Raw genomic sequence first — 67,587 nt, 5'->3', positions numbered from 1 at the left:
ACGGCTCCTCCCACCCACCAACTCTTGCCTTCCCCTTGCCCACTTGCCTGACCTTGTCCAGTCCACTGGTCCCGTCCACTCTCCAGGCCCACCATTGCCCCTGCTTACTCACCTGGCCCCGCCCAGGCCCACCCTTTCATGCTCCCTCGCTGCTGGGCTGCCTCCTACTGGTTGGTGACACTGGTGACATCCCACAGCCTTTCCTGACCTTTCTCCTCCCGTAACCCCTTGCTGCTGCTCAGATTTGCTGACATATGGCTGGCTAGGACCAGGTCTAGTCTGCTCAGGGACCCCATGCTGCTGGTTGGGGGTGGTGGCAAGCGCCTATGCCCTGCAGCCCGGCAGCACCTGCATGTGTGGGCCCACCGACCTGGGGTGGAGGGGCCTGGAGTGTGCAGGGGTAGCTGCTCACCCTGACCCCACCCGCCCCCTGCCAGCCCGTCTCCGCGTCGGCCGCCCACATCCTGGGCGAGGTGTGCAGAGAGAAGCAGGAGGCGGCTGTGCCCCTAGTGCGGCTCCTGCTGCACTACGGCCGGGTGGTGCCCTTCATCAGCGCCATCGCCAGCGCCGAAGTGAAGAGGACCCAGTGAGTGCCAGTCTGTCCCCAGCCCCACTGAGCCCCACCTCTGTCCACCTCTCTCCAGCCTTCAGTGGGGCTGGGCCCAGGAGACTGGTGGCCCAGACCCTAGAGGTCGGAATCCAAAGGCACCTCCCAGCAGGGTGTGTGGGAGAAATGGATGACCTTCAGGTCCCACCAGAAAGACTAGCTGGTGCTTTTCTAATCACTGAATTTCCAGTGGCCCCAGGGATATGCGCTGGGGAGCCCGGGTGCCTAGCAGAGTAAAGGGCCCAAGATGGGGCACTACCAACCCGGGACACAAGGCTGCCCAAGTGTGGGCAGTGTGACCCAGAGGCAAGTAGCAAGGCGGCTGGCTAGTGCCACTTTCCTGTCTGGCCTTGCAACTGCCTGGGCTTTGGTGCAGAGCAGCCTTGACTGCAAAGCCCCCTTCACAGAGATGGTGGCCATGCTGGGCTGACCCAGGCTCACTGTGTGGCCTGCAAGGACCTGTGTGGGCACTAGGTGCCATGACCAGACACTCAGGGATACACTCTTCCCTCGTGGGCCTGGAGGAGACAGCAACCTGCTGGCCTGTTTTCCAGGGACCCCAACACCATCTTCCGAGGAAACTCACTGGCCTCCAAGTGCATTGATGAGACGATGAAGCTGGCAGGCATGCACTACCTGCAGGTTACCTTGAAGCCCGCCATCGAGGAGGTGAGCGCCATCATGTGTCCTGGCCACTAGTGTCTGTCTCTGTGAGAGACAGGGAGTGTGGCACATGACTGCCCTGCTGCCCAGAGCCCTTGTGTGATTGGCTGTCATGGAGAGAAGGTGCCATGCGTGTTCCTGAATCTGCCCTACTTCCTCAAATTAAAAAATAAGACAACTTGTCATGCTGCTGAAGAGGAAGGTCCAGATCATTCCAGAGAACTCTCCCGTAACCGTGGGTCTCTGTATGTCTGCGTGCTGTGGCTGTCCTGTCCAAGGCACTGGCTGTGTGCTGCATCCCGGCCGCACAATTCCTTCCCAAAAAACGTGGCAACCCTCACCAGACCCTCTTTGGCACCTTGTCAAGCCATGTCCCCAGAATAGTTTTGTGACAAACAGGCTCTTTGCACATTTAAAATGGCATCCTGATTTGATCTGTGGGAAACTCTGTAGTAAAAATATCATAAAAGCTTTCTGGGCATGGAGGAGAATTCCAAGTTTGAGACCAGGCTGGGCAAATAGCAAAACTCTGACTCAAAATAGAAAATAAATTAGACAAAAAGGGCCAGGGATATAGCTGAGTGGTAGAGCATTTGCCTGTTCTTAAGGCTTTGTGAAGCTTGGCCACACCTTACCCAGGCGGGTGGGTCTCTGCGAAAAGTCCTGCCCGCTGTGAGAAAGGCTGTGCCTTCTGAAGCTCCGCCTTCCCAGCAGCCTGTGATGTGGGGACCAGTGTTTGACCAGTGGCCAACGTGCAAAACGTGCAAACCTTACGTGCCCTCCTAGGTATGCCAGAGCCACCGGCCCTGTGAGATTGATCCTGTGAAGTTAAAGGACGGTGAGAGCCTGGAGAACAACATGGTGAGGCTCCCACTGTGCTCCAGCCTGGAGTCCCAGGGGTGGGGACAGCTTCGAGGGAGCCCTGTCCAGCCTGGCCCCGAGCCTGGCTATGTACTCCCTCCCACCAGCGCTCCCCATGAGGGCCAGGTTGAGTTGTGAGCTCTGTTCCTTCCCCAAAGCAAGTGAGATGCAGGGGGTGTGCCGTTTTCCAGGACGGCAAACTCTGAGGCCAGCATGCCCGTGGTTGCTCGTGTCCCCCAACTACATCCTGCAGGTCAGGTATACTGTTCACACCTTTTGGCAGAAGCACAGAGCTCTGCCTCAAGGCACGTTCTGGTAGCTCTTGGTCCATTCTCAGTGATGTCTGCCAGGAGGAAAGGACCGCAGGGTTTCCCAGCCCTGGTAGTACTTCTTCAAGGGAGGGTTCCTTCACTGTCGTGAGGTCCATCTTTGGGAGTGTCTGCTCTCAGCCTGGCCCTCTTGGCAAGCCCTGGCACTCCTCACCCCAGGGAAGTCAGGTCCCAATGCCTGTCCCATCCCAGGAGAACCTGCGGCAGTATGTGGACCGTATCTTCACCGTCATCACCAAGTCTGGGGTCAGCTGCCCCACTGTCATGTGTGACATCTTCTTCTCGTTGCGGGAGGCAGCTGCCAAGCGCTTCCAGGGTAAGCACCCCCGTGCCTAGCCACTCTGGCCCCACCCGGCCCTCCCCAGCAGGTTCCCACAGCACCCCCATTCTAGGAACGGGTGCTTCTGATAGCACCCCTCCGCACATCCCCAGCAGCCATCTCAGGGCCACCTCATCAAGAAGAGGAGGCCCTTGGGAACCATCCCTCACCCTGCCCGGAGCTCTGAGCACTGGGAAAGGAGAGCACCCAGAACCCCCTTCCTGGGAGGCAGATGATCCCCGCATGTGTGGAACAAAAAACAAAAAGAGGAAAACAAGTACTAAAATTGCCCTCTTAGCTCAGATGAGAGCCAACCATCCAATAGGAGGGCCTGAAGGTGAGGCTATGTCTGTGATTCCCCTGCACAGGGCACCCCATGGTGACAACAGTGACAATAGAGGCAAATATATAGAGAGAGATACAGAGACAGACACAGAGAGATAGCTAGACAATTCTAGAGAGAGAAAAGGCGGAGACACAGAGGCAGATACAGGGCTAAGTACATAAGACAGCTAGATAGATGATACCGAAACAGATAGAGAGACAGATGGAGAGAAATGGAGACAGAAACAGCTGGTATCTGGTTTCTGCATGGGGCCCCAGCAACTGGGTGAAGTTGCAGAGCCCCCAGTAGCTGTGCTGCATCCCTAGTGCAAGCTCTGTCCTCTGCTTGCAGATGACCTGGATGTCAGGTATACGGCAGTGAGCAGCTTCATCTTCCTGCGGTTCTTCGCGCCCGCCATCCTATCCCCCAACCTCTTCCAGCTGACACTGCACCACACAGTAAGTGGAGAGCCCCATACCCGATGGTCCTGCACCAGCCAGTCCTATGAACCAGCCGATCCTACACCACACCATTCTTCGAACCAACTGGTCTTATAATTGAGGCAGTCTTCAACTAGCCAGTCCTTGTAAACTAGTCAGTCTTACTAAACCAATTAGCCCTGATAAACTTGTCAGTCCGTAACAGCCAAGCCTGTAAACCAGTGAGTCCTTACTAGTCAGCCCACTTTAACCTGCCAGCAAGCTGGCCCTAGCCAGGTCTCTACAGAGCCAGTGGCAGGTGAAGAAAGGTGGATGTGAACCTCTGGCCATCTCAAGCCTCCTGTGGGTGGTTTAGCAGCCTCTCAGCTCTAACAACCACTTGCTACTGGATGGATCAGTGCTGTTCTTAAATAATAGTTCTACAGTGTGACCAGGACCATGGTGTCTGGTCACTATTACTGTACCCTCCTTCCTACCATGAAGACACAGTACTCCTGTGACCCACACACATTCATCTGTCAGTCCCTGAGCCCCTTCCATGTGTCAGACTCCATCCAGGTCTGGGCATCTTCACAGGGCTGCCATTCTGCTGGTGACAGGCCACGTCACAGATGAGGTGATGTGACATGAAGGGGAGACAGGTGGGAGGGGAAAGCCGAGGGCAAAGAGCCATGAAAATGGGTGATCTGTGGGGACAGCAGAGAAATGTCCCCAGCAGGGAAGACTGAAAACCCCATGGGTGCTTCCAGCTTTAAGATTCCCCTTTGTATCTTAGGTGAGAGGTCAAGCTCTTGGTGCAGGGAACCCTGAGACTCCCTGAAATGCTGGCTCACAGCCGGGTGAGACCCAGCCCAAGACTGGGACCTTCCAGGTCAAGGTTGCTTGTGGAGCACATGCATGTGCTGTGGCAGCTTCTAGATGCCTCACTTATTTTGGCCTCTGTACCTCTGGGACTGACTGTGCATTTCTATAGCTGGAACAAAGCCTGCATTTCCCTTTCCATCCCTGGCAGGACCCACAGACATCCAGAACCCTGACGCTCATCTCTAAGACTATCCAGACTCTGGGAAGCTTGTCCAAGTCCAAGTCTGTAAGTCTGTGGTCATCACGTTCTCTTTTTGGGTATGGGAGCCCAATATCCTCTGACTGCCTAGAAAGGAGGACGGCCAAGGCTAAAGAAAAAAAGACAATAGAGACTTGTGTACTTTCAAAGTATATGGCGGGGGGCCCATGACATCGGTGCCCCAGAGTGGGCAAAGACTAAGACTCTCTATACTAGCCAGTATTTACTGGGTGCACAATAATCAGAGGTAGTATCAGGTGACTTAGGTGACTAAGGGGGCAGCAGTGATCTGTCTGATCTGTCATGCAAATCTCATGCTGCTGAGGGCAGAAATGGAAGTCTCGCACAATAGGTGGGATGAGTTGAGCTGATAAGTAATGCTCCCTCCCCAGGTGAACCTACTGGGTTCTCAAGGAGCCAAGATGTCTTTAGCTGATGTTATCTTACCTTTGAACACCACAGCATCACAGACCATTGAGGCCTCCGCTGTGATCAGAGGCAAAATGGAGTTATGTTTCCACGTGCCATAGCCAGCTCTCGGGCAAGGCAACATTGGGCCTTAGATGGCTATAGTCATACCTTTAATTTGGAAATGATTTTCCCAAAATTTATGTAGAAATGCTCCATACATTTAGGAACGCTGATTTTTGTTTACCTCTTCAGAAACTAAATATAGTGCCTTTGACGAAGGAAAGGTTGTATTTCAGTGTAGTTGTATGAATAAAGAGAGTAATGAAAACCAGGACGCCACCCTGCTTGGAGCTTGAGAAGCAGAGCATCCAAGCACCTACTCGCCCTCTGGAGGGCACAGGGACAGAGACAGTGCTCATCCATGGAAGGCAGACACTGGCTCTGGAGGACACAGGCGTGGTGCTCCCCATGGTGGGCATGCTGGTCGCTCCTACTTCTCTCGGTGGCCTTGAGGGGCGGATAAGCCTCCTTGGTGTTTAAGTGACTTTGCTACACACTAGCTGCAGCAGCCCAGGAGGGCCATACTTTGAGTGTGGACCTGGGGCTGGCTGGCAGCTGGCAGGTTCTTCCCCATCCAGCTTCTACTTCCTGGGCAGGTGAGGCTGAACCCTCCCACACCTTGGGTGACAACTCTGCATCTCCCCTCTATTGTCACCTACCCAGACCAAGTGCAGGTGGTGGTGCTGGAGGGCCAGGGATCCTTTGAGGGTCAGTTGGGGCCTTCCACTCCCAGGGGCCAAGAACAGGCCTGGTGACCTGACCATTGGCCAGTGTGGGTAGTGGGTCTCCTGGGTGGAGCCCAAGGCTGGCCCTGTACCCTGACTGTCCAGGGCAGGCCAAGGCTTCCTGTCACCCTTCAGGAAGATGCTAGGACATGTGGGCAGGTACCCACAAGGCAGTGCCCACCTCCTCTGCTCTCTGGCACCTGGGATAGGGGAGCCAGGAACTGGCCACAGATAAGCAGGTTCCTCTGGTCATTGTGAGAACAGCCAGGTGAGGGCTTAGGCAGGCCAAGTCCCACAGTCCACCTGGTCCTGGAGACTCGTGGCTTTACCAGACAAGGTCTGCACAGGGCCCTCCTTGGTACCTGTCTGAGCCCACACAGGGCTCCCTGTAGCACTCACAGGAATGGTTGGCTCCAAGGTCTTCAATGAGCCCCTGAGTGCACCATGGCATATGGGAGGTGGAGCCCCCTTCACCCCTTCCCCCTCTCCCAGCTGCCCTTGGGCCTCAGGAAGTACATGGGCAGAGGCTTCAGAGCCTGGATGTCACTATGGGTCCAGACGTGTGCTGGGTCCTCGGTACCAGGGGCTGTGACACAGATACCCTGTCCTGTGTCTTCAAGACTGCTTTATGTGTTGGGCTCAGGCTGAAACCTCTGGGGTCTCCATCTGATGATGTGGGCTTATTGAAGCCCAGACCAAGGGAGTGTTCAGGTCTGGGCTATGAGCCAAAATCTCCCAGTCACCGGGTGACTATCTCATTATAGGCCAGTTTCAAGGAGTCATACATGGCAACATTCTATGAGTTCTTCAATGAGCAGAAGTATGCTGATGCCGTGAAGAATGTGAGTATGTTGTGTCAGCAGACATCACCCTGCATGCCCGGACCTGGCTCGAGTCCAGGCAAGATCATGGGTCATGAGGACCTTTTCAGCTTTCAGTGGGTGTCTTAGGCATCAGCCCTGCACCAACTGTCTGGTCTTTCTCCTCCTGCTGTGTTGGGGGTGCTGTGTCTGGGGAGAGAGGCTTCCAGGCTTGCAGTTCTGCTCTTCTTCTGCTCTCAGGATCCAGGGTAGTCCTCTGCGGTGACTGGAAGAAGGGTTGGCTCTCACAGTGCAAGTCACTGGTGGTAGAGAGTGGGGCCAGGAGTGGTGGCTCCTGGTGGTCCCGCCTCCTTCTCCAGCCAGTCCTGCCCCGCTGCTGGGGCTTTCCCGGGCCACCTGGAGCAGGCAGGTAGCTCCCTGGGACTGGCTCATTGCTGGCAGCCTCTCTGCAGGGTCCAGCAGGTACAAGAGACCCAGCAGGGTCCGGCTGAGGTGAGCTGATCCCGGGAGACAGATGCAGGCCCCTCGGGGGACACACGTCCTGCTCTACTGTCAGAGCAAGTGGCCTTCAGAGCTTGACTCGTGGTCTGGTTTCCTCCCAACTTTAGTTCTTGGATTTGATTTCATCCTCGGGGAGAAGGGACCCCAGGAGCATAGAGCAGCCCATCCTGCTGAAAGAAGGGTAAGGTGGGGCTGCTGAGCTGGAAGGTGGGCATGGGGCTGCTGTCCAGGCAGCAAAGCTGCACATCTCAAAGCTGGCATGAGGGACTCTACCTCGAGCCCCAGGATGCCCTGGCAGCTCTGTGCCCTTCCCACAGGTTCATGATTAAGAGGGCACAAGGAAGGAAACGATTTGGGATGAAGAATTTCAAGAAGAGGTGGTTTCGCCTGACCAACCATGAATTCACCTATCAGAAGAGCAAAGGTGACTGTGAGGGTCTCCCTGAGTCCTGTGTGTCTTCGTAGCGGGCCTGGTCAGGTGGACTCTGCTCCTGGGGAGGCAGGGTATGGGGCAGTGTGGCCCCAGGTGCACAGCACTCTGCAGAGTCTGAAGGACATAGGCTTCCCCATGGATCTGAGTGCAGACCAGCTATGGGAAGGCCTCCTCAGCCACCCATCCCGTGGTCCTAGAGGGAGTGCCCCTCTATCCTGTTGCTTCTCCATGAGGTTAGGATGTAATACCAGCACTGGGAGGCAGAGCTGCTCGGAGCAAGGCACTATCTTGCTCTCCCTGGGACTCCACACAGTCTGAGGGCTGCTTGCCTGAGTTAGCATGGCCATCTCTCCATGGTAGCTGGCCACAGAGAGCCTGAGGCCAGTCGTGGGGCAGTGGATGGAGCCAATGGCATGTTGGACTGCTTTCCCTACTGAGTAGTGACTTCCCCACATGCAGTGCAGGCCACCTTCCTGAGCTCACCATGGGTTGAGGACAGGTCTGCTTCCTGCCTCAGACACCAGGGCTGAGTGTGTGGCCCTGTGCTCCGGCACCCGGGCCTCCTCTCTCAAGCCTGAGGCCTTTTGAGCCACTTGGCCTCCCTTCATGGCTAGGAGAGGGGCTCCAACAAACATCCAGCTGCTCAGGGAGCTGAGCAGAACACTGAGGGCCCTCTCTGTATACAGGAGACCAGCCCCTCTGCTGCATTCCCATCGAGAACATCCTGGCTGTGGAGAGGCTGGAGGAGGAATCCTTCAGGATGAAAAATGTGAGTGCCAGTCTGCCTGGCCCCTCCTCCTCCAGCACCCACTGTTGTCATCGGGAAGGGTCCCCTTCCCCATGGCTGGGCACCTTACCTGCCAGAAGACTGGGCTGGGGTTCAAGAGGGCTCTCTTGCAGATTCCTGGGGGTCAAAGACCTCCTGTGCCAGCCAGTGTTTCATCACTGTAATGAAGTACCTGAGGCTATCAGTGTATGAGGAAGAAAGGGTTATTTTGCTCCTGGTTTCAGAGGCTCTCATCCATGGTTCTTGGCCCCATCTGGTTGGGCTGAATGAGGCAGCACCTCATGGGGGCAGATGGAGCAAACTCACTCATCTCATGACAGCAGGGAGCGAAAAAAAAAGACAGAAAGAGGCCGAGGTCCCAGCGTCCCCTCAAGGGCACATCCCTAGTGACCTGACTCCCCGCCTCAACCCCTGCCTAAAGGGTTCACACCTGACACTGTCAGCCATGACGCATGGGCCCAGGGGAACCATTAGGATCCAGATCATAGCTTGCCCAGGCCCCCAAACAGTTGTGTCTATGTTACAACTCAGGTTCCATTTCAAATGGTACCCAAAGTCTCAGCATTTCTGCACTGCCCAGAAGTCCAAGTCTAAAGTCTCCTCTAGGACTCAAGGCAAACCCCAAACTCTAAACATGAAAGAAGAAAGTCATATACTTCCCAGATAAACATTCCCATTTCAAAAGGGAGGAAAGGAAATAGCAAGAAGGGATCACAACAAAGCAAGACTAGAACCCAGTAGGACAAACATTTGGTCCTGTAGCTACATGTCCAGTGGCCAGACCCTCTGGTGAGATGTGAGCTTGGTGCCCTGTTGCTGTGTCCTTGCTGGCCACAGCCCTCATGGCCGCTGTCTGGGGCTGACTCCCTTTACTCACCACCTGTAGCTTTCTTCAGCCTGCATTCTGAATTCCTGATATCTGCAGCTCCCTGCTGACTCCATTGCAGCCCCATCCCCCCCACCACACACAGAGCTTTGTGCATCGAACTCTCAGGGTTTCTCTGCAGGGCTTCTGACCCTGCCGCATGTTGCCAGGCTTCCCAAGCTCTCCCCTAAAATCTCAGGACATCCTACCACCTCACAGTGTTTGTGTTCTGCATGCCTTGGAAACAAGCATTCTGTGGACAGAATTGAGGCCTGTCACCAGTCCAAGCAGTGGCGGGGTCGTCTTGGACCACAGCTGCAGCAGCCTCCAAATACTTGAGTGACTAAACGTGGGGAAAAGAGTAGCAGTGAAACAATTCCTGGTTAAACAATTCCCCAGGAACGCAGTGCTGTCTTCTCAAACGTCTTTGAACTTGCAGTAGGTGGGGTCTTGCTGATTTCTGAGATGCCATTAAGGCATCTTTTCTGTTGTCCTAGTGCCAAGGACTTGCCTTCTTTTCAGTGTGTTCATGGTGCTAATCTCTTTCACATCTGTACCCTCCTTAGCTGGAACTTTACATGAGCTTCTTTTCTGGCCAAACTGCAAGTTTCTCAAATCATTCTTCTCTGCTTTTTGCTCCCAATCCTCACTGTAAATCTGATCAAAGCAAGCAGCAATACCATGCCACTGCCTGAGTGTTAGTTATGCTGCTTTGATTTAACCAGTGATGGTGACCCCTTTAGAGCTTCCAGTGACAGCAAACAGCCCGCTGTGGCACAAGTGCCATAAGTTCACCACCCTGAACTGGACCATCAGCTTTAAATCCAGACCCACAGGTAGGCTCACTGCCTGGACAAAATGTAGGCAAGTTCTTTGCTGGAAGGTAGCAGGAATGGCTTCTAGTCCAGTTTCCCACAGAATATCCCTGTCTGAAACCTCATGAGCCCAGTCCACTGTTGAACTCCTGTCAGCCTCTGTTCTTCACTTCAGAAATACCATCAGGCTCCCCTTGTAGGGTTCCCTAGTGCTCTTCTTCAAACCTCCCCAAACTTCTCAGCAAACCACTTCCAGCAGCTTCTAAACTACACGATTAGATACAGTCACAGCAACAACCCCTCTCTAGGTACCAGTGTTCTGTGTTAGCTTTTACAGAAGACACTATTGATACCCCTGTAGTGAGACCTGATCTTCTGTGAGACAATATAATGCAAGCTGAGAAAGAGAAAACAAAGACACAGACACAGAGTTGAGAGCAGAAGCTGGGTCTTGGGTGGATCCAAGCTACTTTGGACAGCAAAGAAAAAAGGCACCAAGGATATTCACTGTTTATTCATAACAAGCAGGGAGTAGGGGAGGACAGCTGGTGATAGCAGATATGCAAGTAGTACTGTAAAAGAGAGGTACTTCTTATCTTTCTTAGAACAAGTGGGTACTGGGACTGGGTTGCAATTAACCAGCACCTATAACTCAGGTCATTGAGGAGCCATAGTTCAGGGGAAAGGATTTGGGCCAAGCTGAACTCAGCTGGACATTAACTCAGCAGAGCTCTGCCACTTCACAGACCAGGTCTTAAATTTCAGTTGCAGCCATTGGAGGAGGAGCCATCTGACACACCCATTTGAGTCACATAGGGTTTCCATCTGACTCATATAAAACAATATAGCTGAATTAAGGAAAGTTAGAAGCATGTGCCACTTATAGCCCACTAGTTCTGGGCAAGGATGTCTGCTACAAGCTTTCTGTCACTGTGACAAAATACCTGAGAAAATCAACTTTTTAGGAGGAAGGATTCCTTAAAAGACACCAGAAGCAAGCTCTGGGATTTTTTTTTTTTTAAGACTTTTTCCTTTCATAGAATTTTGAACTTAGAGAAGCCTCAAAGCATAGAATAGGGACCTCGCGAACCCTTCCCAACTTCAGTTCTGTGCCATTTGCTGGCCACCTCTCTCCTCCTTTCTCTATGTGCAGTGTCCATGTCCTTTCTGAACTATTGCTGGTGCTGTGTTGGCATGAGCCCATGGTCTTCACATGTGGCAGTTGCCCAGGGTTCATGCTCCTCCCAGGCCAGAGCCAGGCTCCATTTCTGTCATCCCCTTGGTCTAAGGACTTTCTGCTACCGAGGCTCATGGCCTTGGTTTGGGCTGTTTTTTGTCCTGATCAGGGGAGGGTTGTGGCTGTCACTTAGTTTGGCTTCTGAGCAGACAGCCCTGTGAGAGCCCATCCTGGGACAGTGATCCAGATGCTGTCCCTGGAAATGACAGCCATGAGCACACTCTGGAGGCTGAGGTACACGTGAGGTGCATAGTATGTGAGGTGGTGCTCCTGGGCTCTAAGGAGCAAGAACGTGGAGTCAGGACTCCCCACATCCCTCTACACTTGGAGAGGCTACCAAAGAAGCTCTGATTTCCAGTCTCCCCAATACCCTGGGGGCAGCCCTGGGGCTCTGATCTGCTTGCCTTCCTAGCCCATACTCCTGTGAGGTCACCTGACCTGCACATCTAGGAGCTCCGTTCTTGCTGTCCCTGCTGCCCCAGACCTTTGTGCCCATTGTCTCCTCTTCCTGGGGCATCCCTACCCACTCCCCACATTCTGCCTGAGGAGCTCATCCTTAGTGACCTCAGCTGGAAGACTGATCCTGTCAGGTCTTTCTCCCACTCAGCCCCTGAACTCTGTATCCACACTGGTTGTTCTGTGGCAATATGTCCCTAGGATAACAGGAGGTACCTAGGAATGTTTACTAAATGAAAAATAAGCGGCAAAGGCAGTGGAGAAGCCTCAGGAGGAATTAGCATCTGGTGTGAGGAGGAGGAGGAGGAGCCTGGGGGTTGGAGTGAAAGCAGCAGGCACCCTGAAGTTTCGGTGCAGGGTGGACAGGAGTTGGGGCTGGATGAGTTTGGAACTCCAAGAAACAAGCCCACCTGATACAGGCCTGCCTGGGGCCCACCAGATGCTCATCTGCTGATAGAGGCCCCTGAGGCTACAGGATAGGATTGCCCAACCAGGGCGACCTGGACGGGCCTCCTGAGCTCTGGCCTCCTGCAGCTACAGCACCCCATGTCCAAGGGTACAGATAGCCCAGCCCGTTCAGGACACAGCCCACTAATACACCTGGTCCAAGGGGGCAGGCCTTTCTCACCTCCCAACCCCCTTGAAGGCCAGTATGGTGGCCTCACGACCTGTCCAGCCTCAGCGTCCCCGTGGAGGTGGCGATGTAGCCCAGCCCGAGGCTCTCTTGCCCCTGAGCTCCTTGCCATCTACAGATGTTCCAGGTCATCCAGCCAGAGCGTGCACTGTACATCCAGGCCAACAACTGTGTGGAGGCGAGGGACTGGATTGATGTCCTCACCAAGGTCAGCCAGCGCAACCAGCAGCGCCTGTCTGTGTACCACCCATCTGCCTATCTGAATGGCCACTGGCTGTGCTGCAGAGCATCCTCGGACACGGCCACTGGCTGCTCCCCCTGCACCGGGTAGGCCTGCGCCTCCTGAACCCACTCAGCCAGGCATTCGTCCAGCATGGGCACTGTGCAAGGAAGTCGGCCAGGGCCCAGACCCCTCAGGAGCCGGACAGTCAGGGTGATCCTTGTCCTCTCTGAGGAGCCCACCCTGGAGAGCTGGGGTTGCCCTGCCAGTGCCCCGAGGCTTTGAGGAGGTGACCTTCTTCTGAGCCTCTTTCCCCGCTCGTCTCCATCCTGGAAAGAGAGGAGCAGTGATGCCCATCCGTATCAGCCTGGCCTCCTGCCAATCATGGGAGTCTCTGTACCTCTGCCAGCCTGGGGCTGGCCTTTCCCTCTGAGGCTCAGTGTGACTCGTGCATGCCAGCAGGAGCAATGACAGCTTTGTGTGTCAATGCCTGGAAGGATGTGTGTGTGTGTTAGTGTCACTGGGACTTCGTGTTCTGTCATTGAGTCCCCTATTGTGCTGGCCTGAGGCCATTGTGTCTGGCTTGAGCAAGCAGAATCTGACCTTGGAACAAGTCCCCTGTGCCCTGTCTTTCCCAGAGGGCCTCAGGAGCCCCTGTCCTCCAGGGCAGAGCAACTGCCCTCAGAGCCCATTACAGATCACTCCACTTTCCTCAGCACCTTGCACTGTAGGTCCAAGAGGACCAGCCCCGGGGCTGGGCAGTCCTTCCTCACATCCTACCCATACCCAGAACCAGCCCACCACTGCTGTGCCCCCCGGGCCAGGGTTAGGTTTCATGTGGGTTGCTGCAATTTCTTTCTTCGATAATCTTTAGAAAGTGCTATGATGATGAGCACCATTAGGTAAGCATTTTTGTGCTTTGTTCTTTCTGTTGGTTGGCAGTGGCCTCCCGGCAAACATCCAGCTGGACATCGATGGGGACCGTGAGACAGAGCGCATCTACTCACTGTTCAGCTCCTACATGGGCAAGCTGGAGAAGATGCAGGGTGAGTGCTGCGGCTGCACAGTGTGGGCGCAGTTCCGGGCACACAGCCCTGAGCAGAGGGGATGCAGAGCCTCAGGCAGCTGCAGTCTTGGTGCAGCATAGCGGGAGGGCCATGCAGCGTCTGGGGAAGAGTCGGTGTGGTAGCAGGTTGTGTCAGTGATTTTTAGACAGCATTTAATGTGCAACCTCTGGACTGCCAAATTCTTTTGAGGACTCTATTTCTTATTCACTTTCCATACTCTAATTGTATTTTTTCCCCATTCCCCCACCCCCTCCAACAGTATTTTATTCTTTTGTGTTTTCTAGAGAGATGTGTGTGTGTGGGTGTGCACCTGTGTACACATGTGGTGGATGTGTGTATGAATACATGTGTGTGGGTGTGCATAGGTGGGGACATGTGTGTGAAAATGCGAGTACATGTATGAGTACTTGTGTGTAAGTGTGTGTGTGCCTGGACACGTATGAAAGCATGTGACTCATGCACAGCAGTTCCAAATGTGCTGCATGTTTCACATGTCTGTGAGACTTTGTCATCTGCCACATTTAGTTGCTTTATAGAGTTTTAAATACAGTTGCCAAGTCATAGATTCAAGGTCTGTGACTCAGGAGGGGCAGACACAACCCCCAAGAGGTGAGGGACTGCACCTGTCTCCACATCTAGTCAGGGAGAGCTCAGGTCCACGATTACAGATGACAGGATAGGATGGGCTGGATGGGCTCTGGAGACACTGCCTAAAATACCTTCCTTCCTATCTCCTGACCTAACCCTGAAGCCTCTCATGTGCCTTAGATGGGAGTGCATGCACCCTGTCTGGATGCTGTGCTGCTGCCTGGTCTCCAGGCCCTGCCTGGGCTCAGATCTTACTGGCCAGGAACTTGCACAGGTTCAGGCATGTGCCTGTACTGGGACAGCAGCCAGAAGTTCCTTGTGTGCTCTTCACATGGTTCGTGAGTGCATGTGCCCATGTGCATGCAAATCATGCCCCACACAGCACCTGTCTCCAAGGTGCCAAATGCCATAGAGCCACAGCCTGGAGTTCTATGTAAGACCTGTGGGTACAAATTCAATGCAGCCAGGATGGGGGCAACCTGTGATAGCAGAAGAGGATGTGATCCAGGGGTCTTAGGGAGGTTGAGGCCACCTTGGAAGGCTATATGGGCCATGCCATGCCTAGGGCCACCCTGAACAACAGCGCTGTGTGCCTTGTGCTGTGGCCTTCACTCCTCCCTCTGCCTAGGATGCCCTCCTCACTCTCCTCACCTTGCTAACATCTGCTTCCCTATCCCAATAGCCTGGGCTCATCTCTTTCCCTGTAAGTACAGCTGTCTTTCATCTATTCACTTTTGAGATGTTGTGACTTTCTGAGAGCAGTCAAAAGGTCCTGTTCACTCCAGGGCCCGGAACAAAGAAAGTGCCAGTGCCTATTTGATGGGTGGATGGATGCATGCATGCATGGATAGGAGGAGGCTTAGATAGATGGTCAAATGGACAGACCATTGCATGGATGGGCAGGCTGATGGATAGATAGATGATACACAGATGGATAGATGGATAGACGGAGATGGATGAACAGATAGATGGTTGGGTGAATAGAACAAGTGGTGAGGGTAAAGGGGTGAATGGATAAATGGTTGGTGCATGGATGGTGGATGGGTAAACAGACAGGTGAGTAAGTGAGTAGATGGATGGCTTTCCTTAGCCATGGGTCGGTAGGTGGATGAATGTATGGACATACGGACAGATAGATGGACAGGTGGGTGGCTAGGTGGATAGCTGGGGTTGGGTGGATGGACAGGTAGATAGGTGGTTGGCTGGGTGGACAGGTGGATGATGCATGGACAGATAAGGGTGTGATGGTGGATGAATAAGCAAATGATTGAGTGAGTGCATGGATAGACAGATACCTTGCCCCAACCATGGATGGGTGGGTGGAGATGGATTAACAGATGGTTGAACAGATATGTTGGAAATGGGCAAGGAGACAAATGAAAATAGTTCTCACTCTTCGCCTTCTTACCAGTAAGAAATCATCTTGACAACAAGGGTTCATTGGATGTGGACAAGGCTGGCATCTCAGAGTTCACTCTGCCCAGGCACCACGTACTGCAGGCATGGACTTTCTACAGCATTCAAGCCTGTGCCTTTAATTTCAGTGTTTTCTAGAGAGCTATGGTTGCTTTGCGACACTTCATTTGTATTAGCAAACTCTCAGCCCACAAGGCGCATTCCCATGCAGGGCCGGAAGTCCTTTCCTCTGAAGTCACAGCCTTGGAATGATGAAGGCTGTGTGTTCCCAGCAGCCTGGGATAATCCCTCCTCTGTGCCTAGCTCTTTCTCAGATGGTTGGTGAAGTCGCTTGTCCACACCACACCATCATCTTTTTATTGGGCAGATTTTAGACACACCATTTGTTTCTCCTTCAGACAGGCTTTCTTGTTTCTTTAACAGGACTAGGCTGATGATTTTCCAAATCTTAAATTCTGGTTCCTTTTGCTTAACAACTCCATCTTCAATCATTCTTTCCTCCCTGTTCACTGTAAGCAGCAATGCTCCTTCAGCACTATCTAGCGACTCCTCAGCTAAATATCTGGTTTCATGGCCCTGCCTTCCAGGGAACCAGAATTAGATCCAGCTGGCTGCATAGGAGGAAAGCCCACTCCCTGCTCCTCATTTTTGAGGCTGTGATAGAATGTTCTTTGCCAGCCATGTTCCTGCAGCACTTTGCTCTAGATGAGTTGGGGATTTTCCAGGAGTGCTAGGGCTCTCTGTCGCACTACTGCCTCCACAAAACCACTGCTGAGGTCTTCAGGGCCCCTTATAGCTGCTTTCTTGCTTGTGAGTCATGGCATCTTCCTATGTCTTGGCACCCATCTCCATCTGAGTTGGTTTTGGCTGTGCCACAAAAGTGCCAGGGACAGAGTAGCTGTGGTTAAGCAGCAGAAATTCACTTTTCCCAATTCTGGAAGCTAGGAAGACTGAGGTCAGGATGTCAGCATTGCCAAATCTTGGGTGGGGGGTTCTCCCAGCTGCAGACCTCTGACCCCTCACCATGTCCTCACACATAGAAAGGGAAGCCAAGCCCCTTCTGCCTCTTCTGTGAAGGAACCACTCACACAGGCTCTGCCCTCGCGGCCACACCATCTCTGAACACCATCACACTGGGAATTCAGATTTCAGTAGTGAATTTTGGGGAGCAGATGGGCAGAATGCAGAGCACTGGGTGTGGGAGGCCCTGGGAGCAGTAACCTGGAAGTGCACACAGCACAGGAGTTTGGGAAAGGTGTGGGGTAGCGTAGAGGCTTGGAACATGTGGGAAGGCATCTCCGGTGTTTGGGAATGGTGGACAGCCTTTACATTGGACAGGTCCTATCGGAGAGGCCATGGCATGTTGGACCCCTTAGAAAGGCAGGCAAGGTGAGAAGGTGGAGCAGTGGAGAGTAGAGGTCCTTGGAAGCTGCAGGTGGCCATCTGCACTGCAGTCCCCAGAGCTGGGCCACCGTGCTGTGGGTTCTCAGGGCAGCTGGGCAATAGATATGCTGGGCTCAGCACCCTTGGTAGGATGGATGTTCAGCCTACTGGGCTCCCAGACTGACCTGTGTGGTGGCCTGGGCCTTTGAGCCAGCCCCGTGTCCAGGTGGGATGTCATTTCTCCTATCTGTGGCAGAGCGGGCGACATGCAGGTCATCCCAAGAGAAGGGCTGGGGGCATGGGGTCCTTGTACGTGCTGGCTATGAGGACATAGCTCCCCAGCCCTAGCTCTGCCTTGTTTGAGTGGCAGTCTTTCTTGGAGGGACTGCTCTGGGGCCAGGTCTGAACAGACAGTGGAAAGGGGTGGTGGTGGCACCCACACTGACCTCATTCTGTTCTGCAGAGGCCTGTGGCAGCAAGTCCGTGTACGATGGCCCCGAGCAGGAGGAGTACTCCACGTTTCTCATCGATGACCCCCAGGAGACCTACAAGACACTGAAGCAGGTTATTACCAGTGTGGTGGCCCTGGAGAAGGATCATGCGCAGCACCGCAGGGACAAGTTCAAGAAGACACGCTACGGGAGCCAGTGAGTACAGGGCTGTGGGGCTGGTGCTGCCTGGTCCTGTGGCCACACCTCTCAGACCTTCTGGCTTATGTCTCGGGCCCAAGAGCTCACTGGATCTTGACCAGGTCCCATCTGCCACCCATGTCACATGCCACCAAAGTGCTGGGCACAGGATTGGCTCTGGACTGGCCATATTCCTGCCCTGAGGCAGAAGGGGTAGGGCGTGTGACAAGGAGGACTTGGCCAGGCAGGCTGCTAAGCCTGAGAGGCTAGGGCAGGCTAAGCTGCATGCACCCTGCCCCACGGGACAGAGGGTAGGAGAACTGAGTCAGGTGGCACAGAGGCTAGGAGGCCCTGGCCTGGAAGAGCAGTTGTCCACGGCACCATTCTTGTCCAACGGTGTCCAGACTTGGGCAAATGGGTCAACCCTGGACGCCTGCATCTGTGTGCCCTGCCCCAGGTGTCAGGGTCAGAGGTGGCACCAGTGTCCCCCGGGGCCAGGCTGCCCATGGCATCAAGCTGAGCACCACCTGGTTGCTGGCTCTGCCCTTGTTCCTGGACTTCCTGTCCTGGCTCCTGACATCTTAGAAGGAGCCCACAGCCACAGCAGCAGCACCCAGGTGCAGACTGAGCCTCTTGGAGTTCACTGCACTCGCATGCATGTGCTCTGCCTGCATTGCACACCCGCACAGAGCACACATGCAGTCTGTCCAGGGGCACAGCCAACACGCAGTCCACATGTACACATACACTTTGCAATGCAGTCTGTGCACATATGCAGCACAGGCATTCCACGTACAGCCTGCATCTGTGCACACACATCTTACGTGTACATTTTGCATGTGTGCGCACTTTGCCCACAATCTGCACATGTCCACTTACATGATATATACACACATGCCACCACGCACGCCACACGTCGGAGGGGTTTGAACTCTGCCCTTCCCTTTGCTGATTGCAATGGACATGTATCCTGTGTATAAATAGGTAAAAACTGTTACAGAGCACTGGGACACCAGGCATCGAGGGGTGGTGCCTCATGCTCTCCCCAACCCCTGCAGGGAGCATCCTATCGGAGACAAGAGCTTCCAGAACTACATAAGGCAGCAGTCGGAGGTCTCCACCCATTCCATGTGAGGCTCGCAGTGCTTCCAGGTGGCACCAGCATGGCATACCAGGACGTACCGACCTCTCTAAGCCCAGAAGAGCAGAGCGGGCAGGATGCACACAGGAGGCTCTTGGTCTCCAGTCCCAATGGGACCATCGGGCTGGTGGCACATCGTGGACATTTATGTCCCCTCCAGAACCAAGAGGCAGCTGCCATGCACCTTACTGTCCACCAGAGGCAGGTGGTCCTGGCCTTTCTGGGACATGGGCTTGTTCGCGTTATTGCTTACTTTGGTTTCATGGGATCCAGGGATCAACTGAGTGATCAGGAAGTGTGGACTTTACTACAGCCACACTGATTCCTGCACAGAGCCACAGCCAGTCCAGCCTGCACAGCCCCTGCCTCATGCAGAGCTGTGCTGCCATCTCTGACTGTGCCGTGCTGGTCTCTGCACCCGTGTGGCCCCAGTCTCGAATTTCTTTATCGCCTCTGGGGCCTTAACAGCATTATTCTTTCCTCACAAAGCTGCTGTCTCTGCAGCCAGTGGCTGACCTCCCTGCCCAGCTCCTGTTAGTTTTATTCCTGGCCTGAGCATCCACTTTGTGGCTGGGACATGCAGAACAGCACAGAGCTCCCAACCCAAGGGACCCTGTGGGGTTCAGAGTGCCAAGGGAGAGAAAGTGGTGTGGGTCCAGTCCCCTCTGGGTGACCACTCAGCCCCCAGGCCCAGAACACATTGTTTTGCCGTTGGACAGGGTTGAAAGCTAGAATCTACCTGCTTGCCACAGCTGGAGAAGATTTTAAAAATAGAAATGTGCATTTTTCAAACTGTTTTTCTTAACTTTTGTTAAAGGACCATTTTTAATTGCTCTTTGAAATAAGGTGACTCAGAACATCAAAACCTACACACATAGAAGAGGGCACATTCACAAATACCAGCTGTGGTCCTCTCGGGGGACCCTGTGAGGTGGTGGCTATGTTTTGCCCATGCAGAAGACTTGAGCAGTGTGGACCTTGAGCCCAGCAAGTGGGCAAGACAGGCCATTCCAGCCAGACCCCACACTCCACGTCTGTGGAGCCCCTCCCCGGCCATGTCACCATGGTACTGCAGGAGGACCTGGAGAGGCCCACCTTGGGTACCGCTGCATGTCCTCACACAGCTTCTCTCCATTCTTGCCAGAACAGCTATAGCTCACTCTTAACCCTGGAGCAGACAGTAACTGTGTGTGTGGTCACAGAAGTCATGGAGGAAAGTGTGAAAAATAAACTCTGGACACACAGCTGTGAGGCTGCCCTGAACTGCAGTTTTTAACTTGGATTTGTAACTTAATGTTCCTGTTTATAAAATACTAATGATTTGCAATGTATTTTACTGCCAATTAAAACAGATGTTTTATTCTTTCTGGGATGGTTTCTTTTTCCCAAGGGGCTCTCTGGTAACCATGTAGGGTGCAGGGGCTGTGGTGGTGGGTGACATTGTTCTAACAACAGGTAGGTCCATCTGTGGGCACAGGTAGTATCTCTCCAAGGATAGGTGCTATCTACTCTCCAATAGGTGACCTGGCTCTGGCAGATGCAGCCATCTGTGGGGCTCTGGGTGGGACCCAGGCCCCCAATGCCCTAGGAAAGCTGTGGCATCAGGCGTGGCTGGCACTGTAGTTGGCTCAGTAAGAATGGGAAGACAGTGTGCACCACCAAGCTCAAAGTCATGGCAATGAGCACAACAGGGTACCCAAGGGTGCAGGCTGCTGCTGCCTGTCCTGGGGACAGAGGGTAAGGGACCCTGGGTGGGGACCATAGCCGGTCCAGGCATCCAGTGGGGGTCCTCATTTCCTTATTCCTTTTGTCTACATTTGGCTTTCATTTTGTAGCTCTTTTTAATTCTGCAGTGAAGCAGCTCTCTCAGAAGAACATTAGGTAGGGGTTCAGGGTTTTTCTCTTCCCTGGTACCAGGGATTGAACTCAGGACCTTGTGCTTGCAAGGCAGACACAGAGCCATTGAGCTAAGTTCCCAGACCTAACATGAGGAGTTAAGACATTTCATTGGGGGGACCCTGCATCCAGAGCTCAGGCACAAGGACAGAGGCTCCTGGTCAGCCTCCTCTGTCCAGAGGAGGGCGTGGAGGGGCAGGGAAGATGCACCCTGCTTCTCAGGCCTCTTGTCTGCTGGGTAAACCCTGGCTGGGGAGCACCCCATTCCCCAGCCAGCCTGGTTAGCTGGAGGTGAGTGTCCATGGCAGGGTTGGACAGGGCCAGGCAACTCACTCACACTCCAGTGTGCCAGTCAGTCAGCGTGGCAGGTCAGCAGGCAGGAAGGCTGGCCCCGGGGGCAGATGGGAAGGGGCAAAGCCCTGGAGGACATAGGCCTGACGCTCAAGTCTCCAGGGAGGGGGACTTACATTTGTCTTCTGTGGAGCCCCAGTCTGGTCACTCTTCTCGTTCCAGATGACCAGTGGACGCTGGAGAGGGGAGGTGGCCTCCACGTTCCTCCGAGCTTCCTTCTGGGCACCATCCGAGAGTGCAGACTGGAATAAGAGCTGTATCCAGCTGCCCTAAGGAGACAGCCAGATGCTAGGGGGTGCCACATGGGGTAGGGTACACTGGCTATCAGGAAGAATGCACCTACAGGTCCCCTGAGGTGTCAGGACAAGCCCCCAAAATTCACCACACGGGCAGAAGTATCATTCAAGCCCCAGGCATTGGTACTGGAAGCTGCTCTGACCTGTCTCCCTGGAGGAGGGGCTGAGCCCAGGTGCCAGGAGGAGGACCAGAGCAGGAGGACATCTGCACACAGACCTCGCTCCCCATATCATCTCTTCATTGTGGTGCTCTTTGCTGGGAATCCTTCCTGGGTTCAGCCTGAAGATCTCTTTCCTGTATCACAACAACCTACACTGACTCCACCTGCTTACGCCTGTTACCTTAGCCTAGGTCCATTGAATTCTCAGGCCGTGGTTTTATATGACTGTGCTGGACAGGGCACCAGAAACCCTCTCTTAGGCTAGGTAAGGGCTGAGTTGTGGCCCCAAACATCAGATGCTGAAGTCCCAGCACTTGGACCTTAAAGCTTGATGGTATTTGGAAACAAGGACTTTGAGTAGGAAACGAAGGTAAAATGGGTCATCAGGGCAGCCTTATGTCATCGAGACTGGGTCCTTTGAGGAAGTGATCGGGACCCAACCACAGGGACAGCCCTAGGCATATGGAAAAAGCAGGATCCACATGCATGATCAGGAGGGGCTTCGGCAGAGCCTGCCCCACCACACCTTGACCTCAACTCCAGCCTCCAGGACTGGGCCTCCCAGCTGTGGTCCTGCACACTAGTTCTCACATGGGCATCAGTCATGTCCCAAAAAGCCTCTACTGTGCCGGTTAGGACCCACACTCACCATCTTGGATCCTTGGCTCATTTTCCTGATTCTGGAAGGAAAGGAGAGAAACCTGAATTCTCCAGGAAGAGACAAGCAGGAACTGAGCCTGAGCCACCCTTTCCTAACGGAGGAAGCTAAAGGGGCTAGAAGGGAAAGGAACAGCCAAGCCACCAACCTGGGCCTGCAGGGAAGGCTGTGATGGCCAGCTAACCTTTGACCTCTGACTGCAGTGATGTCACAGCAGGTCCCTGGCAACACTGGGCTGCTTCCTTGGAGAAGAGGCCACAAGCCAGGTTACCGGCCATGGCCTCAGCCTGAGGCAGTGCAAGTGGCCTCCTCTTCGATTAGAATGGAGAAGGACCCTGCTGCACACAGAAGGCACCGGCCTGGGCCTGGGGCCCTGCCCTCGGGGGCAGCCCCTGGGCTTGGCAAGGCAGCCAGTGAGGGGCCTGCACTGCAGAGAAGCAGGAGCGTAGGTGGCCTGATACAGAAGGGGGACCCCCCAAGCCGCCCCAGGAATCCATGCAGGGAACCCGGTAGGAGGGGCAGGCGGCTGCTGGTGGGGAGGGTGACTGGGGGGCCGGGGCGAGGGTGCAGCTCCCCAGGAGGGCATCTGCAGACCCAAAATGACCATGGGGTGAGGAGGGAGGGCCATGTCTCCTTACCAGATGTGCTAGGCAGGAAGGAGCAGGGTGGGAGACTGCCCAGGTGCTCCATGTGCCCTAAGACGCAGGGTATAGGGACACACAGGCTAGGGGCCCCAGAAATAACTGTTAAGATCCCTGTCAACAATGATGGGTTCTGAGTCATGAGAGCTGGGAGGACTGTGACCCTGAAAGCTCTCCAGGGTCACCACAGCCTGGAAGTAAATCTTTGAAGACCACACACCTCTCCACCTTCACTACCCACCACAGGCCGGGAGCCAGGGGCCACCTCAGGAAGCTGGGATTAGTGGGCTGAGAAGTGACAGTGGCACAATCTAAGCCAGGGCTGCTGCCCATGAGCTCCCATGGGCAGAGCACCCAGCGTCCCCACCAGGGGTGGCGTTTGCAGGTGGGCAGAGCATCTGGGACAGAGGGTACAGCAGCTCCTCCGTCCTGGGGTCCCCAGGCCAGGTCTGTGTGAAGCAGTTCAGGGCCAGCTACTCCCCCAGACTCCCATCAAAACCCACGAAGCCTGTGTCCCCTGTCCCAGGGTCCCTGGGAGGCAAATCCCTACCCAGCAGTGGACTAGAGGCTGGAGGAGGCTCTTTCTGCCACGCCTGCCCCATAAGGCTCCCTTCCGCAACCAGGTCCACATGCTCTTGACCCTGATGACAAGAACTAAAGACAGCCAGGAGCTAGGAGTACTGCTGAGCCCTGTACCTCCCTCTGTCCTCCGCAGAGAGGAAGTCAGGGCACAGTGCCCTTTCTGTCCCCACTCCGTCTCAGGCAGCTGTGCTGGGACAAGATTCAAGACCCGGGGCCTCAGACGTTCACTGCAGCAGTGGGCGCCTGTCATGAGTCCCGTGGAGAGAATGCAGAGTGAGGACCACGGGTGTGGGACAGGGTGAAGACACAGGCCTGGGACTCAGCTGGGACACAGGGCACGAATGCGGGGCATGGGGCAGGAGCAGCCTTGTGCAGGTGGACACCGGCCAACCTGAGGCTCCAGGCCAGGCCTGGAAGGTGATGAAATGTCCAGGGTGGTGATGGCAGCTTTGGGGATAGAGGCCTGGGGCTGCAGTGCCTGAGGCAGGAAACCCTTTAGCTGTTATTTGCAGGGTCAGGAGGCCCTTAGCTGCTTTGAGGCAGCCACCCAGTGGTGTGCCATGGGAATCAGGAGGGGCACATATGGGCATCCAGTGGCACTGACCAGCTCTGTCCTTAATTCTCAGAGTCTGAAGATCAGGACCATGACCCAAGGAGGGACACAAACAACGCCAGTGGGTGAGCAGCCTTGTCTGCCTCAGTGGGGTATGGAGCCAGACTGCAGAACTGAAGCCCCCATCCGGCCCAGCGCTTGGGAGAAGACACCCCCAGGGAACCCAGGTTGTCCCCAGGCTCCAGAATCACGACCAGGAAATGATGGCCTCCCTGCCCAGCTCCTCAGCTGGCTTGGCCAGAGGGTGTCAGAACAGCATCTCAGGACCATTCCCCTCCTCCCCTGGGGAATAGGCACTGTCCCATATGAGATCCACTGGGCCTACAGAGGCTCGCTATGAGGCGACATGTGTAGCACCGTGAATAGGACCCACCGAAGACCAGTAAGGAGGGCAAGGACTCAGTGGGTGGCATTGGACTACCTGGCTGACCCACCCTCTGCACACCCCACCTCCTGCTGCAAAGGGGCTGAACTCACTGAACTGCCCTAGACCTTCTCTCGGATACCAACAACACAGGCACAATTGCTGCAAAGTGGGGTCCAGCTGTTACAAGAGGCCTCCAGGATCAGAGGCAGGAAGGGTACCGGCCACCATGAAGCCAGAGAAGGGGCAGCTGGCTGGTCAGAAGAGGGGTGGTCAGGTATGGGGCAGGGTTGAGCTGAGACCACTGCCCTTGTGGTGGCACAGTGGACATGTGCCCCATGTGCACGAAGTCAAGAGCCACAACCACCCAAGTCCCAAGTCAGTAATAGTGGGAAAGCCCCATGGGGCTCCTTTATTTCTACCTTGCATTTTGCCCTGGTACCCATGTGTGTGGTCTCTGTGCAGAGAGTGCTGCATCTGCTGGGGGGGGGTTGGCACATCCTTGTGCTGCGTCTTGGTTCACATGAGGGTAAGTTTAGCTGCTGCTCTGTAAATGAGCTCTGTGGGCTGTAAGCAGGTCTGTGCCCCACACCATGAGCAGTCATGGTGTCTCCCGCCAAGTCAGGTGCTCAAGGGGCCAGGAGCGTTGTTGCACCCAGGCCCTCTGCCACAGAATGGCCTCGAGGCTATCCACTTTCAGGGCCCAATGCCCAGTATGGAGGAGGAGTCCAAGAAGAAGAGACATCTAAAGCTGTCTCCTTATGACACTGATCCCAGACCCTCCCTTCCCTTCCACAGTCAGGCAGACCTAGAGGAAGATGGGAAAGAGAAGAATCAGGATGCCCAGGGAACCCCGGATCCTGACAGTGGGAAAGCAGAGCCAGAGACTGAGTGGAGTGGTGCAGAGACCAGCACCGAGGGGGAGCAGGAAGGCACAGGCTGGTGTTCCAGGGAGGCCGAGGTCAGCTGCCTGTGTCTGCTTGCTCAATTGGAATGAACATCGTCATCTCCCTTGGGACTTAACTTGGCATCTCTCTTGGGCTCACAGGAACAGGAATTGGAGCCGATAAAGCTGGTCAGCCATCTCGAAAAAGAGGCAAGAGCTTTATACTTCAGCAGCGGAGGTCAGATGTGTCATGTGAGAGTCTCACTAGGCCTCCAGGCACTGTGGGCTTGTGGTCCACAGGTCGTCTTGGCTGGGCCACACTGTGCTCTCCCTGAGAGTCTGGAGGCCAAGCTCTTTCCCAGCCTGATTCCGGGCCTCCTCTCCAGCTGCCGTCTGTGCCGTCCCTACAGCATGGGATTCTGAGATGAATTGAGCCTCCATTGCCCATGCCTCTAGCCCTGGAGCCATCTTGAGCATTCTCATGGGGCACTTTCTGAGAGGAAGTGATGGTGCTCACTTCGGCAGCACATATACTGCCAGGAAGTGGTGTCTGCTCTCCCTCCCAGACCATGAGGGGGACTGGAGACAGATGGACACAAGTCATCAGGACTTTGCAGCAGGTGACACTCGGTGTGGCTGTGAGCCAGCCATGGTGCCTGGATGGAGGCCATGGGCAGCTGCACACAGAGCCATGTGGGCCACACTACCTAACATGTGTCCTCACCTCCTGGGCACAGTGGGCACTAAGTAGGTGCACAGGCAGAATCTGGTGATGCCCCGGAGAGCAGGCCTGGGAGGGGCTCCCCATGTCCTGGCATTGCCCTGTCACCTGGAAGCAATGGTGTTTAGAAGACAAAGGTGGCTCTGGGGCCCCAGGGACTTGATAAGAAGTGGGCATAGAGGGGTGAGAAGGCTACATCCCTTCTCACACTCTCCCGCCAGAGTTGACCCCATGGAGAGCTCAGAGTCCACCTGCCGTTGTCCCTCCACCTGTTTGTGCAGGAGCTGTCTCCCCCAGCTCAGCCAAGCATCTGGTGGGCCTGGTGCTAACCACCCAACCCCGGCTTCCCCCAGTCCCAAGGAGTCTGTTTCCTCCAACCTCACCATCCTTCCTCAATTCCTACCCACAGAAACCACCTACATTTGTGGAGATTGATCTGGGAGATCACACTGAGGAGGTACAGACAACAGTCCTCAGATGAGAAGGACAAATTCCCCATGCAGAAAGTGCACTGTCTAGGCTGGGCCAGAAAGGCCTTCTGGGAGTGTGCCCTATCACAGCTGTGCTGGAGGGTGCGGCAGAGATCCAGGGCCCGCGGCTCAGGATGCCCCTGGTGCTGAGGACTGGGCTTGTCAGGGGACACTGGAGTCACTTTCCCTTCTTCCTCACACCCATGCATGCCCACACTGGTGTGGGCCGAGCCCCCGAGCTGTTCATGGACCTCTTGTGGATTTATGCTGGGGTGGTGGAATGGCATGGCTCAGGAGCTAGCAGATCTGGCCTTGCAAAATGTAGGGCTTTGCTTCTAACCGCTTAAAAAAAACCCACGACCTCCCATGCTTCTGTCCTCTCCTGTGTGGAATGGGGCACACCAGGGTGCTACCACCCCAGGGCTGTTTGTAGGGCTCTCAGAACAGAATCTTGGCCCCTTATGGTGTATCTGGGCCTTTCCAACAGTTACCTGATCTCTGCCTCTGATTCTGTTCCATAGTGAGCAGTCATCTTTTTTGCCAGTTCCTTGAAGTTCTCTGTTGGCAAGTTTAAGCTCCTTCCTTCCATATTGTACCTTTATCCTCTTTGCCCTCAGGCCACAACATAGGCAGAAAAGAACTGGCTGTAAACTCCTCACAGGGCTACTGAGGGCCCCCAGGTTCTAAGGACTTCAGGAAGGTCCCCAGCAGCAGAGTTGGACCAAAAGGCCAGATCTCCCAGTTCTGCAGTCCAGGGGCCATGGGACCCCACTTAGGGTGCACCGTGGGGCCAGAGTTCTCAGCTGGGGTTTTCTGGCCAACAGAGCCTATCTGGTGGGAGGGTGCTCAGGGCCAAGTTGGTCTCTGCCTTCCAAGCCCACTGTACAGGTCTCTCAGGTTGCCCATCCACCCCTGAACCTGTCACTCCCACAGGTCATCCCCTGTGCCGTGAGAGAGGAGATGCAGGCCCGGATGGACACAGGAGATCTGTCAGAAGATGAGTAAGTGATGCTGTGGGTTTGCACTGGGGTGCAGTGGGGTTGACCCTCAGCGCAGGGCTGTGTACTTTCAGCATGCTGGGCATGTCCTCCTCTGCCTGGGTGCATGAGGAGACTTGGTACATACTGAGGAGCTAGGAGCTGGGGGGCAGGCAGCCAGGCCATGAACATTCAAGGGTTTGGGACAGATTCTGCGGAGCTCACCTTGTTCCCAGCTGCATCAGCAACACAGCCAGAAGTGAGGGAGGAGGAAGCAGAAGGTAAAGAGGGTGGTTCTGGTACCTCCAGTTTTGGGATGAGCTGCAGAGGCCTTGCTCCTGGTCCCAGGGACTGGAGGCATGCTCAGCACAGGCCCAGGCAGCTGGCAGGAAGGGCATACTGGTCCTGTTGACCCAGCCCTGCCAGTGGACACCATATGGACCCTCAAAGCCGAGACTTCCCAAGACCCCCAGACTCAGCCACAAGGATGTTAAGAGCCAGCACAATGCCTGTCTCTGGCAGGTCCTATGAATCTATTTTGCTTTTTTCCAGACAACACAGAGAAATACAAAATGAAAATGATAATTATCCCAATCTCACCCATCAGAATTAACGGCATAGTCTATTCTGGTTTATCTACTAGCAGATGTTGTACAGGAGAAACTTCTCCGTTGACACCTGGCCACTTAGTGATGCCAGCCCTTGTGGAGACAGGACTCCTCCGGGTGGAGCCTTGGGTGGGGCAGCCCGCTGTGGCCCTGGTCTGGGTCCTTGCAGTTCCTTACTCTTCAGCTCTGGAACTGCGGGAGGGCTCCAGGGGCCCTCACTCAGAAGCTCCCTGTTGTGTTGCCTCCTCCACCTGGCCTGGCCTCTGGCCGCTCTCCCAACTCTGGGGTCTCCCAGGCCTTTCCCATGTGTGGGAGAGGCGTTTTTTCTCATTTCTTGGTAATGTATTTAGCCATAGGGCACTCGTCTTGGTAACTTTGTTTTCTGCCCCAAGGGCTAGGCAATCAAGTCTAGAGGCTGGGCCTCAGGCTTCTCCCCCCAGGACTCTCTACTGGCCACTGGATGCCACATGGCAGTGCTGCCACACAGGCCTGGCCTGGCCAGGCACTAGGGCTGGCTCTCTCCCCTCCCCCTGCCACCACCCACACCTGTTTTCCTCTGCCCTCACCCTGGGGGCAGTGAGACTGGGCATCTGTGCAGTAGTGGCCATGGCAAAGTGACCCATATGGGGAGTGGGGAACTGGGGGCCACTACCCCCACGTTTGAGAACTCCTATCCTGCACCCTGGTTTGGGGCCTGGGGTGGGTGTAGCTGGGCTTTTGAGAATCTTGTCTGAAGAGCCCTCTAGAATAGGTGAACAGGGGCCCTACAGGAATCTGTCCCCAAGCCAGCTGCCCTTGTACTTGGTGGCAGGCACTGCGGCAGTGCTCAGGGTGGGGCCACTGTTACTGAGGTGCCTCTGTGGCCCTGGCCTGCAGGATACAGACCAGCTGGTTGTGCTGCATCCCATACACTACCAGGAGGAAGACCAAGTGTGGCATGGCGGCCCTGGAGAAGGTACCTTGATCTGGACCCAAAGACGGGCGGGTGCTGGGGACAGTCGGCCACCTGTCCCTCCCAAGACCTTGCCAGGCTCCCAGCTCTCTGCTTCCTTCTCACAGGGTTGGCTGAGCTGGGGGGAATGGGGGGCAGATTGTTCTATCATGGCAGATACCCCCAGCAGCTCTCCGACCACACAAGACTGAGAGCCACCAGGAGCCAGCCCTGGCTGCAGGGTGGTGCAGCTTTTAAAGGACACTCGGTGCAAGTTTGCGGGACATGGGAGACAGAGAAGGGGCAGGAAGGTGGCTTACCTGTCACAGCCACGGTGGTTGCTGATGGCAGGTGAATGGCACCACCCTACCCAGACACGGCCAAGGGCCAGGTGCAGGTGGACAGGCACTGAGGGTAGTCTGTCAGGGTGAGGTCCCTGGGAAAGGCTAGGACTCCCAGCAGTTCGCTGACCCACCCTTGCCCATGTCCCAGAGCTTGGGTGGCAGCTGGGAATGCAGGTGCCCCTCATCAGCACCCCCAGCATCTAGTTCTCACCAGAAGCTCAAGTTGGACATACAGGGGCAGGGTAGCTTCAGGTGCTGCTCTGTGCTTGAGGGGGGGTTTCTGTGCCCAAACTCCAGGGTGCTTCAGGAGGGCTCTGGGTGTCTCTGTTCTGTCAAGCTGACCACACCTCCCCAGTGCAGCTCCAAAGTGGGCTCCTTGCCTGGCAGTGGCACAGGCATGGCCTGATTGCAGCCAGGGTCCCAGCCCCAGGGAGGACCCAGGAGCCTAGGCCTTTGGGGAGTATCCTCACAGCTGGCCACTCAGAGGATTCAGCAGGAGCAGAGGATGCAGGAGGAGGTGACCAGGGCTGTTCCTGTCCATCTGAGAGGCTCAGCTCAGTGTTTGCACCCCAGCCTCACCCTGAGAGCACACCCAGCACACTCCCAAAAGATTCTCTGCCAGCACCCACCTCAGCACGTGCACATGTGTATTCATATACATACACAGACCCTGACACTAACACATCTATGAGTGCACACTCATGTGGTGTGCACATACACATAGGTGCATCCTAACAGGCATGTGTGCTACCCATGCACTTGTACATACTGAGTCAGACACACCAACTTGCCGCCATACATGGATACATATGTGTTCGCACACATGTACATTAAGTTCACATAAAGTGTGCTTGTGTACATGTGTGCATGTCACATGCTTGTATACATGTGGAGTGCTTGGGGTCACGTATAAACCACACATGTCCACAGTTATGCATGTGCACACATTCAGGAGGCACCTGAGCACAGACTGGTTGTGCATGCATATATATACATGTACACGTGTAACACATACCTGCACATATCTGTACACCCACACTTACACAGGTACACAGGGTCACAGAGCAATTGTGTCCAAATTGTGCACGCACACTTTTGTGCAGCCCATATGCTTGCAGTAGGACAGAAGTAAGAGATGAGGCCCCCAGTGGTCAGAAGTCAGAGGCCACAGATGAGAGTGTTTTATTGTCTCCACTGCTCCCATAGGAACTCAAAGGTCTGTTTCATGGGGTTCAGATATGGAAGTGGAGGTCACCTGGCCAGGGAGAGATGGGGCCCTCAGGGAGCTGTGCCCACAGAGCTCACCTAGGCAGTTGGCTTTGATCCTGGGAGACACTGACTGGGCTGGCAATCAGGGAGGCCAGTGCCTAATAGGAAGCCTGACCTGGGACAGCATCCTGAAGGGGTACACAGGCAAATGGAGGCAGCCCTGCTTGTCCTAGAAAGTGGTGTTGAACCAGCCACTGCCCTGCCACTAACTGAATAGGTGCTCAGAGAAGCTTCTGGAAATAGCTGGTTTGTCCCTTTGGCCAGAGCAGGGTAAAGGCCTCTGCTCATGGCCTCTGGACTCTCACTGCAGTGTGAACATTGGTGTGAATCTCCACCTGCTGTCCACCTATTCAATCCTTGTCCCCAGGATGCAGTGGACCTCCTCAAACCTCAGGGAGAGCCTGTTGCTTCTGCCTCTGGGGCAAAGGCAACAGTGTCTGTGGGTGGCAAGGCATGCTGGAAATGTTCTGAGCCTCCATCGCGGCCACTTCCAGGCACCTGAGACCTAGCTCACACCTTTCTTTCCGGGGATCAGCCACTGCAGCTGAGCCTTTCCTCCTTTCTGCAGAGACAGCCTGGCAGAGCTGCTCAGTGTGGTGCCCACACAGATCCCTGGGTAGTGGCAGCAGCCATTCACCCAGGAGAGATAAGCCCAGAGCCTGGTAGAGGGTTCTTCCTGCCACTGTGGGGTGGGGATTCTACAGGAGGCCATCTGTTGGCGCAGCCGTGGCTCAGCAGAATCTGGTGGTGCTGGAACTTGGGCAGGGGTGCCAGCCACGTGGCTAAATTAGCTGAGATGACTGGGCCTTGGCAGAGCTCCAGGATCCCAGCTTGGCAGGGACCACCAGTCCGAGGCCCAGCCACACCTGCTCAACCCCAGTGGATTTTCGTGCATTCCTAGAAACGGGACAGGTAGATAAAGATAGATTTTGCAAAACTGAGATCACTGCACCTGGGTGTCCTACTTTTACAAGTTTCCATTTTATTGTAATGATTTCCCCGATGTCTTCAGTGGGTAACTGTTGACCAGGTGCTGTTCAGAGACCACAGAACCTCATTCCAACTTACTGGATAGCAGCCCCTTGGTGTCTCAATTGGCCTACTACTCACAAAAATTAGCTAAGTCAGCAGGAAGTGGCCCTGATACCTGGTGTCAGTGGCTTCCTGGCAGCACTAGTGAAATACCCAGAGGCAGAATGGCCATCATGGGAGCTGCAGACCCTTCCCCAGCAGCTGTGCAAGTTTAAATTACCCCTCAACCCTGCATCTTCCTTCACAGTGGAGGCAGGATACTTGTCTCTTCTTGGGCAGGTGAAGTGGAAAGAGCTCAGAGCTTCGTTCAGGGCTGCCACTAGGTGGTTTTATGAACTCCTAGTATAGCTACAGCAGTAAGCTGGTCAACAGCGCCTCCAAGTGGCCGCACTAACTCAAACCTCTGTTTTTAGTCTTAGGAACCCGCCAAGATGGGATGCAGCCTGGCTTTCTCCTGTCAGCCTTTAACCCTCATCCATCCCTCAGTAAAGACAGACTGGAATGTGAATGCACCTCAGCTTTGGTTACAACCAGACACAGAGATGCCCACAGGCTGCAGTTAGGGCTGGGTGTGCCACCACAGCCCAGGACACAGAACCCTCCACCTCTGGCTGGCCTAGGTCCTCTGACACTTGGGTGGGTGAGAGCAAGGGAAATCCCCATGTGGCTGCCACCCAGCAGGAGGTAAAAGCCAAACCCCAGCCTGGCCTCCAGGGACCACAGAGAGGACAAGCACAGTAGGAACCACTCAGGATGTCTCACAGGCCGAGGGTCCTCTCTCTCAGAGGTGCCAGGGTCACAGCCAGACATGTGGTCAGGAGGAGAGGGTCCCCAGCCTCTGCTCCGGGGCCGTGGAAGACTCAATGTGGCACGGCTGGGCTGCCTCGCAGGCCCAGATCAGGGTGACCTCTGGGCCTCTCAGCTGTGATCCCGTGGTGTTGGGTTTCACCCTCCTTGGGGTGAGATCCTGAGAGGGAGGGAGCTCAGACACCTGGGAGCCCCTGGATGTTGATTCAAACAGGCTGTGACGTTCATGGGGACGGAGCACTCCATGTTACAGTTGAGAAAATCCCACAGCCTACAGGCAAGAAAGCAGGGTCCAGGCTCAGGGCTGGTGGGCAGCGGGGTCACTCCTGTCCCCTGAGCTGGGCTGTCCCATGCCAGCTGGATTCCTCACTGCCCACTCAGTGGGTCAAGGGACCAGCCCCACACTGGGCGCCCACTGTGAACCTCAGTTATCCCTGAGGGAAGCCCCAGGGCCCAGGGCTGGGTGACAGCACCCTCTCAGGATACTTAGCAGGTTCTGTGTCCTCTGGTCCTCCAGTCCTACCTCATCACCAAGGAGGGCTCTATCCCCCATACAGGGCCCTGTTTCCTATTCATGGATACTGTCCCTCATCCAAGGACCCTGCCCCAACCCAAGGACACTGTCCCCCAGCCAAGTGTTCTGTCCTCCGTTCCTCTCTACCAGAGACCCCATTCCACTATTCACAGACCCTATCTCCCGTCCCAGGTCAGGGATTCCCCTGAGCCCATCTAAAGAGTCCCCTGATCCCATTCCTGCTACCACCTTTTTTCCTTGAGTGTGAGTCATGCCTGTCCATCCATAGATTTTCCTCTGTGGCCTTAACTAGACTGAGGCACTGAGACTTGGTGAGGTGACAGCCCCAGGCAGGAGGTGGGGGCCTCTGTCTGGCCTCTAGGTTGTGAACTCTGCTTCCTCAGCCCCTCCAGGGTGTAGCTGCAGGCTTAGGGCAAGTTCACAGGATCTCACCCCAAGGAGCTTGAAGCCCAACACCACATGAGCACAGCCGAGGTTAGGCTTGCACAGCAGAGGGGAGAGGCCTAGAGGTCACCCTGATCCGGGCCTGAAGCAGCCCAGCTGTGCCTCGTCTGCTCCTCAGGAGCAGGGAAGAGTGCTGGGAGCTCCTCAAGGAGCAGGGTAGGCCAGGCCAGACAGGCTGAGTCTTCCTCTAACCCTTCCTTGTAATCCTCCCCATCTTCCCATGCTGTACCTGGGGCCTCCCAGACCTAAGCACCAGGGAACCCAGAAGTAAGCAGGCAGATTCCAGGAATGTCCAGGATCTGGTGTGTGTGTAGGTGCAGAACGGAGCCTGTGGCCCTGCCCTGTCCTGTGCCCACAATGACTGCCTCGTGCTCTAGGCTGGGTTCCGGCTCTGTTGGGCAGGAGTTGGCATTGTGTCTTAACTAACCAGGAAATGTGATCTCACAGGGCTGGGGTGGCCTGTTTCTTGGCCCCTGCTCTGAGTCATGAGTGTCCACAACCATGTGAGCCCCTGGTTGCCTGTGCAATGGCCCCAAAGTGCCCATCCCAGGGTCTGTACCCTGTGCCCATGCAGCCTCTCCATCATCCACACACTGACAGGTGGCGGCCTCTCCAGATTCACAACCTGTGGCCCCAGTCGCAACAAGGAACCCTGGGAGTTGTCTGCCCACTGTGCAACCCCAGAGAGACCCGTCCTTCTGTCCCTCTGTTCCTCCATCCCTCTACCTTTCCATCCCTCCATCCTCTTGGCCAGGTGTAGGCTTCTGTGGCTCTGGAGAGTGAGCACGGGGATCCTAGAAGCTCAGAGCCCCGTCCCCAGCAGACCCCACACCACCCACACATTAACCTGGGCCCCACTGGACTCCCCAGCCCCAGCTGAGGGCCACTCAACCCAGCGTGGGGAGTGATGACCCACAGAAGGCACAGCACAGAGGGTGAGTGATCTATCAGTGTGGGTGATGCCCAGATAGGGGTCACTTTGGCACACAGGCAGAGGGGGGTGAGGCACTGGATCTGACGTGTGTCGGTGGCCACTGTCCTGGGGGAGGGATCTGCTCAGGTTCACCACAGTCAGGTCCTATCCTGCCCTGCCTGCAGGGGCTGAAGAACCCAGACCTCCCATGCGGACTGACTCAGGGGTCCCTTGGAGTCACTCACTAGGAAAAAGACACAGGGACACAGGTATGTGTGAAAACACCATCACTCAGGAAGCCCAGGACCAGGCAGGCACCCAGACCTGGTGGCCCTAGGGTACAGCCCAGCTTGCGTGGGTTTTTTATTTCTCTGCAGTCCTTTGTTCTGTTAGTAACACACTCAAGCTGTGGAGCACTTATGTGAGAATCCTCACTCAGAGTGTGCACTCCGCGTGAGGCTGCCTAAGCACCATCCTTCGGTCAGGCTTGCCAGGCCCAGCCCACGCAATTCCACTCCAGATTCCCCGATGACTTCCATTGTGATAGTGCTTGTGCAACTCAGCCTGGCTCCATGGCTATGGTGCATAAAGTTGTTTTTAGCCAACATTTGGCCCCGCTGTCCCCGCAAGGCACATAGCTATTTCCTTCCCTTTAAAAATGACAGAGCCCACTCTGGGCAGCACTCACTGGGGACCCAAGGGAAGGAAGTGGGATGCTGCCATCTGGCCAGGCTGGAGTGCTGGACACAATTTACTCTAAACAGCAGTTGCCGTGGACAACAGGAAGCCAGTAGCTCCCAGCCTGGCTGCTGCAGAGAAATCAGAAGACCACACCATCGTCCTCCACACAGGGGGGTGCAGGGGGCTCTGGGAGAGCAAGACAGCCAGGCTGCCCTGGCTGTGTGCCTGGGTCTCCAGCCAGCCTTTCCAGCGGGGCAGGAGGCCAAGCTGTGATTAAACAGCAAGGCCAACTTTGCTCCTAGGAAAACAATGGCCAGGGCCAAAGCCTTTGCCTCCTGTGTTTCTGAACATGGTTTCCATAGTCCATGTCCTCTGAGCAGCCGAGAACTTGGGGATGGAGGCATTGCAGAGGCGACACTGGCAGAGATGCGGCACCAGGGAGGACCAGACTTCGATGGATGCAGAGGGCCAGGGAGGATGGGCCATCTGTGGCAGGGAGAGAGGGCTTGGGGACACCAGTCCCATTGAAAGCATGGAAAAGCTGCCTGGAGGGAGCCTGAGGGCTGCTTGGAACCCACGGCAGGGAACAGTGGGAAGAAGTGTCCCTCCGAGGGACCTGAATGTCAGCTCCACACGGGGCCGGGGCTGCACAAGACAGAGAGGTCAGCAGGGGACTCTGCCCAAGGGAAGCAGGGTCAGGCAACACTGTTACAGCCAGAGTAGCACAAGACAGCTCCATGGAGTGGCCATGCTGGAAGTCCTGGGCCAGATGCTGTATGTGATGACCTCAGGGAGCAAGACGAGTTTTGGCTGAACACTGAGGTTCCACCAGGGTCAAGAGCCTTGCATACAGATGGGAACAAGACTTTCCCTTGACTTAACGTGCGGAAGACAGGCATGCAGGGTCCTCAGTTTCCCCTGAGGACCATGGGGAGGACAGTACGTATGGTCTGACATCTACACCAGCCATCCTGGAGAGACACTGGTTTCTGTAGGTGACCTTTGGAACCATGCAAATTCTGGAAGGGCAGATGAGAAATAAGGTGGTGAACAATTTATACCAGGCCTGCCCAGCAGCTGTAAAGGGGCAAATTCCTGGACAAGCCTCAGAATAACTCACTGCAGGGCAAGGGAGCACCATGCCATTTCTGTCAAATTCCACACCTGTGATGTCTCCACAGTGATGGAGAGGCCAATGCGGCCTGGGTGAAGGGACAGGAGGACACAGGAAGGGACATACCACTGTGACCATGGCTATGGCTTGTGGCCACATGCTTAAGTCAGAGCATGTTGAACTGCATGTGTTAGGCATGGGCATTTTATCATATTTCAGACATAACTGAGGAAAGCCGAAAAGTGGACCCAGAAACATACAAACATTATATCCATCATGGTGGGGGGGGTTCAGGTTAGGGGAGCACAGTAGTTCACAGAGGCTGAGCGACCCTGAGGATGGAAGCGTTGTATGGGGATGTCAGAACATGTGGTTAGAAGTGGTCCCCAAACGTGGGGTGAGTGCACAGTGGGGCATGAGAGGTGCAGGTGAGCACATAGGAACATGCAAGACAGGAGTGAGCACATGGGTGAGCACACAGGAGTGCAAGATATGTGTGAGCGCACGTGTGGCAGCTCCTCCCGCCTGTCCTGGACTTCACCTGTCCAGCAGCCTGACCACCCCACTCCCTCTGCTGTGGCCCCACCCGAGATCCCCGTCCTCTCACCTGTCACCTGGATTCTGGCCAGCCCTCTACCGCCGGAGGCATTACTATGGGGAACAGCAATTGTTCCCCTGGCCCCAAGATGAGTGCTGCTGTCTCTTACGTTGGTGCCTGACCTGAGTCCCAGGCAATGGTTGAGGTCCTGAGTCCACAGAGCCACTGGCATCAAGAGCAGGGAGGTGCTGCGGTTTCTGGGGCAGCCTGGGTACTGCTGAGACTAGGGTGAGCTCTGGCCAGGACCCCTCTCTGGGGTGCCCCACTGAGGACCAGTTGCCCTGCTGTTCCTCCACCTCTTCTGACTGACAGTGCAGTCTGAGTCACTTGGGAGAGTCTGGCTGAGCTCTGATAGGCTATCAGCTGGCCTGTGACTGTCGACAGCCCTGGAGGGGAGCAGCCCCAGCCCTGAGCCCCAGACTTGTAGATGGGGACCTTCCCAGGCACCCAGATTCCTGGGCCCCACACCCCACAGGGAGAGGGGGCTGCCTCACTCCATGCCCATAACCCAATCCCAGGAAAAGCTGCAGAAACAAGCCTGGCCCAAAAAAGCACCCCCTTGAGCCCAGGACTCCCTGGCCCCAGACCTTCTTTCCAAGTTCTCCAGTAGAGGCTTCACTCAAAGGTGAAGGAGGTGGAGCTTCTAGGGCCAATGGGGGTCTCAGACTCCCAGAAGCTGTGGCTGCACCAGGGGGAGGTACCCTGGGTGGTGATGAGGGCCATCAGGACCTGAGCATCTTCAGGAGACACAAGCTGAAGTCGCATTTTCTCTGATGCTGCAACTGCCCCACGTAGCTCTCCTGGTCCATCCTGCATGCTGTGTGAACCCTGGGCCACAAACATTTTTAGGCCTGGCCTAAGGGTCAGAGATGAGGCCAAGACCCAGGTGGCTCTGGAGCTGTCCCCATGCCACTCCTCTGGAGCAGCACTGGGTCATCATCTCCCAGTGAGACTGAGATGGCCCTGCTGGAGATGGTGGTCACATTAGCCCAGGTTAGGCAGCCACAGGCAGTTAGATGGTGCCGCTGCATGGGACTGAGGGTTTGGTGGCAGAGGAGGCAGTCAGCCTCGCTGGCTCATGTGGAAGAGGCCACCAGGGCTGCCGAGAGAAGAGAAGGGCAGCCCTTCTCTGGGCCTGTGTACTGAGGCCATGTGTCTAGGGACAGTGCCCCCAGAGCACAGGCCCCCCTTCCTGCTGGGTGGGGGACAGAACCCTGGCCTCCCTGGGCTGCCCAGGTTGGTGGCAGCTCTGACCTCCTTGCTGGGGGTGGTGTCAGAATGTGGGTGCTGTGGGTCCTGCCTGGGGTGCAGAATGTGGCTTTGCCTGCCCCTGGCCTTACCTAGCCCTGAAACACCACCCTGGATGTCACCCTGACAGGGTTCCTGGCCTCCTGGCAGCTGGTCCTCTCCTGTGGGGCCACACAGAGGGGCATAGTGTCAGGGAACCAGGTGCTCACCCTTACCACGTGACACTGGAAACAGACCGTGGTGGGTATGAGGTTGTGAAAGCCCTCGTAAAGGAAGCTGGTTCATACAGGGGAAGTGCAGAGGCTGCGGGGCCTCACAATGCTCCCCTTGACCTGAGCAATAGGCTCTCCACTTCCATTTTATAGATGGGGAAACTGAGGCTGGGAGCCAGCAGAAAACTGTCCTGGACTTAAAAGTCACCAGGATCTGGAGCGTGGCTGCCTGCAGGACTGGAGGCAGCTGCACTGGGGGCTCCAAATGCTTCCTCTCAGTTCTGCTTCCCTTCTCAGAATGCTTCAGGTCACCATCCCTCGTCTGGCCCTCTGGGAATTGACAGGCCCCACCTCAGTGTCCAGGGCTCTGCAGCCCCCTCTGGGGTGACCAGGCCCCAGCAGAGCTTCTCCTATGAGCTGGGCCACAGTCGCAGCACAGGCCAGCACAGCCCTGCTCCTCTGGCAAACCCATCTACATCCACAGAAACGTTCCCATCTGCTTTGGGCCCTGCACACAGCCCATAAAAACAAGATCCCTCACACGTCAGGAATGTAGCCTCCTGCTCTGTGGTCAGTTCTGGGTTGCCACAGCCATCAGGGAAAGGACCCCCTCTGCCTAACTCAACCTGGAGCCGATATGAGAAATAGTCATCACTTAAAGGGATAAACAAAAATCCAATTTCCCTTTTAAATACTCTGGGTCCTGTTTAGAGTTAACATTTCAAAACATCTGGAGGAACGTGGTGTTTTCTCTTCCAAGAGCCTCCGTAGAGTTTTGTGGGTTACCACAAAGTCACATTCTTTCCTCAGCTTCCCTGGTCTGGGCTTCATCCCTGGGGTGACAGCCCTTCTCTCATGGTGTGGCTTTCAGGAAACTCTGAGAAGGTGGTGAAGGGTGTCAGTGGAGGTGGGGAGGAGAACAGTTGGGACCACCAGAGGCCCTGAGCCAGGGGCACATCAGGAGGCTCGAGGGGTTGGGTCTGGGAACCCAGCAGATTGGTCAGGATGGCGGCTTCTGAGTCATGACTGCTGATCCTCCTGTCTCCTGAAGCAGGATGGTCCTGCGTGCTGTGCAGTTTGGGCACCCTGCTCCAGTGGGGTGTGTGGGATAGGCAGGGACCCGCAGAGAAGGTGGCAGCATACCTCAAAGAACCATGTGGCCCTAGTGAGCTAGAGGAGGAACAGGGAGAGAAGGCCAGGACTCAGGCATGGGACGGGAAGGCGGGTGGAGAGAGAGGGGCAGGCAGATGGGTAGACTGCCGAGAGGCTAAGTGGAGCCTACGGTGCCATTTCCTGTCCCAGAGGCCAGGTCGTCACTCAAGTTCTGGGCCAAGAGCACGCCCTGCACAGTGCACCCACACATGCAGGAGCCAGGCCACAGCCTCTCTGAGGGGGCCCAGGGCTGGAGCTCCTCATGGCTCCTGGGCTCAGCCCCACCTTGCTCTCTAGAAGAGGCCTTGGGGTCAGAGGAACCACACCATCAGGCAGGACTTAGCAAGCCCTGAGATGCCAGTGGTGGTAGGAAACCCAGGCTCTAAGTCTTGAGGAGACTGAAGGTTCTGATGGGACACAAGAGAGACAGTAGGGTGCTCTTCAGGGTCCTGAGGATGGATAGGAAAGGGGAGGCCTTCGGAAAAGAGGTGAACATCTGCTTCACAGAAAGAAACCACTTGAGCAACTGCCACTGCCACACGAAGACATGCTCCCTTGTAAATGCAGGGTTCTCTTTCACTGGGTGAAGTCCACCTAGGCAAGCAACCATCTTACAGCACACAATTCAGCCATGCTCGGTGCAGGCACAGTGCTGAGCAACCACAGCCTCTCATCAGTCCAGAACATGCTTGCTTCCAGAGGAACAGCTCATGCCCTTACATCATGGCTCTTCCTCCCACCTGATGCTGGCAAGCACCACCCTGTCTCCATGGGTCTGACCAACAGGACATTTCACACAAATGGAATCATGCAATACACGAACCACAGTTTTCTGAGATACGTCTATGCTATAGCATGTGTTAGCACACCAGTGCTCTTGCAGATGAATGAAACACCCTCGTACCACACAGCACAATGTGTTCATCTGCTGATGGACATTCAGTTGTTTTTACCCTTTGGCAGTTACACACAGTGCAGCTATAAATAAATATTTGCCTATGATTTTCTGAGGGGCCAAGCTCTTGTTTCTTTTCAATGTAGTCAGGAGTCAAGTTCCTCGGTCATGAGGTAGTTTTTGAAGGTCACCAAGCTGCTTTTCACAGCTGCTGTGCCATTTCACCTTCCTGCCAGTAAACTGCAAGGATTACTACTTTTCCATATTCTCACCTTAGCATTTAAAAAAATATGCATCCATCTTCGGGGGTGTGAAGTGAAACCTCATTGTGGATTTGATTTGTGTTTCCTAATGACTAATGATGCTGGGCATCTTCTCATATGCTGTTGGCCATTTGTATAACTTTGCCCACTTTTGAATTGGGTTGTCTTGGATGTAAAAATTCTTCATATATTTTGGACATTTATCATTTGGATCCACTCATGAGTGGCTTAGTTCACTGGCAAGTTCACAGCTGGCTTGCTGTTAGGAGGTTGGGTTACTGGGGTGTGACCTGGAAGGGTACATTCTTGTCCACGGCTCCTCTTTTCTCTGCTTTCTGGCCACCATGACATGACCGACTGTCCTCCATCAGGCTCCCCCACCATGAGGTTTCTGTCTTGTCACTGGCTGACTCAACCCACTGAAACTGTGAGCCAAAAGAAACCTCTCCTCCTTTAAGTGACTGGTGTTAAGATGTTTTGTTCCAGTGGCAGGAGACTGCCTGATACAGAAAATTGGTGTCAGGAGTAAGACACTTGCTGTGATGAAACCCAACCTTGCTCCTCAGAAGTCTTTGAAACTAGTTTGTGGAAAGAGTTTGGAAAGCCTTGGAGATGCTGGCTAAAGAAGCCCTAGAATATTGTAAGCCAAGTTTCATGGGAGATTCTGTCAGAGCTCAGAAGACTGGAAGGCTGATAAGAATGCAGACAGTAAAGGCCATGCTCAGAAGATTTCAGTTGGGAACAATGACTCGACCCTATTGGTAACTGGATTAGGTGCATGTCTGTTGTACCCTGGCAGAAATATTGTCTTCATTTTGTCCATGTTCTGAGACTTTACAGGAGACTGAAATTAAGGACAGTAGTCTGCAGCCATACCAACCTAAACACACCCAATCTCGTCTGAAAGTAAGGGTGATATACTGATTAACATGGTGCAGGAAATTTTAAGACAGCCCACCAATCAGGCTATGGCATAGGTACTTCTGGTTTGCTCTTAGCCAGATCTATAGTGAAAATCAGGAGCAAAGAGAAGATATGAAAAGTTTACTATTTCAGCTGAAAACAAGTGCCTGCAAAGTTGGAGCCATGGAGATCATAGTTTCTGAGAAAAATTAGCATTAAAATGAACCAACTACAGGGCCAGGAATTTAGCTCAGTGGTACCATGCAAGTGCAAGGTCCTACATTCAATCCCCCCCCCCAAAAAAGAACCAGATTTTGACACAGCTGTGTGAAGAAGTTGGGTCATCTGTGCCCATCCTGGGAGTGCAAAGTAGACAGCCTGTGAGTCTAGCCACAGAGGCCTCTAATAAGGCTGCAGTCACAGTGGTTTCAGCCCAGGATTTGCTATGACAACATTGGATTGCTCCTGAAGCTATCCTAGAGGACCCACTATAGGGGTCACAGCAGACAGGAGCCCAGAGTGGGGCACAGAGCCCTCTGTGGTAGCAGCTCTGGGGAACTCTATCCTGGAACCCTGGTGGACAAGTCACCCACGGCAAGGGCAGGGAGCAAGTGTGGTATCCTGTCATCACCAGCCACAGGGCAGTGCAGTGAGGGGCCGCCCTTTCCCAGGTCCCCAGGCACATCCCCCAGGTCCTGGGTGCCAGTGCTCCCAGGAGGTAGTCACTGGGTCTCACTGGTGCAGTGCTCAGTCCCTGGGGCAGCTGTCTGGTGTCCAAGCCAGAGGAGCTGTCCAGCGGAAGACTGGGACTGATATCACTGCATGTTGGCCATAGCTGGGCCAAAGAGCAGAGGGTGTGGAAAGACAGATGGTGACAGCCCATGGGGATGGAGATATGAGTGCCTACTGCCGGGCTGTCATCCCCTATGAGGTGGCCATAGTGTCAGCGGAAGCCTGCAAGGCCCCAGGCCTTTTCACTTGCAGAAACAGAGACACCAATCTGCAATTTCATGTGGGATTATGAGGGATCCTAAGCACCGAACAATGCTGAAAGAAACAAAGTAAGAAGGTGTCTCAGTCCCCTCTGATGTGGGAACAAAAAACTCATCCTGGATTATTTATAAACAATGGAATTTATTGAGCACAGTTTTGGAGGCTGAGAAATCCAAGATCAAGGGGCCAACAGATCTAGTGTCTGTTGGGGGCCTGCTCCTCATTGACACTGTTTTCTACAGGGCTCCTGTGTGTCCCCACCTGCAGGAGGAGCAAAGTGGGTCTCTAATGTCTCTCTCTCTCTCTTTTTTTTTTTTTTTTTTTTTTTTGAGATGGGATTTCACTATGTTGCCCAGGCTGGTCTCAGACTCCTGGGCTCAAGTGGTCCTCCAGTCTAAGCCTCCTGAGTAGCTGGGACTGAAGGCATCAAGACATCATGTCTGGCTTCCTCAAGCTTCTTCCATAAGAATAAAATACCTAGGAAGAGGCAGGGCCCTGTGACCTGATCACCATCCAAAAAAAGCCCACTTAATGCATCACCAGAAGTGTTAGATTCCAGTATATGAGTTTTGTGAGGACTCAAGCATTCAGATTTAGCAGATAATCCACATTCCTAATTTCAAGACTTATTACCAACCTGTGGTCATGAGGACTGCGTGGTTTTGGTCCAGGGCAGCTATGGAATAGGACTGAGGGCATCTAGACCTGCAGGGGAAGCAAGAGCAGTTTCTTCAGCAAATAGCTCTGGATCAAATGGATTTGGGCCACCTCACTCGAAATACAAAATTAACTCAAGTAGGAACTGTAAAACTATGAGAAGAAAATGAGAATAAATACAACACTGGAATAGTGAAGGATTCTTAATCTGACACCAAAAAGCAAAGAGCTGAAAACATACCAAATGTGTTCTCTGGTCTCAGTAGAATCAAGCTGGAAAACCATAACAGAAAGCTGAGGGGAAACATCCAAACACTTAAAGAGTAAACAACACACTTCTAAAGAACCCATGGATCACAGACAAAGTCTCAAAAGAAACCAGAGAACACAATGAATACACTGACAAAGAGGGTTCAAGGGATGAAGCTAAAGCAGTGCTGACAGAAAAATGAGTAAAACACATAATATTGTCAAAGTAGGATTAGCTAGTTAGCTTGTAGGCAGCCAGTCAGAGACGGCCTAAGACAGAGACAGCTGGTTACAGAGAAAAGCCTACAAATGTAAAAACAAACATGGGTGCTTTAATTTTCTATGTATAGTCTTTTATTTCCTTTGTTAGATTGATTCCTAAGTATTTCATATTTTCCGTTGCTATTGTGAAAGGTGTTGTTTCCCTAATTTCTCTCTCAGTGAGTTTGTTATTTGTGTACAGGAATACTATTGAGTTTTCGAGCATTGACTTCATATCAGCTGTGCTACTGAATGTGATTATTATATCTAGAAGTTTTTTGGTGGCATTTTTGAGGTCTCTTAGAGAATCATGTCATCTGTAAATAATGATAATTTAACTTCTTCCTTTCCTATCTTTATTCCTTCTATTTCTTTTTCTTTTCTAATTTCTCTGGCTAATGTTTCCAGAACTATGTTGAATAAGAGTGGTAATAGTGGACATCCTGGCCTTGTTCCTGAATTTAGTGTGAAAGCTTGCAATTTTTGACTGTTTAATATTATATTGGCCATTGGTTTGTCATAAATGGCTTTTATCAGCTTGCAGTAAAGACCATCTATTCCAACTTTCTGTAGGGTTTTTATCATGAATGGGTGTTGGACTTTGTCAAATGCTTTTTCTGCATCTATTGGGATGATCATGTGATTTTTGTCCTTGGCTCTGTTAATATTACATTTAATGATTTGAGTATGGTGAACCATCCCCACATCCCTGGGATGAATCCTACTTGGTCATGATGTATAATCTTCTTAATGATTGGTTGTCTTCTGTTTGTCAGTATCTTCCTGAAGATTTTTGCATTTATGCTCATTATGGAGATTAACCTATAGCTCCCCCCTCCCCCGATTGGATCAAAACATTTGATGAGAATTGGCAGTAGATTTCTCTAAATTTCTTGTAGAATTCAGCAGTGAATCCATCAGGACCAGGGCTTTTCTTTGTTGTTAAATTTTATCATTACACTTTCAATTTCACTGACTGATATTGGGTTGTTTAGAATTTTTGTATCTTCTTGGTTCAGCTTTGGCAATTCATATGTATCTAGGAATCTGTACATTACAGTACTCTGAAAAAACAGATCAAATTGGATGTCAGAAAATGGAAGGATATCCCTTGCCCCTGGGTAATAAGAACCAACACAGTGAAAATGTCCATGCTCCCAAAATTGTTATACAGATTTAATGCAATCCCAATCCAATTTCCATAAGCCTACCTCACAGAACTAGAGAAAACATTCCTAAAATTCATTTGGAACCAGCATAAACCTAGAACCTGGGCTTGAACCTTACAGCTGCAAAAACTAAGTTGCATTTGGAATTCAATAATACAAGAGAAGAATTATATTCTATGACCAAGTGGAATTTATTCCACGGATGCAAAGCTGTTTATTTGAAAATCAATTAATAGTAATCCTTAACAGTAATATGCCAGAGAAGAAAAAGTCATAAAAATTGTAAAAGGAAAACTCAATAAACTTAAAACTTTTGCTTTGGGGAGGGCACAATCAAGGAAACAAAAAGCTAAACAACAAACTGGAGAAAACCTTTCAGGCTGTGTGTCAGCAATGTGCCCAGGTGAAGGGCACTCACAAACCTACAGCAGGACAGCCAAGGCCCAGGAGGAAGTGGACAAGTGATTTAACAGTCACAAAAGAGGTGCAGATGTCCACAGCACATAAAAATGCTTGCACATTTAAACCAGGTGGGATCCCACAGCAAACCTCAGGAATAACTACATTTAAGAAGAGTGAAGACCTGTAGCAACCAGGAACCCAGCGTGGTGTGACCATTTGGGAAGTGCTAGACAGTCTCGTAGAGCTAAAGCCCGGCATGGGACCTGGAAGCAAGGCATCGAGGAGAGGTGAATAGCACAGTCACATGAGCCTTCATACGTGAACGCCTCAGCATCTTAATGTTCAACAGCCCAAAACTGGGACCAGCCTAAATATCCACTAGCAGGGAACAGATACTCAAAATGAAGTATAGCCCACACAAGAAGGTCAAAGGAGCATGTGGTAACAGGGTGTGGCAGGGGCTCCTGGCCACGGAGGAGAGGAGTCTGGGGTAATGGTATGCTTGCCAGGAGTGGTGGTCATTCACAGACTGTATACAACTGTCATCGCATTGCAGGCACTGAGTAGACCAAATTCATGGTACACAAATCACACTTCACAAAACTAATCTTAAAATTCTCAAAGAAAGTTCTTAACAGAGTACTGAGTAAAAGAATAAAGGTAATCTGTGTTTACCTTGAGATTGTGAGTGCTTGACTATTACAAAACATTAAAGAAGGAAGTCGACTGGAAAAGAAATGACCTGGTATTTTTAATAATGGTGAAAAGCATTGTCATAATTTCACAAATTTTCTTAAAATAACTTCTTGATAATCAGATATAAAAAGGAACTTTCCAAGCCCTCAGATCAGTAAGAAGGAGAGGAGCCTGAGTCCCCACGATACGGTCATGGGTCATGGAGGAATGTTGGAGACAGGCAGCAGACTCAAAACAGCCAGCAGGGAGAAGTGTGCCAGGCACTAAAGCTCAGCATACATAACCCTTGTTTTCTCACTGAATTGCTTAAAACAGGAGAGGTTTATTTTGGCTCACAATCTGTAGAGGTTTCAGTGCATGTTTCGCTGGTCCCCAGGCAGGTCAGCATGGCACACTAAGGTGAGGAGAAACAGCTCACAGCGTGGCAAACAGGAAACAGAGAGCATGATAGGGACGGAGATGACTCTTCTGGATCATGCCCTGGTGACCCCCTCTTCCCACCAGACCCCACCTTCCAATGGCAAGTCAAGCAGTAGGAGCACCACGACCCAGTCACATTCCAAAGCCCCACCTGTGAGTGGGTGAGACTTCGGGGGAACTGAGGTGTGAAACATAACAGGTGGTTTGCCTAAATGATTAAGTTTTACTCTATTTCACAATGGAATAATAGTTAGAAATAAGTAGTAGTAGTGAGGGGAAAGTCAGTGCAATTGAATCTACAAAGCAAAGACCTAGTCAAGTCTACCAAGCCTCAGCATGCTGGATTTTGATGATACTGAAATCAGCTAGAACCAAAGGTCGGACCCCTGGGCCAAAGGAGATTGGCACTCTTTCACAGTTAGCACAGCAGTGACGCCTCTCAGGAAACATCTTCAAATTCAGGAGTCCCTAATGGAGGGGACCCTGGCCACAGTGCTGCTTCAGGATGCCCCTCCTGGGGGACGAGCCCCTAAGCAGTTCTCCACAGCAACTGCTGAGGTCCCAGAATTCGCACTCTGTGTCGCTTCCAAGGAGGAAGTTGTGTACCCATCACTTTCGAGGAGAGGATTTTAGTTGGTATGCAGATATGTATATATAATTTGGGGGGGGTACCACGGATGAAACTCGGGACCTTGCGCTTGTGAGGTAGGTGGCCAAACCACTGAGCTAAATCCCCTGCCCAAGATAGATATTTTTAGTAATTACTAACATATTTTAAGGTACTGTAGAAAGAAACAGCCAGTGCCACAAACCTGGGGTTTCAAGAGAGGGTCCCAAGTGTAATAAAATTTTTAAAAAGTGAGTATGTTGGAGATGCCTTCAGTACAGAGCAGTGAGTTCGAGGGTATGGCTAAGGGGAACCTTGATGTCAACAGGCAGGAGGCTGACCTGAGGGTCAGGGCCAGCAAGAGACCCTGTGTGGTCTGTGCACAGAGACCTTGTGTGTCTGTTGTGTTCCCACTGCTTGGACACCAAGGTGGAATCTTCCTGAGAGGCGCCACTGCATGTTGGCTAAGAAAACAGCACCGGTCTCCCAGGCTGAGGAATCTTCGCTTTTACTAATTGATTTATATGTCATTGCAGTGCAGCAGCCTGAGGTTTCACAAACTTGATTAGGTGCGTCAGTTATACGACTTTCTCCCTGCCTACAACTTTGATTCCATTTTGAAATAGCATAAAACTTCACCCTGATGATGCACATGGGCCTGAAACATCTGGGGTGTGGAGAGGGGACCAGGGCACCTGTCAAGCCCGGATGACTCAGATACCCACAGGGCAATTCCGGTCCAGGATGCAGGATTCAGGCAAGAACTCCAACACTCACTCGGCGGGTGGCACCCCTTGCACTGCCTCAGGTGGGCAGGGAAGGGTGGGGAGAAGCCGTGTAGCTGTGACCCATGGAGGTCAACTCAGGCTGAAGGGCACCCACTGTACATGTGTCCACAGCTTCCTGTCAGGGAGTCTAAAGATGAATGCGTAGACATCTGTTCCTGTTTCTCTTTTTCACCGTCTTGGCCTTGACAAGAGTGAGGCTGGGGGGTTGGGGTGCTTCCCTGTAGCTGTGTTGGTCTGTGGTGTGGACACTGGGATTCATGGAAGCCTGGGAACTTTCTGGGAGCAACTTGAAGTGCTCACTTTCCTGGGGCTGGTAGGGATGGGAAGCTGTGCCTGGGCTGACACCCGGCTCTGCCTACCTATTCGTTATGCTGCTCAAAGACCCCAAGCCTCAGTTTCCCAACATGTGAGCTCAGTGCTGCAGTGCCCACTGCCCTGGGTGCTGTGAGACCAAGACAACAGACACTGTCTGTGCTCAGTGCTGGCACATCTGCACCCAGTAAATGGGGTCATTATCCTTTTCTCCTCCAGAGGCCACATCCTCTACTGCTGCTACTCATGGCTGTTCACAGAGTGGGAACTTTGTGGCTGCCTGCCAGTGCCACCTCCTCCTCTGCTTTGATTTCAGTACTCGAATACCTTCCCTGGCCCTCACATATCTCAGAACAGCGGGCATTTGCACCTCCTCAGCCTCCACCACACTGCAGTGAGGAGAGGGGTGGCCTTGCCCTTGGGGTGCCTGGGTTCTAGGAGGTCCCCTTGCTGGCTGCCCCCTCTTCTCAGGTTGCCCAGGACTCGAAGGTGCCTGTGTGTCTTCCACTTCTCAGTGGCCATCATTAGGGTCTGGGTGGGTCTTCTGATTCTGACAGCATCCATGTTGGGGAGCACACACATCCAAAGCTGTGGGGTCCACCCTCTGGCCAAAGCCAAGGACACTTAGTGATGTGCTTGGGAACCTGGGAGATCCTTGCAACAGCCAGGCGTCTAACAAGGAGAGCATGCCAGCATGCTGGCTGGTGGCAAAGGGCCCACCCTATCCGCAGGAGTCACATCCACGGCTCCTCCCTGATCTTCATCCGTGGGAGTTCGGTGTGCACCGCACCTGGGTGAGCCCATCTGCTTGCCCTGTTCTGCAGGGAGCAGGCTGGCAGCTATTCCTGCTGCTCTGAAGACAGTGGTGGTACCACAGCCATGGAGCTGGATAGCACTGCGAGCTTGAGGGATTTTCAGGTCAGGGAAAAGAAAATGCATGTGGGAAAAGATGGGTGATAAAAATCAACACAGACAACATGGAACAGAATGTGCAGAATGAGCCAAGGTCTTATCACTTTTCTATCACAGTAGGCACTTTGGGAAATTTGGGAAGCAAAGGAGGGAAGGAGGGAGAGTAAAAAGGAAAGAAATCACCAGAGTCCCAACACCCAAAGAAAACCATAAACATTGTTGCCATGTTTTCTTTGAAAACTTTTATAATGTAGTTCCAAAAAAATTTGAGCTCATACATGCAACTTTGTATCTTCTAGAGCAGAATCACATACCAAACATGCCACCATGCCCATGGATAGACAAATGAGCACTCTTAGGTGTGTGTAAGCATGTGTGATACTGGAAGTTGAACTCAGTGCCATCGCACTGAGCTATATCCCGGTCCTTTTCTATTTTGTATTTTGACACAGAATCTTGCCAAGTAGCTAAGTTGCACAGGCTAGGCTAAAACTTTCAATCCTCCCACCTCAGCCTCCCAGAGTGGTGGCATTACAAACATGCACCACCGTGCCTGTTAACTCTTGAAAAGCATTACTTTTTATTTCCTTACAGTTGTCCTTTTTGTATTTCCCACAGCCCCCTTAATCCTATGGACATACGGATAGTTCATGTTCTTCACTGCGACAAATCCTATTAAAGTTGAATGGATATTTTTGGGCACAGAGGCTTCTTCTGGACCATGCCTGCTCTCCTCTGGGTCTGTCCCTACAGCTGGATGCTGGAGAGGAATATCCTGGGCCTCCAGGTGGGTGCAACCTGCTGACACACCAACCCTGATCTCAGCTCTTACAAGCAGCATGCGCTCATCATGGCTGCTCTGCTTTGTGGCTTCTGATGGAAGGAGTTTGTGTTCCTTCTTTGGGGAGCAGTGTGGCAGCACTAACAGTCAGGCAGTGCGGGGCCTCAAAGGATTTCTGAGGGTTATGGTGTCATCTGGAGCCCCCAATCCTCACGCAGCTCTGAGTTGGAGGGAGGTGGAAAAGAAGGGTCTCCTAGGAGTGGCCTGAGGGCTCCCGGGGCAGGAAAGGCTCAGCCAGGTGGCAGGAGGGACCTGGAGGGACTTGAGCAACCCAGGGTGACCTGGAGGGACCTGGACGGACCTGCAGGGACCCAAAGGGCAAGCTGTGAAAAAAACGGGACCTGAAGGAAGTGAGGTAATGGGTCACATCTTTTCCTGGACTCTTAGGCCTCAGTTATTTGTTTCCAGGTTGGATGGGTTAGCACAGTTTCCTAAGGTGACCCCACAGTTTCTACAGCAGAGAAGGGAGGGCATGGAGGCTGCTGGTGGGTGAGCAGCCCTGGGTGGGCCCAGAACCGCTCTAGAGGTGTAGGAGCTGTGGCCTCCCTATGTCCTGCCCAGGCAGAGCCACTTTTATCTCCCTGCTGCACCCACCTGGGTGGCTGTCAGACAGAGGCATTTGGTGGTGGTGTCTACTGACTCCAGACCCTGTAAGGTTTGGGAGAGACCCAGGACTCCCCTAAGCCAACTGCCCTGGGCTGTTGATAGTAGGCCAGAATTGATTCCTGCTTTGCTTTCAAGAAAAACAAAATTTCAGCAATAAGAAGCTGACCCAGGGCCAGCAGGAGAAGCTGAAGCTTTGTCTGTCTGGAGATTTCCTGGCTGGTGCCAGTGTTCACTTCCAACACTGGTCTTCTGTCTAGAGGTCGCACAGTCGGGAGCTGGGCCCAGTCCCCCTCACCACTCAGGGAACCCAGGGTCTCCACGTGTGCAGTGCAGCATCCACCTGGCACCCAGCACAGAAGAGAATGACCCAGGGTCCAGGGGTGCTTCCCTCCTCCAGGCCAGCTGGAAGGATGTGTCCCCAGCACTGGTCTGGGCCAAGAAGGTCAAAGCAGGCCAATCACCAGGAGTGGCGACCAGGCCCACAGTGGCCTCTGAGGGACCAATAGTGAGGTCTGGTGGGGCCACTGAGCACCCTCTTGAGGAACATCCACAGGCACTCCGTGCTTGCCAGGTGAGCTCGGTTGTATAGTCAGGCTGTATGGAAATCTGACCATCCCTGCCTGGCTCAGATGCAGCAGAAGGGAACTGATCCCTGGGATTGTCAGGGAACATTTGGCAGCTTTGGGTTCCATGCTCTGCTTGGGTCCTCTGTTCACTAATCCCTTGTTTCCACCTCATCCCCAAAACAAAATCAAAATGCACAGACTTGTGGTGATGCCAGACTTTCTACTTGGTCTTGGGCAGAACACCAAAGGTCTCACCCCACAAGGTCATTCCCCATGAGGTCCTGGACCGAGGTGATTAGGGATGGGCTGATCTGAACACAGCCTTGCCCTGGTGCAGGATCTCCAGGCTTCTTTCCTCTGGCCCCAAACTCAATTTGGCTTAATGCTCTTAAACCATCAGAATCACTCTTTGGAAATGATTCCCCCCAAATGGCCTCTCCCCAAATTCCCACATCACTTTTCTGGAATGAGCCCAAGGTATGTGGGTGCTGAGGTGGAGGGCAGCTGTGCCTATAGGAAAATATCTGGTGGTCTGGGAGGGACCATCTTCACCCCCACTGGCCAGCATTGGGCTTCTGCGGTCCTCACAGGCAGCTGATGCTGTTGGCCACTTACCCTGATAAGTGTGGGGCTGGCAACCTGGGGAGGTATCTGTCCCATGCTTTGCTCTCATTTGTAGATTACTTCCTGCTATTAAATGCAGAGCATAGGGCCAGGGATTTAGCTCAGTGGTTCTGCTACCTGCCTTGCAAGCACAAGGACCTGAGTTCAATCCCCAGTACCAGGAAAAAAAAAAAAAAGTAGAGCATCCTTCTTATATTTTGGATGCAGCCATTGGCAGATATAGTACACAGCTCCAGCCTTTCAGCCCAGCTTTAGCAGAGCTGAGTTCCTGTTCCCATCTGGATGGCCCATTTGGTCTCCCAGGCCTGTCCTGATCCTTCTGGGTACCTCAACTCTCTACTGGGCAGGAAGACACTGACCCATCAAGACAAAGCAATACAGTGCCCAGCACCAGACCTGGCCTTCTTCTTGTTTCTGTGGCTGAGTTTTATCAGCACTCAGCCACCCCTGCTGGTTTCTGCAGAGTGGCAGCAATGTTGGAATAGCAAAGCCTGAGCTGATTGTGGCCCTGTGTGAGTCAACTTGCCATCACTGTGACAAAAAACCTGGGAATACAACTTACAGGAGAGTTATGGTTCATATCCAGATGTCCCCCAAAGCCTCACACACACATGGGTCGGCTTTTGGGGGTGATTGAATCATTGGATTGGGGTGTGATACTCTTCGGCAGATTAGTCCACTGATGAGTTTATACTTGAATGCAATGCTAAGGAGATAGAGCCTGGTAGAGGAGGTGGTTCCTAGGGTGTGGTCTGGAAGGGTCTGTCTCCCGCCTCCCTTGATCTCTCTCTCTCTCTCTCTCTCTCTCTCTCTCTCTCTCTGCTTCCTGTCCACCATGCTATGGCCTATTTTTCCTCACCAGGCCCCTCTGCCATATTGTCCTGCCTTGAGCCAGCTGACTGTGGACTGAAACCTCTAAAAAACCATAAGCAAAATAAATTTCACCTCCTTAGAGTTATGCATGTCAGATACTGTGTCTGAGTGATGAGAAAGTAACTGAGATGAAGAGGAAAGATTTGTTTAGGCTCCTGATTTCAGAGGTTTCAGTCCATATTTGGCTGACTGTTGCTTTAGGCTTCTGATAAGGAAGAGCGCCATGGTGGAAGAGTGTGTGGAGAAGAAATGCTGCTCACCTCGTGGCAGCCAGGAAGTGGAAGGGTTGCCGGGGACAGAGACAGAGAAACAGAGAGACAAAGTCACCTTCCCTCTCCACACAATGCTGAGCTCGAGACCAAGGTGTCAACACACGGGCTTTCAGGGACAGATAGAACCACTGTGTCCCTTTTCAGACGATGTTCCCACCTTCTGCCTTTCAAAGCTGGGTCGGGATTTGGTGTGATCCGCAGACTCTACCTCTTGGTTTGGAGGAGACAATGCAGAAACGTGAGCTTCAGAAACCTCACAAGTGGAATGTGCCCTCCCTGTACTACTCTGTGAGGACTCAAGGTTCACATTTCCTCATCTCCTTTTTCTAGTACCTCATCTTTATTGTACTTCACAGTCCTTAGGGCATTTTTGTCTGCTTGTTTTACTGATCACTGCAAGAGAGGTGCAAAAAGTCACTACCTACAATGTGTTAAAATGAATAAAAATGCCTTCCTGCCCAATTGGCTGAGCCGTGTCGGCCCCGGGGGTCAGAAGCAGAGGCCACAGCTCCAGTGGTTAGCACCTCCCATGGCTCTTTCTGGGCCAGTAGCCTCCCTCGGTCCCCATGACGATTCCTCCTCCTTTCCTGTCTGCCCTATGGCCCCAGTGCTCACCATGGCCACCTGGACCAGACATCGGGGCTGGGCCAGAGGCAGCTGCCTGGGTGGCCAGTCTCATTTTGCTCCTAAGGATGCACTAGTGCTATATTGTAACTTATCTGTTAACTCACTGCAGTGCATTTTAAAAGCAGAAATGCACTCATTGATTCAAAACTCACGAATGACAAAACTGAAGGCATGATGCTCACTCACTTGTGTCCTCACTACCCTCACAATAAATCTTGTATATGACCCATACTGGTACAGAAATCACCCTCTTAGGCTGGGGTGTGGCTTGGTGACAAAGTGCTAGCCCAGCACACATGCATCCATGGGTTAGTCCCCAGCACCACAAGTCACACAAGTACATACATGCACACACACACCCACTCACTGCCTTCTCCCAGTGACAACATAGCTTTTCTTTCTTTGACTCCACTGCTGTCTCCCAGCCAGGAGAAGGCCTGAGGGGCCAGAGCCAGAATCTGCAGTTACTAGGGCCCTGGGTGTCCTGTGGCAGCTGGCAGAGGGTGGCACAGGGGCACAGAGGCATCAGACACTGCTGCTGACCCTCCTTACAGCCTGTAAACTTCATACACCACTGAGGGGAGCAGAGCGGTGGGAGGAAGGGCAGTTGGCGTAGGTGACAAAAAGCCAACCCGGAGTTCCTTAAGAATCACAAGTGTGAGAGACCTAAGCCCTGCTCTCTGGTGGCCACAGGGTCACTTTAGTCTAAAACAGACATGGCAGGTGACAGGAGGCCGGTGCTGGGAGACTTGCTCTGTCTACTTCTGGGGTGTAAAGCCAAAGAATTTGTGCTGACTTCAGCCAAAGCCAGCTATGGCTGAGCATCAGATGTCCGTGACCCCTGACCCCAGCTATCCACAGTGACCCCTGCCTCTCTCCACCCACCATCAGCCTCAGGCCTCAATCCCTACAGCTGTAACTGGCAGTTGGCTTCTCCTGGGCTGATTGCTGAGTGCTATACTGATGGCTTTCCTCGAACGTGTGCTGTGGTCACCCTTACTCTCGGAAGCACACGTCTCCCCTTTCTGACTCCTCCCCGTCTAAAGCCTGTTGCTGCGTCTCCATGGCAGCACAGGACCCTGACTCTGCTTAGCACTGAGCCTGCAGCTCCCCAGGAACCGATTTTGGGGCAGGTGGAGCCGCCTGTGTCAGCTCTGCATGGCAGAAATCTCCTTCCCAGATTTTCCTGCCAGAGGCTGCACTGTTGCTGGCAACCTTGAGGGCCTGCCCCTCTGTCATCGTGGACCCACAGGTGGGTGCCCCTGGGAAGTGGGAGGGGGTTGGGCGATGGAACTCTGGAGCATCGCAGTTTTAGCTACATGACCTTGAATAATGTGTTTCGCTCAACCTCAGATACCCACTTGTAAAAAAAGGACAAACACATTCAAGGGTTGACATGGAGACTTGAATTGAAATGCACAAATGATACATTATTTTTAAAATCATATCAGTACATCTTTTTACCTGTTTGAATAATAAATTTCTGTTCTTTATCTTCACTTCAAGTATTCAAATGCATGTCAGACAGATTGAGGATTTATATGCAAGAGAAGAGAGGACAGAGCATTAGAAGAAATCAAAGGTGCACATTTTTATAATCTTAGAATGAAGGCCACTCTATAAGAACTCTGGACATCTCTCTGAATGTAAAATCTGGGAGACACTGAGAAAAGTGCAGATAAAATTAACTTTGCCTCCATCTTTAAGCTCCTGGAAACAAACAGCATAAATACCAGACCCTGAGGGGTTGGCTTTCCATCCCTGAGACAGAAGTGCCGCTGGTGCACAGCAGGGACCCCTGGAATACGAAGTGAGGGGCCAGATCACAGCTCACACCTGGGCATCCTCCCCACCTCCCCACCTGGTCCCAGAGGTCACGGTGCATCAGGACAAGGAGGGAGCCAGATGACTGGGAGCCTCAGCAGGGCCGCAGTAGTCTGAGACTGCCAGCCAGAAGCAGCAGGAGGGAGAGGCCCGCACCATGTCACTGCTGGTCCTCGGCAGGACAGTGCAAACACTGTCACAGGCCAACCACCCTGGCCAGGACAGCAGATGGCCACTGAGCCGCCATGAGCCAGGCCCTGGGGCCAGAGCGAATGTTCTTACTTGGGTCTTTAATGGGCATGAGGAATGGATTCTGAGCAGAGGCGCGGGGCATGGCTGCCCTTCCAACCCTGCTGAGCATGCTGGAGTTACACTCTCAGCCATTACACATCCAGCAGCACAGGGAGTTCTGAAGTGTGTACTGTGGCACCAAGGGGACCCAGCAAACTGTCCCAACAGAGAGCAGCTGCTCAGGGGATGTTCAGGGTGGTATGGCCGTAAGCAGAGAGCAGCTGCTCAGGATGTGCACCCCGCCACAGCACAGCACAACCTACAGTTGTGGCCACAGAACAACACCCATGTCCACCTCATCTCGGGCCACAAAAGGAACTCTGCCCAGGAGTCTAAGTCAGGGCTATGGGATGGAGATTGTCCTGCCTGCCACAGGGTCCTAAGACAGAAAGAGAGGGGTCAGAGAGGCTGGAGTTGCGGGCTCCTGGCTTCAGAGACGGAGGTGGGCTGAGAGCAAGCAATGCGGGACAAGCCTTCCTGGAGTCTTTCTGGAAGGGCCACGCATAGCCTGCAGACATCTTCGTTTCAAAATGGAGGGTAATACCCTTGTGTTGTTTTAAACAATAACAAAAAGAAAACACGACGAAATAATACTTTAATTCTTTCATTCGGTCAACAATGTTGAAAGTGAACCAGAAACCAGGCCCTTGAGGAGCCTGGGTAGCGCCTGCAAAACGGGACACCCCCCACCTCAGATTCCAAGGATTTGCAGACAGGGCCACTTTCTGCCCGCACCCCAGGGCTCAGACCCAGGCCTCCCTGACAACCACTGCAGACCTAGACCTCAGAAAGAGGGCACGAAGAACACAGGAACATGGTGGGGACCGTGGTGGGGAGTAGCCCTGGAGCCCACGACGTGTAAACACAGACTTGAGGTCACGCAGGGTTAGTTTGGATCCTTGGAAATACTTTCTGAAATGCTCAGGGACACAATACCGTGCCGTCTGGACTGGCTTAAAATAACCTGGGAGGAAGTGGCTGCGGCACGAGGGCCCCAGCGGAAGGGTTGGTTCAACTTATGCGCTGAGCTCATCTGAAGGCTTAAGGACAAACACATCGCCGCGCGAGTGTGGTGCGATTGCCCAGTTGTTCCACTGTCGCAGTTGTTCCCGAGCCGCGTCCCTCCAGGGCTCCATCCCTTCCAGCTCTGCTGGGCGTCCTAATGCTTCACATCCAGCTGACAGGGAGCTCAGAACTGAGCCCACAGAATGGCACAAGCTGTGACTTCTTCATAGCAGCCTTCACTCCCCGAGCTCTGCGGCTGCCTCCCTCTGCCACATCCCCAAGTGTCGCAGAAGGGTTCCATCCTACAACTCAGGGTTGCTCTGTCTCTGTAGTAAGGCTGACAAGTTAGATCAAAATTATGTACAGTCAGAGAGGACTGGGCTCTCGAAGAAATCAGCAGAAAAAATAAAAACATCAGAATTGTGGCTGGAGGTGTGACTGGAGGTATGACACAATGCCAGGCCTCAAGATACAGACGCAAAGGCCAGGCCTGTGAGCCCCCTCAGGGATACTCTGCACACACCTTGGATTATACTGTAGCCAGCACCACCTGGCCCAGTGAGTTCGGACAGGCATCAGCCATAGGTGGACGATCCGAGCATCTGGACCCATTTCTTCCCAAAATGCCTTTTTGGATCAGTATTCGCTAAGTGGCTCTGCTTGTTCTCCTATAAGTTGATTGTAGTTTGATCCGTATTGTACCCACATTGTGACTTCACTACATAAATTACCCCAACAAAGGGCCTCAGTGGCCCCCACTTCTGTCTCTCAGGAGCTGTCTCACAATATATCTTTCCTACTCTCAAACTCCTTTGTCCTTTGGAATTCATTCTTCAATTCCAGGGAACACGAACTCAGTGTCTCTGCCATCTAGCAGGCCGGGAGTTAAATTTCTCCTGTATTGAAAGGACAGGGACTGAGGAGGAATCTAGACCCACCCTGCTCAAAATTATGGTACAGGTTCACTGACTCCCGTCGTGGAGAAAGAACTTTCAGGATGCCTCAGTAGGAGGGGTTTTAGTAAGCAGAAATTGAAATCTAAAAGTACCTGCTCAAAGAAATAGAGTGTGGCTCCTTGAGAGAAAGGCACCTGTGGTCTGGGGCTGGAGCGTCTATGGGGCTCGGGGTGTTTTCAAGGTGGGAATCTAAGATGCGTGTCCGGCCGGCTGCCACACTACCCACTTGGCAGCACACACCACTGGGCTGTGTGAATCTGAGATGTGCTGCCCACTGCCGTGCTGCTTGCTGGAGGACAAGCATGATTTTCAGGAAGAGCAGCAGTCTACTCACAGGTGAGAGAGGCCAGTGCGCCGGTGAAAGGGAAGGGCCCAGGGTATTTTTCTTGGGAAGAGACAAAAACATTTTAAATTGGGCTCGAGAAACTTTTGTGCCTCAAAGCTTCAGTTTTTCTATTCTTTGTCTCCCTTTTACCGATTTTTATTTCTTCTGTCACCTCAGCTCTGTCACAGCTCACCCCGGTCCCAGGACAGAAACTGCCCCAGGGAAAGGGCAGTCAGGACAGAGCCTGGTTTGGCAGTTGGATGAGAAAGATCCCAGCCTTGGGAGAGGGGGGGCTCCCTGGCTGGGGCAGCCTCAAAATCCACACCAAGTCAGCAGGGCTGCTATGTTTGCTACCTGGTGTGATATCAGTAAGTTACACACTAAGTGAGTTACACACTCATCCACAGCTCTTGTCTAGCACCAAGGCAAAGGGTGTTTGCTCATGAGCAAAGCCCACTTCAGAGGTCCATCTGCACATGATTAATGTCCTTGGAGTATCACTGCAGTGTAACATAGAACCATACCTGTTAGAGTTAGGGTTTTTTCTGTCAAAATTTAAATAACGTCTCCAAACTTGTTCCTGCTAGCACACAGCAACACTCCCCTTCCTCCCTTTAGCCCCCAAACAGTGACAGGCTATGCAGATGCCAGCCCCAGGAGGCCAGCATGGGGTAAGGATGGCTGGAAATGATGCAGCATTCTCTCCTTACTATAGAAGACCCTCTCCCACCTGTCGATGGGGAGATGGCGGTGGGAGGCGAATGGGAGGCCCATCTCCTCACAGCTAGCTTTATCAAAATCCTTTTTACCCAAGTACTTGGCCTCCTTTGATTTGGTCAGTGGTGAGCCAACAAACTGAAACACATGAGCCTGAATGGCTGGTAGAAGGAGGATGCGGACCCCTCCCAGACAGCCACTGGCTCTCACACACTTCCAGAAAGTGCTCGGAGAGCACTCTACTCCCTTCACTAACCTCCAGTTAGCAGACCCCTGACCCTCACAAAACCAGGGTTGGAAAACAGAAAGGCTACACTCTTCCTGCCCCTGAGACGGAAGAAGAGGCTGGGGCCTGGGCAGCAGCATCCAGAGGACACTTGGCCCAGCCCATCCATGCCAGCTCCTCAGAGTAGTAAGTAGTAAGTGGCTATGTTTATTGATGATCATGGAAAGGCAGCAGGAAAAACAAGAAAGGGGGAAAGAGAGCCAATAACTCAGGCATCCAGAATTGGAAGGCCAGAGTCCTCTGGCTTTAGGTGCCTCCTGCTGAGTATCCCTTGGCGCCAGTGCTCTGCAGACTAGAGCAAGGCTCTCTCTCAACTGTTGAAGTTTCATTTTCATTTGTACCTCTGTGATGGAAGCTGAAATTACTGCTGGGTGGTGTTCAAGGTTAGATGGGGGAGACTCGCCCAGCTTCTTCATTTCTAACTGTACTCACAGGACTCTGTCCTGGAAGGAAGTGAGAACACGAGAGAAACCAAAGTATGTGCCCAGGACTGAGGACACTTGTAGCCCAGGACCCAGAGGGTTGAGGGCCCTGCCTGCATCTTGATGCAAGACCTCAGCTCCAGAACTGACAGAATCAACTTCCACTGCTCCAGGTCCCTCCCTCCCCAGTCGGTGGCCTCACCTGCTGCCTTGGACATGGAAGTACCAGTGTCCATGGCCTTGTCAAGGACATGGATCTGCTGAGCTACCCTTGAGCTTCACACCAGGTTGGTCTTGGAAGGTTAAAGATACTCTGTGAGATTAAAATGGCTGAGTCAATGATAAAAAAAACTGTACTGCTGGATGCTCTCCAGAATGATACTCACATGCCTCTGTATCAAACCAGGCTCCTTTTTAATAAGTCGGCTAAAGCAGAGCTAGTGAGCTGCTCAGAACCAGGGCCCAGGAAACAACAGCATGGGGGGAAGAAGTCGCTTCTGCTTGCCCTGCTTACCCTGTCACCAGCATGTGTGATCCAGAACCAGCATTTGTCGACACCAGTTGTGTCTGCAGCACGAGGCCCAGTGTGCTGTAGGCCACCGTCCACCGTCCCCCATCACCCTTGGGCACCAGACTTGGCACCCCTGCACCACGTCAGCTGCTGTCTTGAGTCCCTTCCCGGAGCACAGACCAGGAGTCCATTCTCAGAGGGGAAATGGCACATACATGGTTTCACCCAATTCACATGTCCTACAAGACCAGAAGGGGCAGTGGGCTCTGCCCCCACAAACCAGAGGAAGAGTCTGAGGTCCAGGGTCTCGGCACACCTTTTGCTGTTGTGTCACTTCTTTGTCACTTTTTTGGTAATGTACTCTTGATGTAAAGATGGCCTCTGGCCAACCTGTGCAGAAGACTTTTTGCCCACACCGCCGTTAATCCACCAGTGGCCTTGTCTCCAATTCAGGGTCCTGGGTGCAGCAAGGCCTCCTCCAGACAACTCTGGCCCAGAAAGACCATGGAGTGGAAGCTACTGAATGGGCTCAGGATTCCTAACCAACACTTTCTCCAGAAAACCCAAGTTGCTCCCTATCATGCCTTTCATGAAAACTACATGAGCCCCAAAGTTAGCAGATGTGCTGTTTTCTCACATAATGAAATCTGGGTGCCTTGTCCAAGGACACTCAGGTAATAGCAATGGAGGTGGAAGGGTTTAACTAGCCCAAAGATGCCACCTAGCCATTCCCTCCATACTTTTAACTCACCTGCCCGGGACCCAGGATGCCAACAAGGTGGAGACAGGAAATGGATGTGGCTTCTGCAGGAGAGACAGTTTTCCATAAAACCCCTTATAAGTGGACACGTGGCACAAAAGCCCACATTGAGTGTTAGGCACACGAGTGTCCCCAAGGCAATAGCCTGGTGAGAACACAGCATAGTCCTGGCCAGGACTCTAGGCGGCAAAGCAGGGAATGTTGTGGAAAGTTGGAGAGGCTGGAAGCCTTGGGCAAGGTGTTGGATTTTCCACCAAAGGATTTTTACCTTAAGGCAACTTGACTGTATTAATTCACTACGGTGAGCAGTGTTTTCCATATGTCTTGACCAGAAACACATTTCACATCTTGACACTACACACTCACAAACACAGGTTCTTGAGTGAAGAATTCCTGCCCACAGCTCATAAGCCCAAAGTCCTCCATCACAGCCTACATTCACTGGTCAACTGAGCACATGGATATTACTGAGGGGAGACAGGAAGGCCTGCCAGCTCCCTGGGCTGAGTGGACGCAGGTGCCAAGGCCAAGACCCTGGAGCTCAGGGAGGATGGGGAAAGCAGCCTCAGGGCCCAAAGAGTCCTAGTCATTCACCACTGAGTCTCCACACCCCCAGAAGAGCTGCCCCAGGCCAGGGAAGGAGCCACTCGAGAGGACGAGAAGACCAAGCCCAGCACTCAAAGGGATGGCCACATTCCTTCACCTACAATGCACAGGGGTTGACCAGGTGCAGTGTTTACAAAGGTTTGTCTTTATCCCTGACCACATCTGCTTTAATTTTGCCCAAAAATGTGAAAAGAAACCTTAAAATTAAAATAAAATGTCTGGGATGAAAACACACTGGATAGAATTAACAGCAGATTACTACAAAAGAGCACTCCAGGAGTCAAAGGCATGGCATAGAGACCACCCAAAATAAAGAGACAGCAAAGCAGCCCCAGATGCCAGGGCAAACATCGGCACGAGTGGCTGCAGTCCCCAAGGAGACTTCGGAGAACACAAAACTATACTTGAAGAGATAATGACCAAAACTTTCCCAAACTTGATTCAAGAATCACAAGGAAATACAAGCAGAAAAACTTGAGGGAAACTATAGTACTACACATCATAATCAAGCTTCTTAAAAACAGCAATCAAGAGAAAATTCTTAAAAACAGTCAGAAGAAAAAGACATAGTTTACACAGAAGAACAAAGAACAGAAAGACTATAACTGTCTTGCCAGCAACAATACAAGCTAAAGCACATCAGGGGTAAGTTCCTAAATGTAGTTAAAGAGGCATAGGAAACCACCAATCTAGAATTCTATTCTCAGAGTTTAAAAAGATTCTTCAAAAAGGGAAGTAAAATAAAGACTTAAAGACACTAAAAAAAAATCTATCACTAACAGATCTATACTTGAGAAAATGTAAAACGATAAGGCAGGAAAAAAAAATCACTGGAGACTAATTCTGGTTCTACTCAAAGGAATGAAGAGCAATAATTAATAAACACAATCATAGGTGCAAAACATGCCCTCGGGGACCTCTTTGAGACCCACTTTCTCCAGCCATGCCATGCCCACCAGCACCCACCAGCTCCAGGCAATTCACAAAGCCATCGATCCTCTGATAGATGAATCCGCTCGTAAGATCTAGGCCCTTGTGACTCAGTCACTCCTGCATGCCCCTCCTCTGCTCTCTGGGAGCCCCTGAGCTTTTAGGGCCAGTCATCAGTGTGGGTTCCTGTGCTAGAGTAGACAGAAATCACGAATCAGCAAAGCACTGCTCTGCTGGCAGTGGTCTAATTGTGCTCAATTAGAAATGAATTGGCAAATACTGCTCGCTCTGCGGGCAATGCTGACGCCACTGGTGAACTGCAGATAATGCTGGGTGCCTGGGAGGATCTGTGGTGCTACTGCGTGTTGCTAGCTTGTACAGGGCACTGCTCATCGACTGTTGGCTGCTGCTGGCTGTCACTGCTCTTCATCAGCCACTGGTCTCTGGAGCACTTCTGGGCTAACAGCCCCTAGTGTTCATTGATCTTTCTTTTAAAGCAACCACTCTGCCCACACTATTCAGAATGAGAAGGCCAAGTAGATTTACAGGACCTTCCAAGTACACCCTGCCTGAAAAATATATCAGAAACAGATTCACCATAGATGTCAGCTATATTTTAACAGGACGTTTGCAGTACCACAGAAAGTCAGTACTCCAGAGAAAGCCCTCCAGGACTAACTTGAGAAGGATCAGGGGTGTGCTGCTTATATAGCAGCTGCAGGCCTGTGATTGGTTCAAATTCAGGTGTGCTGATTGGTTCAAGTGCAGGCTTGTGATTGGTTCAAGTAGGCATGGGGTTCCAGGACAGCCCAGCTGTCTTGGCAGGGATTCAGTGGGAGGGCAGGGTAATAGGAGCTGTCTGCATGACAGCTGTCACATTTCTGGAAAAAAAATTAGCACGCTGAAACCAGGGAAATCTTCAGAGGTTAGCTGTGTTCATCATACCCTATTGTGCTTGGGGAGGCTGGGGAAGTTAATACTGGTCCTTGGCCACATTAGGATGTCTCCTTCTTCAGAGAGGTGGCCATGCAACTGGAGGGGCCAGAGGACAGTGGGGGCGGGTACCACAGCTGGCAGCCCAGCTGCATCAAGTGGGAGCTGCCTGGAGGAGGAGAGCAGCTCTAAGCACCCAGGGAGGACACCAGCAGTCCCCGTCCATGGTGGGTTGGAGGGAAGGGAGGAGGAGGTAACAGCCACTGAGACACAAGAGAGTCAGGAGTTTCTGTCTCAATTGCAGATCCAGACACAGAATGTCCGCAGTAAAAATATAGAAAACAGAACTATAATAGAGAAAACAGACTAACTCAAAAGCTGATTATTTGAGATTAACAGTTATGGAATCTCTAGACAGAATGATCAAGACAGAAGAAGACAAATATTTTCTATCTGGAGTGAGAGGAGCCATCACTCCTGAGCTGCGGGGACAGAAAGGCACCAGGGGACATTATGAACAGCTTCGTGCCAATGCAGTCAGCAACTGAGATGAGACAGCAACACTTCTAGGAAGACAAAAACTTCCAAAGCCTGCCCAGGAAGAAAGAGATAACACCAACAGCCTCATATCTGTTAAAGGAACTCAGTTTATCCCCAAACATCCTTGCAAGGAAAACTCCAGACCCTGTTTGCATCACTGGAAAATCTAGCCAATCATTTAAGGAAGAAATACCACCAGTTCTGTACAAAAATCCTTCCAATGAGGTGGAAGACAATACCACGCTTAACAAATTCTGTGAAGTCAGCATTTCTTGGATGCCGAACCAGACATACAAAATACAAGGGAAAAAAAATAACTGCAGGCCCACACCCTCATAATAAAGATCCTCAACAATTTTTTTGCAAATTGAATCCAACTATAATCTTAAAGGATAATTCCTCATGACCAAGTGGGGCTTATACCGGGGATGCAAGGTCTGTTTAGCATTTTAATATCAATTAAGATAATATATTAATGAATAGAAAAAGATAATATGACCAACTCAATAGATGCAAAAGCATTTAACAAATTAAAGTACTCATTGCAAGTTTTAAAATGAAACAACTCACCAAAACAAACCCAGATAAAAGGAAACTGTTGATCTGATAAGAAAGGTCTAAGGAAAGCTTACAGCTGACATTATACTTAATAACCAGAGACTCAGTGTTTTCACACAGAGTCAGGACCAACATGAGGGTATCCACCACATCTGCCATGCCCTGCAGGCTGCTCAGCAACACAGAAGTGAAAAGAACACATCTATGTAAAAAAATAAAGTTGAAGTGCCTGTATTTACAGATGGTGTGGTTACCTGTGTAACACTATTGAATCTACCCCAAAAGCATCAAAACCAATAAAAGGGCCAAGAGAAGCTGTATGATACAAGATAAATGTTTGAAGTCCAATGTTTAAACAACCAAAGATGGAAATTTAAAGCTATGCCATTTATAAAAGTATGGGAAATGTGAAATATTTAGAAATAAATTTTGCAACACATGTGTCAGTCTTGTGCCCTGAACACTGTGAAATGCTGTAGGGAGAATTTAAGATGACCTATGTAAGTGAAAGTTATGTCAAAAGAGGTAACATTGACAAAATATTCTTCTTCTCCAAGTCAATCTAGAGCTTCCTTGCAATTTTAGTTAAAAATCCCAGCAGGTAGTTTGTAGAAAATGGCAAGTTGATTCTAAAATTTGTGTAGAAATAGAAAAGAAATAGAATAACCAAACCTTGGTAGAAGAATGCTTTAGTATAAACACTGTCTAGTGCCTATTAGCAACCAAGAAGAATGGGCTTCAGTTGGCATATTAATACATATGTATAAGAGACTTTATTTTCACTCCCATAGCCTACTCTCTCTGGCATTCTTGTTATACATCTCCCGTTGGTAAGACAGTGTAGTATTCACTTTACAGAGATATGGAAAAATAAATGGAATAAAGTCGTTTGCAAACAGACCCCAATAAATGGTGACTTGGTCACCGATAAAGGTACAAAGGCAAGCCACTGAGTGGGTTTCAACAGGGTCAGAACAGTTGCACTTCCACTGCACAGACACCCGCAGCACCTGTACTAATGTGTGCCAATGTTGTCTCCACCGTGGTCACCTGCGGCGAGCAAAGCCTCCTTAACTCAATACAGACTGTGTTCCTGAATGTAAAACTCAAACCTATAGAACTTCTGGAAGAAAATATGTATGAACTTGGGTGGGGCAAATATGACACAAAAATCAGAATCCATCAAAGTGACAGTAATAAATTGTACTTCAAAATTCAGAATTCATCTCTGTGAAAGACAATGGAATGAAAAGACAAGCCAGAGACCAGCAGCAAGTATTCGCAAACCTCACATCCAATAAGGGATATGTATCCAAACTATGTAAAGAGTGCTTAAAACTCAGTAAATGACTCAACAATTAGAAAAGCAAATACTCCACGTTAAAAGAAACAAACTTTAGCTCTTCACGAGGGAAAATATTTGGATGACAACAGCACATTAAAACTCTTCAAAACCATTTGTTGTTAAGGAAATACAACTTGAAATGATGAGATGCACTTTACGTACACCTACTAGAGAGGCTAGAATTAAAATAAACTGCAGTAGCATGTATGATCAGCAACATACACGGGAGTGGGCAGCAACAGGAACCCCTGTTATTGCTGGTGGGAACATAAAACAGTGCATTTTGGAGGACACGTTGGTGGTTTCTTGAAGAGTGAGGCAAATATATACCAGACGATTCAGTTCCTTTGCTCCTGACATTTCTCTAAGAGAAATGAAAGCAGACTGTACACCGGAACGTGTACAGTGTTTACAACAGATTTGTAATGGAAACATGTGTACAGACACGCATTGACATACACATATGCAGTCACACAGGGGCTTGCACAGGTGAATGATGTACAAACAGTGACCTAGCCATACAAGGGACATTGTCTCACAAAAGGAAGACACTATCTGTACATGTGACACAAAGAAGTCTGGAAGTAAAAATGCTCAGGGAATGAGGCCAAACAAAAAAGGGCACATATGATCTGATCCATTTTCATAGAATTCTAGAAAATATAGAAATAATCAGTGGTGACAGAAAGCTGATCTGTGGCCTTGCCTAGGCATGGGGATTTGGGGAGAGTCAGGGACCCCTTCACGAAGGAATCACCAAAGGGCAGAGGGAGAGCTTTTTGTGCAATGGCCTGTTCTTTGACTTGACTATGACAGTTTCCCAGGTCCATGCCTATGTCGCAGATATGTCAAAATCTATCCTGTGTGTGCAGTTTAATGTTCTTACCACTATATTTTTTTCAAAGAAGAGGTTGAAAATACAGACAAAAACTAAACATGGCTGTGAGATGCTTTTGCCAACACCCCGTGCAGTGTCTTTTAAGATAACTTGCAGGTCCTTGACACATATGTTTTGGGTGTCAGAGGATGCAGGGTCTTCCTGCTGTGACTCGTGAACATGGCTCCAGCTCTCAGCTTGTGTGTCCCTGGAAGAAGTTGCCAGCTTCTCACCTCCTGCTCAGGTGACCTCAGCATCCAGACAAGCAAAGTGTTCCTCACCCAGGCCAATGGCTGTGCCATCAATCCCCAGCACCACGGCTCTGTCAGGGTGTACAGCAGTGCCACCGGCCCCATCCACACTATTTCTTACCCATTTCTATTCTGCCTTAGAGCACATTTCTGGTCACCAGGTTGCAAGTGTTGAAGTTTTGCATGACTGTAAATCTGAATGAGAAAGAGGATGCCCTTCCCTACACCAAAAGTCTACACACAGGAGGCATCACTGCGAGACATGAACTCAGCAGAAAGGAGAGCAGGGAAGATCAGAAGGGGATGAGGTCCCGCTGGGGCCATGCTGATGCCTGCTGCGCCAAAGCAGGGCCACACCCAAGTGCAGATGGCCCAGAGCATACAGGGACCAGAGTGGCTCAGGCTGGCTTGCATCAGATAACCAAGAACTGCACATGCTTGGAGACGTCTCTTCTCCAAAACCCCAACATGCACAGTGGTTGCACAGTCCTCACCCTGGTTTAAAACCTGAGATGATAGAGACCTGGCTCCTTCTGGGGCCTCCTGCTAAGTGATCCATTCACACCATCACACCACCCATACTTCTCCGCAGGAGGCAGCAGGGACATTCTGCATGTTTTCTTGAGGCCCCCCCCCCAGTTCCTGGTGGAGTGCCTGGGCACTAGTTCTGACACAGGCGCAGGCTGGCAGGCTGATGACTTATCTATTCAAATTTCATTCCCTCTGAAGAGCATTCCCAAGGACATTCATTTCTCTGAAATCAACATTTTCCTGCTTGCTAACTCCTCTCAGATCACAGCCTGAGGATTGCAGCTGCAGTGACATTCCTCTCTCCAAAGAGCACAGGGCCCAGCCCAGGGCAGGGGCAACGACAGCACACCCTCCCAGCACCACCCTGGGCAGGAGTGTCCGGGTGGCATGGAGTCCCTCCACGGCCTCTGGGATCCCCGAGGGCTGTGCTAGGTGTGTGTTTTGTGTTTTGCTGTTGACTTTGCAAAATCCTCCAAGCTGTGCAGAAGCCTTGGTCTCAGAGTCAGCGTTAAGTACCCACCCGTAGGGAGATCTCGGACAAAGCTGCAGGGGGAACAACAGGGCCTCACTCTCTGGGCCAAGAGGGCTGGGCTGAACCTCGGTTTGTGCTCTAAGTCCTGAGAAAATGTGCCCAAGCATGGAGAATCCCAGTTGAGGTCCGCGGGGAGGGGCGAGGCGGGGAG

The 67,587-nt window shown here is 52.4% G+C and overlaps 2 protein-coding genes across 7 annotated transcripts in view; both read left to right on the top strand.

The window, feature by feature from the left end:
* The window catches only part of Rasa3 (RAS p21 protein activator 3), a 68,670-nt gene extending 48,537 nt beyond the window's left edge, over positions 1-20,133 (top strand). For both annotated transcript variants that reach the window (XM_010619904.3, XM_033760985.1), the window contains exons 11-24: positions 438-586; positions 1,162-1,276; positions 2,057-2,131; positions 2,653-2,776; positions 3,456-3,562; positions 4,557-4,634; positions 6,568-6,645; positions 7,233-7,306; positions 7,443-7,549; positions 8,245-8,327; positions 12,471-12,679; positions 13,515-13,618; positions 17,490-17,673; positions 18,714-20,133. In XM_010619904.3, the coding sequence (XP_010618206.1) occupies positions 438-586; positions 1,162-1,276; positions 2,057-2,131; positions 2,653-2,776; positions 3,456-3,562; positions 4,557-4,634; positions 6,568-6,645; positions 7,233-7,306; positions 7,443-7,549; positions 8,245-8,327; positions 12,471-12,679; positions 13,515-13,618; positions 17,490-17,673; positions 18,714-18,789 (1,563 nt within the window). In that variant the 3' untranslated portion in view covers positions 18,790-20,133. The remainder of the gene's footprint in view (positions 1-437; positions 587-1,161; positions 1,277-2,056; positions 2,132-2,652; positions 2,777-3,455; positions 3,563-4,556; positions 4,635-6,567; positions 6,646-7,232; positions 7,307-7,442; positions 7,550-8,244; positions 8,328-12,470; positions 12,680-13,514; positions 13,619-17,489; positions 17,674-18,713) is intronic.
* A 2,253-nt stretch (positions 20,134-22,386) lies between these two features.
* On the top strand, positions 22,387-32,116 carry CUNH13orf46 (chromosome unknown C13orf46 homolog). 5 transcript variants are annotated; one of them, XM_010619907.1, is made up of 8 exons: positions 22,387-22,667; positions 24,008-24,059; positions 25,157-25,319; positions 25,407-25,496; positions 26,375-26,422; positions 27,369-27,436; positions 28,897-28,975; positions 32,010-32,082. In XM_010619907.1, the coding sequence occupies exons 1-8, from the start codon at positions 22,481-22,483 to the stop codon at positions 32,013-32,015; spliced, it is 693 nt and encodes a 230-aa protein (XP_010618209.1). In that variant the 5' UTR covers positions 22,387-22,480; the 3' UTR covers positions 32,016-32,082. The 5 variants fall into 5 exon arrangements, with proteins under 5 accessions (XP_010618209.1, XP_010618207.1, XP_010618208.1 ...); XM_010619905.2 differs by lacking the exon at positions 32,010-32,082 and adding an exon at positions 29,080-29,277; XM_010619906.1 differs by lacking the exon at positions 32,010-32,082 and adding an exon at positions 29,080-29,273 and having other exon boundaries at positions 25,407-25,454.
* The last annotated feature ends 35,471 nt before the right edge of the window (positions 32,117-67,587 follow it).

The sequence above is a fragment of the Fukomys damarensis genome, unplaced genomic scaffold, assembly GCF_012274545.1.
Source record: "Fukomys damarensis isolate Sample0158 unplaced genomic scaffold, DMR_v1.0_HiC HiC_scaffold_6, whole genome shotgun sequence".
Lineage (NCBI taxonomy): Eukaryota > Metazoa > Chordata > Mammalia > Rodentia > Bathyergidae > Fukomys > Fukomys damarensis.
The sequence above is the reverse complement of the archived record's forward strand: the minus strand, read 5'-3'. Positions and strand labels throughout refer to the sequence as shown.

Excerpts from the sequence above, each read along its gene's own strand:
- CUNH13orf46 (XM_010619905.2), top strand. The coding sequence starts at position 22,481 with ATGGAGAAGGACCCTGCTGCACACAGAAGGCACCGGCCTGGGCCTGGG. Across the intron at positions 25,320-25,406 it reads GGTGTTCCAGGGAGGCCGAG|GAACAGGAATTGGAGCCGAT; the intron begins GTCAGCTGCCTG and ends TTGGGCTCACAG. Across the intron at positions 26,423-27,368 it reads TGGGAGATCACACTGAGGAG|GTCATCCCCTGTGCCGTGAG; the intron begins GTACAGACAACA and ends TCACTCCCACAG.